At 52.9% G+C, this 70,700-nt stretch overlaps 1 pseudogene and 6 gene segments (V, D, J or C); all 7 read left to right on the top strand.

Annotated features, from left to right (window-relative positions):
- Positions 1–2,482: 2,482 nt before the first annotated feature.
- Positions 2,483–6,039, top strand: LOC123347496. The segment is given in 3 exon segments: positions 2,483–2,528; positions 2,621–2,920; positions 5,999–6,039. Coding segments are annotated over 3 exon segments (387 nt in total).
- A 13,812-nt stretch (positions 6,040–19,851) lies between these two features.
- LOC123348797 lies at positions 19,852–20,415 on the top strand. The segment is given in 2 exon segments: positions 19,852–19,897; positions 19,992–20,415. Coding segments are annotated over 2 exon segments (411 nt in total).
- A 2,443-nt stretch (positions 20,416–22,858) lies between these two features.
- LOC123347495 lies at positions 22,859–26,814 on the top strand. The segment is given in 4 exon segments: positions 22,859–22,964; positions 23,050–23,366; positions 23,676–23,709; positions 26,564–26,814. Coding segments are annotated over 4 exon segments (648 nt in total).
- A 5,886-nt stretch (positions 26,815–32,700) lies between these two features.
- Positions 32,701–33,168, top strand: LOC123348798. The segment is given in 2 exon segments: positions 32,701–32,746; positions 32,840–33,168. Coding segments are annotated over 2 exon segments (375 nt in total).
- Positions 33,169–43,729: 10,561 nt separating this feature from the next.
- LOC123347494 lies at positions 43,730–44,649 on the top strand. The segment is given in 3 exon segments: positions 43,730–43,738; positions 43,812–44,102; positions 44,581–44,649. Coding segments are annotated over 3 exon segments (369 nt in total).
- A 1,858-nt stretch (positions 44,650–46,507) lies between these two features.
- LOC123347493 lies at positions 46,508–57,908 on the top strand (annotated as a pseudogene).
- Positions 57,909–61,474: 3,566 nt separating this feature from the next.
- LOC123348799 lies at positions 61,475–61,929 on the top strand (the record flags this gene model as incomplete). The annotated part of the segment is given in 2 exon segments: positions 61,475–61,520; positions 61,616–61,929. Coding segments are annotated over 2 exon segments (360 nt in total), but the record flags the coding sequence as incomplete, so codon positions are not given.
- Positions 61,930–70,700: the final 8,771 nt, after the last annotated feature.

The following is a 70,700-nucleotide window of genomic DNA, read 5'->3' as shown; positions in this document are numbered from 1 at the left end:
CAGCCAATGGCAGTTGTGGGGTGCAGCGCCTGCAGGCTAGGACAGTGCGTGGAGCCTGCTGCCCACCCTCCCCCAAGGGCCGCAGGTACATAGTGCCGGCTGCTTCTGGGAGCAGCGTGAGGCCCATGGCACAAGGGGGTGACAATCCCATGGGCCAGATCCAAAGCCTTGATGGGCCGGATCCAGCCCACAGACCGTAGTTTGCCCACCCCTGGTCTAACCCAAAGGCAATGAGGAATAAGGGAAGCTTTTCCCTGACCCCAGAACATGCTCTATCAGGCCAGGGAAGGATGTCTTGGGATTTGAGATCATTTTATTTCTCCCTTAGGTAAAAGCACAAACATGATTCCCTATCCCAGGCACTTCACAACACAGAATAAGGGACCCTCTGAGTCCTCTTCATTGTTGCAAGCAAGTATTGTACAAAGCAGGGCTGGTTCTAGGTTCCCCCCCCAAGCAAAAAAAATTTGGCTGCCTCCCCTCCTTTTTTTGGGGTACTTTTTTGTTTGTTTGACTGGGTGCGGTACTGATGCAGCATTCGGCAACGACTGCATCTGAATCTGCTTGAGCCGGGTGTATCTACCTGAATTTCTTATTGAGACAGAGGAGCTGAAAACCACATGGGCCACCAGAGGGCCTGAGTAACTCGCGCTGCCTGTGATATGTGCGGAGGTGAAATACAGACTAGAGCAGGGATTGGCAACCTCTGGCATGCAGCTCGCCAGGGTAAGCACCCTGGCAGGCCAGGCCAGTTTGTTTACCTGCCATATCCTCAGGTTTGGCTGATTACAGCTCCCAATGGCCATGGTTCACCACTCCAGGCCAATGGGAGCTGCAAGAAGCCACAGTGAGCACATCCCTTGGCCCGTGCCGCTTCCCACAGCCCCCATTGGCCTGGAGCGGTGAACCGGGGCCAGTGGGAGCTGCGATCAGTGGAACCTGCTGACCCAGCATGTAAACAAACTGGCCTGGCCAGCCATGGTGCTTACCCTGGTGAACTGTGTGCCAAAGGTTGCCGACCCTTGCTGTAGGGCTTTAGGAACATGAAGTGGCTCTTGGCGGACTCCGGGGTCAGTCAGACTTTGTAGCAGTAGCCCAGAGGGCTGCTGCCTGCCACATCCAGGCAGTTGGTGGCACTTTGTTGCCCAAGGAGAGCTGGGGCTTGATGTTGGACTTCTTGAAGATATCCGCCAGAATGCTGCCCCTGGAAATGTGCCACCCCAAGCACGTGCTTGATTTGCTGGTGCCTAGAGCTGGTCCTAGTTCTGAGTAGTGGGAGAGGGAACCCTGACACCAATTCATAACAAAAATAAATGTTTAGGGAGATCCGCTTTTACACGTGCACTCGGCTGCCTCAGGTACATCTCACCTCCAAGCACAAGGCACAGTTAACCCAGAGGAGTTTCTCAATATCATGCGGACGTTCAGAGGTGAACAATCCAGATTCCCACCTGCTCTGCCGCACGTGGTCCATGTTTAACCTCTGCAAGCAGATGGGATGTGGGCCTGTTCTGCCCTCCAGCGCCTCCTGCACTTTCAGAACAGGGGGCACGTTTCAGCTCAGATTTCTAGAGTTGACTTCAGCTGATGTATAGAACAGGGGCCGAAGCCCAGTTTGTCAGGTGACCAGAGCCACAATGTAAATAACCTGCGGGTGAAGACTCCACAGGAACGGGTCACAAACCCTTCAGAGGCTGAACTATTCATCCCGCCCAGCCTCGGTGCATGGACTGTCAGGTCACTTTCCGAGCGGTTCCCTCGCTTAGAACAAGGGGCTGCAGGGACCAACTCCCAGAGTCGTTTCGTCCCGTCCCGTCCCGTCCCGCTCCGCTCCCCGCTGCTAGGGGGTCTCACTGTAGCGCAGACTCTCTTCTGCCTGGGGCGGGGGGTGTTTGGTCTCCCGTTAGGTGACGGGGGGGAGGGGGTGTTTGTTGTGGCCGCTTCCCTCACTGTTCCCTTCTCACCCCTCCCACGGGGGCCCAGTCGCAGGTTGTTCTGACCCAGGCGGGCTCTGAAGCGAAGCAGCCCGGAGAATCCACCTGCTGAAATGCGCCGGGACCGGGTTTAATCCCAAGGGCTGGTGGGTCCCACAGAAACCCGGGAAGTGGGTTGGGGTGGCTGCTGAGTTACCCACACACCTTCCGTCACAGCTGCTCCTCCCCCAGCCTCTAGGAGTGATTTACACCCTCCCTCTGTTTGCTTTTCCCTTATCAAATGTGTACTTGGGATCCCATCGCACTGTGCCGGGCTGCACAAACACACAGTCTGAGATAATCTGATTCCTTCCCTCTGAACGCTAAGAAATCACATCAGAGTTTGGGTCTCTTATAAGGACCGGGATATGCAAATGAGAGTGAGAGTTTCCTCTTTAAATCTCTGCCTCCCTCTGCCCAGGCTGCACCCGGAGACACAATCCGCAGCCCCTGGGTCTGTGCAGTGACCAGCCAGTGCCTGAGAAATTTCCCCTCCAGCAACCGGGAAAATGAGGCTTTGGCTCCATTTGCTTTTCACTGTAGCGGCTTTACAAGGTATTTTCTCCCCGTAATTGAATTGGAGAAATAGGGGGACATTACACGGCTGCAGCTCATATTACAGATTTATAACATCTCTTTGTTCTCAGGTGTCCGCTCCCAGGTGCAGCTGGTGGAGTCCGGAGGGGATGCGAAAAAGCCCGGAGACTCTCTCCGCCTCTCCTGCAAAGCCTCCGGGTTCACCTTCAGAAGCTACTGGATGAGCTGGGTCCGCCAGGCTCCCGGGAAGGGGCTGGAGTGGGTCGCCAGTATCAGCAGTGGCAGTGGGAGTAGCACATACTACGCTGATGCAGTCAAAGGCCGATTCACCATCTCCAGGGACAATCCCAGCAACCTGCTGTATCTGCAAATGAGCGGCCTGAAGCCCGAGGACACCGCCCGCTATTACTGTGCGAGAGACACAGTGGGGGGAATCCCGGCAGGGCTCGTACAAAAACCAGAGACGCAGAACCGCCCTTCTCCCGTGCGCCGCATGGGGGCAGCACTTCCCCAAACAATCCAGCCCTGGGCACAGGAACTGCATCTACAACCAGAGTGAAAAACAAATCAGTCCTCAGGTTTCAGAGCTCAATATCCATCTGTAGAATCATAGAACCCTGGGACTGGAAGGGACCTGGAGAAGTCATCTAGTCCCGTCCCCTGCACTCATGGCAGGATTCAGTGTTATCTAGACACCATCACTGACAGCAGGTGTTTGTCTAACCTGCTCTTAAGAATCTTCAGTGAGGGAGATTCCACAACCTCTCTGGGAAATTTATTCCAGTGCTTAACAACCCTGAGACTTAGAAAGTTTCCTAATGTCCAACCTCCCTTGATTCAATTTAAGCCCATTGCTTCTTGTCCCACCTCGTGTCACCATCACCAGGGATACTTGGAAGGATTAAGTTTATCTCCAGCTCCGCTCGCTGACAGCTGTAGACACTGGCACCTGTTACTGCGCCAGAGACACAGTGACACAGAGCAGAGCCGGGACTGGCACAAAAAAGGGAAATGAATTTCTAAAGTGCCAGCTGACTGGAACACACAGTCTGTGCTCTAGGGGATGAGACAGACGGGGCATTGCCCACAGTGGGGTCTCAGGAGCCAACCCCCTGTCTCCCCTACATCCCACCCTCTCCCAGCCCCTTCCACCAAGGGATTTTAAACACTCTGCTTCCTTGTGCTGCGCACTGAAAAGTGCACCCAGAGACTCACCGAGCCAGGAGTGATGGTTTGGGCTACCTCATATTTTGGGCACTTATCCTGACACACCTTGACCCTAATCGCCAGAAGATGCTCAGGGCCCGTATCTCTCATTGGCCTCAGCTGGCGCTGTGGGCGGGTGTCATGCCTGGGGACCAGGCTCTCTGTGTCTCCAGACTCCAAAATTGGGAAATCACATCAGGACATTTTGATCCACAGGCAGGGCTGGTGCAACCCATTAGGCAACCTAGGCAGTCGCCTAAGGCGCTGGAATTTGGGGGGGCGGCATTTCAGGTCCTTCGGTGGCAGCGACCATGGCGGCCGGATCTTCAGCTGCCCTGGTTGTTGTCGGCATTTCAGCAGAGGGACCTGGGGCAGGGGGGCGAGGGGAGGGCCTCCTGCAGCAAGTAAGGGGGGGTGGCATGCAGGGGAACCGCTCCCCACCCCAGCTCACCTCTGCTCCACCTCCTCTCCTGAGCATCCCACCCCGCTCTGCTTCTCTCCCTCCCAGGCTTGCGGCACCAAACAGCTGATTGGCGCCACAATCCTGGGAGGCGGGAGAAGTGGAGCGGTGACAGCATAATCGGGGGAGGAGGCAGAGCAGAGGTGAGCTGGGGCGGGGAGCTGCCGCACGGCTCCCCAGGCCAGGGGGAGCTGCAGCGGGGGAGGGGTGCCTGGGGAGGGCGGAGAGCTGCCACAGGGCTCGGGGAGGGGGGCGCAAGGTGGAAGTTTCCCCTAGGGCACGAAACATCCTTGAACCTGCTCTACCCACGGGCAGGGCCGGCTCTTGGTTTTTTGCTGCCCCAAACAAAAAGATTTTTGGCTGCCCCAGAGGGAGCGGAATCCTGGAGAGCGGGACATGGGCCCCGCACAGCAGTGTCCCCCCCATGGCACTGCTGCTGCTGCTGCTTCTGGCCACCCTGCCGCAGTCCCTGGGCAGCTTCGGGGTGGCCACCCTGTGGCACCTGCAGGCGGCTCCGTGTGCCCCGCGGGGTGGCCCCCAGACCAAGTGTCCCCCGCTTGGAGCCTGCCCGGCCCAGCCACAAGGTGCGGGCGCTGCTCCCCCTCGGTGCGAACCGCAGCAGCCCCAGGGCACCCCCGGCGCACAACATGCTGCTGCTGCCAGGGCTGGCTCTAGGCTTTTGCAGCCCAAAGCAAAAAAAAAGAAAAAAGAAAAAAGATGGCCAGAATGCTGCCCCTGAAAATGGGCCGCCCCAAGCACGTGCTTGGTTTTCTGGTGCCTAGAACCGTCCCTGCTAACTGCTCCCCTGGAACCTCCTCATCCACCCCCCCCAGCCCCTTTCCAAATGTGGGAGCAGCACATACTACAGCGACACAGACAAAGGCCGATTCACCATCTCCAGGGACAATTCCAACAACCTGCTGTATCTGCACCTGACCGGCCTGAGAGCCGAGGACACCACCAGACACACACCCTGCACAGTGAGGGGAAACTGGGCTGAGCTCAGACAGAAACCTCCCGTGGCGGTTACCAGAGAAAGTCCCAGCTGGTTTGCTGCTGACAGGCCGCGCTGGGAGCTCACAGGAGACAGTAATTTCCTCCCTTTGAAATGGGGGAAATGAACCCGGCTGGTCAGTCAGATCTAGATCCACAGGAGGTGGAGATACCGGAAACGGGGTGTCCTGCACTGGGCGTGGTGGGGATTCACTCGGTCCCAGATGTTCTATTACAGATGTAAGCAGGGGATGGTCCCGCTAGTGTGGGGAACTTTCCTGGCCTGTACACTGTGCCGGTGAATTGGGCAAACGAAACAGTCTGAGTCCTCGCTCCCACTGCCTTTACCCAGAGCCCTGCCTGACCTCGAGGGCCTCCCTTCCACCTCGTGTGTGGCAGAATCCTCGTAACCCCGACAAGGCTGGGCCCAGGATTCCTGGGGGGGGCCTCGACCCCCAACCTTGTCATGGTCACTTAGGGCAGGGGCTAACATGTCCCCACTCTGGGGGGCTGTCTCTGCACTGGACGCTTCCCTGAACCACTGATCATCATGTACAATTCAAAGCAACAACGGTCCCCTTACACAGACTCTGATATGGGTTAACGGGAATTATTATCTGCCAAACAGAAGCCCAAATAGTCCCATGTTCACCTCTCAGTTCCTGTGTGGGGACAGAAAGCAGGAGAGGTGAAAACACAAACCCTGGCGGCTATAAAAGGGAACAAGGCTGTTCCCCAAATCCCTGTTGGTCAATGCCAGAGAGCTGGGTCGTGTCTGTTTATAGATTTATTCGACTCCCTGCCCTGTACATTGTCTCACCTCTATTAGCCTCATCAATGAACTGGTCTCCAGCCAGTCTGAGAGCCTAGTACCATGGCGCATTATGGAGCCATCCACCCACCCACCCTCATCCTCTGAGCATCGTTCAGTGTAACTGTCTATGGGACATTCCCTGAGAACATTCCCGCCTCTCTCCCTCTCCCTCTCTCTCTCTCTCTCTCTCTCTCCAGTGTGTGTGAATGAGGGTGGGGATATGAAAGGGAACACGAGTGGTCATGGGAATGGAGATCTGTGTTTCAGCGTGAATGCTGCTAATTGTCTGAAAGTCAGTGGGAATGGAAATATTTTTGTTGTTGTTTTTGTTACTATCCCTCAATATTACATCCTGGGGATGGTTTCGAAACACGTAGCGTTCATGTCACACAAGTTTTTTAAACACAACCAGGAGAAAGCTTCTGTCTACACTTCATTGCTTATTAATAATTAACTAAGTAAATGATCTTGATGATGACACTCAGCGGTGATAGATTTGATGCTGCTTGTGGTCCTAGCGCAGAGGTGGGCAAACTTTTTGGCTGAGGGCCACATTGGGGTATGGGTCGCTAGCGCGCCGCAGACTGCACAGAACTCGGTCATGGGCGCATCGCAGAGAAAGGGTCGGGGGAAGAAATGTTGGTCCCTGGATTATAAATAGTGGAGGGTAAAGGGCATTTCTAAGTGAGTTTTAAAGAGTCACCCTGGAGTTGCTCTGTACGTCAGACATTGCCCCGCTAAGAGCTCCTGTCAGCCGCGTTTCTATTCCAAACACACACACACAAACACAGAGACACATCATCACACCTACATAGACACACAATCACAGACATACACTCATACAAGAACCCCCCCACACAACATCCACACCTTCAAGCACTTACACTAAGATACACAAACAAAAACACACATGCAAATACACACCCTGAAAAAGCCTTCTGACAATTTCTGAGTGTGTCAAAGGAGAAGAGACTGGATTTGAAAAGATTCAGCCAAATTCTGCTCTCAGTTACATTGGCCTAAATCCGGCGTCACTCCCATGAACTAAACAGAATTATTCCAGATTTACACTGAGTAACTGACAACAGAATCAGACCTAACACAGAGCGGAAAATAGTCAGCCAGTTTACAGAGCTGGTCTACTGCCTTTTCTACCCTTTACTGCACTGTGCATTGCAGGTGTCCATAGTGGTAAGTGGTAAATTGAGATTTAAGAGAGCTGAAAATTACTTCCAGGTCTGCCACTTATTTCCTGGGTGATCTTGGGCCAGTCACTTCATTTCCACGTGCCTCAGTTTCCCCACGTGGAAAATTAGGATAATGCCGTTTATCTGCTTTGTAAAGCGCTCTGAAATCTATGGCTATATAGGAGCTAGGTTCTACTATCATCATCCTCATCTGTACTGGGATTATCTCGGCCTGATGATGCAGAAATGACATTAAATTTTTGACAGGTGAAGGTCCATGACCTCACTAATATTGGGCAACACCCTTCATTCCTCAATCCCGCCAACAGTCTCAATATAATTAGTCAGATTTGGTATTTTACCCATACCTAGGAATCTGCCCAGGGCTCTTCTACTAAACTGATTGCTCTGAGAGTTTTCTGCATCAAACACAATTGATGACCCTATGAGGGAAGCATCCTCTGCACCATAATTAGCTCCGGTTTAGCGAGAACTCCATGGCAACTGGTGAAACATTTACATTTATATTTTGAGCAATGGCCAAAAAGTTTCCAGCATCAGGTTTTTGAACACAGGGCGTGACACAAATGATGTTGTACTCAGTGGGGTGGCTTCCAGTGAGTTATAAAGGCCTGTCACATCAGGCCCTACAAGGATTAAAGTCGCTTCTCTTTTCGTAGACCAGACATTTTTGCTCAAGTTCATCATGTCACCCAACCAGCAGTTTTCTCATGGGATGGAAAAGCCATTAATTGCTGCATTGGGGAATGGCCCAAGGTCAAATGAAGATAATTGACTAGCTCATTCCATTCATTTAAGTGATCCTCGCATCACACCCAGAGTAATAGACTTTTTTCTCCTAGATACACATATATCCCCCTCTGCCCCAGTCACCATCATATCTGAGCACCTCATACTTTCTGTCTCATCTATCCGCCATGCACCCCGCAGAGGGAGGAAAGTTCGATCATCCCCATTTCACAGCCTGAGAACTGAGGTACATCTATGGGAGTTGGGCTCCTCGGTGCTTCAGAGAATGTACAGTGATGCCTCAGTACTTGGAAAAATCCAGCCACAGGTTTACTTCCCCAGTGACACAGGAAGTCTGTGACAGAGCAGAGAACCCAGCCTGAGCGCCCTGAGCCCTGAATGTTCCTCTCTTGCTTCCTCTGGCCACTTTCTGAATCCCCAGGCAGGTAAATTGGGCTCATTAAGTGAGGATGTTTTATGTGTCATAAGGAGGGTGATATGCAAATAGGGGTGACAGATTCCTGTTTAAATCTCTGCCTCTCTCTGCCCAGGCTGCTCCTGGAGACACAATCGGCAGCTCCTGGGTCTGTGCAGTTGCCAGCCAAATCACCTGAGAACTTTCCTCTCCAGCACCAGGGAAAATAAGACTTTGGCTCCTTTTAGTTTTTGTTGCTGCGGCTTTGGAAAGTATTTTCTTCCCAATGCATCTCCTGAAGGGCGAGAGATTTTTCTCTGTGTGATACTGCAATGGCTGTGATTTATAACACAGCTTTATTCAGTGCTCTCATGCTCTTTATTGGAGAATGTGGTTCATGTGGCTCATTGGTCCCTTTTTGAAGTAACTTCTCTCCTTCAATCCGCTGCTGATTTTAGATTTTCATAGAATCATAGAACTGGAAGGGACCTCGAGAGGTCATCAAGTCCACTCTCCTGCACTCATGGCAGTACCATCTAGAACATCCCTGACAGATGTTTGTCTAACCTGCTCTTAAAAATCTCCAATGATGGAGATTCCACAACCACCCTAGATAATTTATTCCAATGCTTAACTGCCCTGATAGTTAGGAATTTTTTCTTAATATCCAACCTAAAAGGGGCTCTAGAAGTGATCCTGGCAATTACAGACTGGTAAGTCTGACGTCAGTACCAGGCAAATTAGTTGAAACAATAGTAAAGAATAAAATTGTCAGACACATAGAAGAATATAAATTGTTGGGCAAAACTCAACATGGTTTCTGTAAAGGGAAATCATGTCTTTCTAATCTATTAGAGTTCTTTGAAGGGGTCAACAAACATGTGGAGAAGGGGGATCCAGTGGACATAGTGTACTTATATTTCCAGAAAGCCTTTGACAAGGCCACTCAAAGGCTCTTAAATTGTCATGGGATAAGAGGGGAGATCCTATCATGGATTGAGAACTGGTTAAAAAACAGGGAACAAAGGGTAGGAATAAATGGTAAATGGTAAATTTTCAGAATGGAGAGGACAAACTAGTGGTGTCCTCCAAGGGTCAGTCCTAGGACCAATCCTATTCAATTTATTTATAAATGATCTGGAGAAAGGGGTAAACAGTGAGGTGATAAAGTTTGCAGATGATACTAAACTGCTCAAGATAGTTAAGACCAAAGCAGACTGTGAAGAACTTTAAAAAGATCTCACAAAACCAACAAACAATTGTTTCAAACAAACAATAACAAAGTGCTAAAAAAAATCTGGCAAATGAAATTTAATGTGGATAAATGTAAAGTTATGCACAATGGAAAAAGTAACTCCAACTATACATACAATATGATGGAGGCTAATTTAGATACAACGAGTCAGGAAAGAGACCTTGGTGTCATGGTGGATAGTTCTCTGAAGATGTCCACGTAGTGCACAACAGAAGTCAAAAAAGCAAACAGGATATTAGGATTAAAAAGGAATAGAGAATAAGTCGGAGAATATATTATTGCCTTTATATAAATCCATGGTAAGCCCACATCTGGAATACTGTTCATTCCTTCTAGTGCACCTGGCATTGGCCATTGTGAGAAGACGGGTCACTGGGCTAGATGGACCTTTGGTCTGAGACAAAATGGCCATTCTTATGTTCTTATGGTCATATTTGAATGTGACCCTTATCAGACACCAAAGTAAAAAGGAAAACAACCTCCAGGACAGTTACAAATTCATAGAATTAAAGACTGGAAAGGATTAGTATGATTCTCTAGTCTGATCACCTGCATAATACAGGCCATAAATCCTCAACCTGATTAATTGGGTTTCAGCCTAGCACCCTCTTTACTTCAGCATCCTGGGATTCCGCTTTCTTCCCCCACTGTCAGAGATACAGTCAAGCAGAAGGGCAGTGATCTCTCAGCTTTTGGCACTAGAACCCACCAAGTTTGTTTGTTTTGTTTTTCTTTTTGGTTTGTTTGTTTTTCTGGTTAGTTGAATAATTGCTCAGCAAAACCTGGCTGTTTCTGGCCCAAGGGACATTTTCCTAGGAGCAAAATAATCTTGGATTAAAAGAATAAATAACCCCCCAAATATTTATTTTCTGCTTTAAATTATAATACAAAAGGGAGGTCAGTGATGGGGGGGGGGGGCTGCAGAGTCCTTTTCTCCATTTCCCACCAGGGGGAGCAATGAGAAAACAGCACAGCCTTGGGGAGGAGACTGAAGAGGGGCTTTGGGGGTTGGAAAACATTCTTTTTTCAGCTCTGCACCTACATACACTGCTCGTTTGTACATGGAACTTGCAGGCGCCCTTTGACTTCGCCTCTTCTAAAGTCTCCGGGTTCCACTTCAGCGCTGGGTCCGTCAGGCTCCTGGGAAGCGTCTGCAGCGGGTCTCCAGGGCGCAGGACACACGAAATTGTTCTCATTGCACCGATTCAGTGAAAGGGCGGTTCGTTGTCTCCTGAGACAGTCCCAGCAGCCCTCTGTATTTACAAAGGAGCAGCAGGAGAGCGGAACACACCGCCCGGTGTCACTGTGTGAGAGACTAGACCAGAGTGACAAAGCCCATCACCAAAACCGACAGCGGGTTAACATCGTGTTTGGCTCTTAAAATGGCCCCATATAAGGGGGGGAACAGGAATCAACCCCAACAGCCCACACAACAGCAGATTTGTGCTCAGTTTTATTTCACAGAATCTCCGTATAAATGGGAAGTGGAGTGTGAATGGGAACAGAAGTGTGGACACGAATATAAATATCCATCGTGAATAACAATCTCCCTTCAGTGCTGCCTGAAGCCTCGCCAGACACGGGCCCCACCGACCGGACGTTACACGGCCCCTCTGCGCATGGGACGGGGCTCCAGAGCTGAGTCTCCCCTCCCCTCCCCTCGCCATATCACTTTACAATAAATAGCCCCTAAGTTCCTGGTTGAGGAAATAGAGTCACTGCAGGGAGCTGGTCATTCCTCCCAGGGGTCCGAAAGTGTCAGGAGGACCCCAGACCCTGTGCCCGGCGCTGCACAGACACACAGGCCGGGACAGTCTGACTCCCGCACCCGGAGCGCTGGGGCGAGTCACTCAGATCACTGGCAGCAGGAGTGTGTGTCTTTTATAAAGCGGGGACATGCAAATGAGGGAGACAGTTTCCTGTTTAAATCTGTGCCTCTCTCTGCCCAGGCTGCACCCGGAGACACAATCCGCAGCCCCTGGGTCTGTGCAGTGACCAGCCAGTCCCTGAGAACTTTCCCCTCCAACACCCGGGAAAATGGGATTTTTGCTCCTTTTAATTTTGGCTCTAGCAGCTTTGGAAGGTATTTTCCTCCTCTGAATAACTGGCAGAGTGAGAAGAATATTGTGTTACCGCTGTTTTTATACCGATATTAATGGCCTGTCTTTATTCCCAGGTGTCCGGTCCCAGGCGCTGGTGGAGTCCGGAGGGGATGTGAAAAAGCCCGGAGACTCTCTCCGCCTCTCCTGCAAAGCCTCCGGGTTCACCTTCAGCAGCTACTGGATGCACTGGGTCCGCCAGGCTCCCGGGAAGGGACTTGAATGGGTCGCTGCTATAAACACGGGTGGGAGTAGTACATATTACCCTGATTCAGTGAAAGGCCGATTCACCATCTCCAGGGATAATCCCAAGAGTGAGCTGTATCTGCAAATGACTGGCCTGAAGCCCGAGGACACCGCCCGCTATTACTGTGCGAGAGATACACAGTGAAACGAAACCGGTTTGTGATCATACAAAAACCCAGACTGCGGAATCGCCCTTCTCCCGGCAGCCGCGCGGGGGCAGCAGTGACACACACAGCGCTCCGGGCTGGGACAGGAGACCCGGCACCCGGGTGAATGTAACAGAAACCCAGGGCCGGCTCCCGACCCCAGCCCGGCAAGCACGCGCGTGGGGCGGCATTTGCGGGCAGGGGCGGCAGGCGGGGCGGCGGACCTCCCGCAGTCATGACTGCGGAGCGGGCGCTTGGCCCGCGGCTCGGCTGGATCTCCCGCAGGCGTGCCTGCGGAAGCTCCACTGGAGCTGCGGGACCAGCGAACCCTCCGCAGCTGCGGGAGGTCCAGCCGAGCCGCGCGACCAGCGGACCCTCCGCTCTCATGCCCGCGGGAGGTCCGCTGCTCCCGGGGTTCCGGGACACCTCCCGCGCATGACTGCTTGGGGCGGCCAAATTCGTAGAGCCGCCCCTGCACAAACCTCCCGGCAGTTTTAACCCTTCCGTTCCCGGGCAACGTGTCTTCCCTTCCTGCCCAGAGCCCCACTGGGAGCAGAGATCCCCGCTTCATCTGTGAACCCCAATCCGGAGTGAGTCCTGTTCTGAGTCGCTCTCCCCTGGCAGACCTGGCACGTTGGCTCCCCCAGGGCCCGTCTCCGTGTCACACTCACAGGGCAGCGTCTGTCAGTGTAAACGGGACAAGCGCATTGGGGTTCGCATCAGACCCAACCGATGGAGCGAATTGCTCCTACGGCCAAATCCTCCGCTCGTGTAAAGTCACGCAGCTGCTTCCGCTAGACTCGAGTTACTCCGGATTTACACCAGGGAGGCTCTGGCCCTTTCAGCAAACTGGGACGTTTAGCGCAGTAACGCAGCGGAAGGTGATTAGTTCATTATAACCCGTGTGGGGCCCCTCACTGCGGCATCTCGGCCCTTCACACGCGGTTATCGCCTTTCTCCCCACAGCGCCGCCGGGAGGCCGGGAACTATCCCAGCCCCTGGGTCAGAGAGGGGAGACTGAGGCACGGAGAGCTGGAGGCTGGATATGGAAATGGGCCATTCAGAGTCCGGGCGGGGCTGTGGGCAGAGATCACCCAGCGCCTGAACAAACCCCACTCCGCTGAGCCTGGGGATGTGGCACCGCTGGGACTTTCCCAAGCGGCTCGTGGATTGTTTTCACCCCACGGACACTGGGCAATCACCGCCTGGACTCTCCGCGGGTGTCAGTGGGTGGAGCTGAATGAGCCCCACTCTAGCGAGCAGGTAAATGTGGGCACTGCTGGGACTTTCAAAAGAGACTCACGTTTTGTTTTGTTTTCTCATCCATGTGACATTTGGAAATCACAGTCTTAGCGTGAACGGTGCAGCTAAGGATCCAGCCCACAATAAAGTTTCACAATTTCATAGAGTCACCATGGAGCTAACAGACCCCGCCCCTCAGCCCTGGATGACATCATCAGTGTTTTCCCAGTAATTGAAATTTGGGAGGGAGGGTTTGAATTTACAGGGGGGTCAGGGCCAATGGGCGATGGGACAGTGAGGGTGAAGCTGGGCTGTACGACACCATAGTAAGAACTGAAAAAGTTTCATGACCATTTTATTAGATTTAACTGGTGTTTTAAAATCATCACACAAAGTAAAGTTGGCTACTCAAGCCTTCTATGAAGTGTGACGTCTACATCCTTCTTCGTTTCTTGTTATAATTTTGCACAACTCTTTTAATGAACTTGTTGAATGCAGTGTGTTCATCTTTGGTGGCTGCTCGTGTGTCTGGTACTTCCATTCCCTCAGTTGATATGCTCATTAGTTCATTCACATCACCAGGCAGAAGGCGACTTCTTTCCGAACACAAAATTCTATTCAGTGATGAAAAAGAACCCTCAGGTGTAGCTGTTGTGACTGGGAGTAGCAAGAGATGAATTCCTACTTCTTTCATCCCAGGAAATATGGCATAAAGATCAGCTCAAGCCACTAGTGATGATAAAAAAAGAAGTTGAAGTCAAATCTTCATTCACTCGTCCTATGATATTCCCATTCTGTGTTCAAATTCTCTATTCTATCCTGAGCACATGGCAGCCTCATTGCTGGTAGTGCCTCACTCCACTCAACTGTTGGTGTTTTATAGGACCGAGATTTGTAAAAGCTACATAGAATCTAGAAGTTGTTATTGTAGATTTTTAATAATCAAGTCTGTGTAATTTTTCAGTAGCCTTAACAAACACTTCTTGTCCTCTTCCTTTAAGAATTCAATATAGTAGCAAAAATTATCCACCAGCCTCACTACTTAGATCCATCCCATCTTGGCAGATACGTTCCAAAGCCAGTAATAACTTCAGAGCTGCCTGCATCCTCACCTATGGAAAGACTCCCAGACACATCGCGCTCCCCAGCCCAGGGAGACTTAACTCTCCAGTGAGTGTCCCAGCCCAGTGCAACCCTGGGACCCGACCCCTCCCCAGCCACTGACCAGTACAAGGTTTACCAGGTACCACTGGTGCCATGGCACTGGGCCCGGACTCCAAAGGGGCACTGGCCTGTCCCACCCTGCTTGGGCTGCAGTAAGGCCCCGCCAGCTCTTCTCTGCCCCCCACCCACTGCTCTCTCCTGCAGGGGCAGAAGCTTGGTCCTGCCAGCTCCTGGGGCTCCTGGTGCAGGGCGGGCTCCTCCCGCACCCACCAGCAGCCAAGCTCCCCCCTCCCCCACTTCTTCCCTGAGCATGCTGTGTTCCTGCCCCTCCCCCTCCCAGTGCTTTCCCTGCCACCAGGGATGGCTTCAGGCGCCAGCGTGCCAAGCGCATGCTTAGGGCGGCATGCCACGGGGGGCGCTCTGCCGGTCGCTGGCAGGGCGGCAGGCAGCTCCAGTGGACTTCCTGCAGGTGTGCCTGTGGCTGCTTCACGGAAGCTGCGGGACCAGCGGACGCTCCGTAGGCACATCTGTGGGAGGTCCACTGGAGCCGCGGGACCGGCGACCAGCAGAGAGCCCCCCACGGCATGTCACCGTGCTTGGGGCAGCGAAATGGCTACAGACAGGAGACAGAGGTTCTGCTGACCCCATTCCCCTGGGGAGCGCAGGGAGTGGATGCCCAGGGTGTATTTCACGGAGCAGGAGGAAAGAACAGGTGCATCCGCCCTCACTCTGTGGATCCCCCCAGTGACTGGAAGGCGGGGGGTGGGAGTGGGGGTGGTCAGTGATCATCTATTGCTTTTGTACTGAGGATGATAATTCTCTGGGTGAAATTCACCCTTTTCACAGGAGTCAGCCGAAGCTCCTCTCCAGCTCCCGAGCCCCACCTAAGCCTCCTGTAGGATTTATCCACTGGCGGAGCCTTCTGCTGCCCTTCTGCACAGGGATGGTTTTTATCCCATCTCCAGAGCTCTGACCCTTCTCCTCAGACCAAGCCACAGTGACTCCAAAACTATTTCCAGCAATGTAGTATGGAAGAAAACAGAGTCTTCACTCTCAGGTTGGCTGCAACAAGTCCACAACAGTTTATTTTTCCTGACACTTGCAAGGGGAGAGTACACACAGGCGGGGTTCCCAGTCCCAGTCAGGTCTCCGTTAGATAAACAATTAGGACAAGCATTTACACCTTTTCTTGCAGACAGTAATGATCAACAACCGCACCTTGTTTATACATATTCTTTCCTAATATCTCCCTTTTTCTCATGAATTTCTGCCACAATCTACATTCCATTCTTATCTAACACAAGGACAAAAAACAGTATCTCTTAGAGTTTTTTGTTCCACTTGCTTTCTACTTGCCTAGGCCCTGCCTGAAATCTCATGTTATTAAAGCTAGTGTTAGTCTGACTCTTACTTTATTCCTAAAAGTTAAGATATCTGCATTCAAATTCCCTTTATCCTTTTCTCTGCTTCCACAGTAGCAAAAAAACACCAGAAATATTCCAAATCACCATTTCAAAATCTGTTTCCACACTCAGTGACTGGGTTACCCTGAGAACAGAACGGATCAATACTGTAACTTGCTCCCAGTTGATAACACTGACACCAACATTTAAGAGGGCGGGGGGAAGAGAGGCAAAAATCCACAGATAGATAGATAGATAGATAGATAGATAGATAGATAGATAGAGGAGGTGTACAGGGATAGATAGATAGATAGATAGATAGATAGAGGGGGTGTACAGGGATAGATAGATAGATAGATAGATAGATAGATAGATAGATAGATAGATAGATAGATAGAGGAGGTGTACAGGGATAGATAGATAGAGAGATAACACAACTGTTTCCATACAGTTGTTTTACACATGAAATAAGGGTAAAATCATGACTTTAAGGGAAAGTTCGCTGCTAAGGTCGGACTCTCTAACCCACCTGTATTAGATTTCACAATGAGCTACAGTGTCACACTCCTCCTGGGTCCCCCCGTTATACTGTCCCCACCCCCGGCCCATGCAAATGAGCTCCCCGGGGCCCTGTTCATAGCCCAGTCCCAGCCGCTCACCCCGCTCAGAGCCAGCGTCGGGCTTCAGCTTCCCATCCCGCCTGGGGACCGAGCCGCCAGCCGCAGACATGACCCCCAGCCTGGCCATCGCCTTCCTCCTGCTGCTCCCCGCGGGTACGGGCGGGACCTGCGCTGCCGCTGGGCGCCCGGTACCGCGTGTTCCCTAATAACTGCACCTCCGGAATTACTGCAATATTCCCCCTTTATTTCCCCTCTGCAGGTGTCTATTCCCAGGTCAGCCTGGTGGAGTCCAGTGGGGGAGTCAAGAAGCCCGGAGAGACCCTCAGACTGACCTGCACCGTGTCCGGATTCTCTCTCACTAGCTACAAGGTGCACTGGGCCCGCCAGCCAGCGGGGAAGGGGTTGGACTGGATGGGAGGTATCTGGGCTGATGGGGGCACTGCTTATAGCAATGCTCTCAAAAGTCGACTCCCCATCACCAGAGACACCTCCAAAGTGTCCCTCCAACTGACCGCCCTGCAGCCCGGAGACACCTCCGTGTCTTACTGTGTCAGATACACACTGTGAGGAAAATCCTATTAAAGCCTGCACTAAAACTAACCTTGCGGAGAACCAGTCTGGGTTTATGAGCCCCAGGGAGGAGTAGCTGCCAACACTGCTTCTGCCTTGCGTTACAAGCACTCCATGAATCCAACCCCTTAGCACTGAAAGGCAGAACTCCCAAGGCTGGGAGTGGAACCCAGGAGTCCTGGCTGCTGCATTTTGTCTCTGGTGCCCCTAAGAAATGAAGGGAAAGGCCCCAGGAATAAGAACATGAGAACAGCCAGACTGGGTCAGACCAAAGGTCTATCTAGCCCAGTGTCCTGCCTTCCGACAGTGGCCAATACCAGGTACTTCTGAAGGAATGAACAGAACCGGTGATCATCAAGTGATCCATCCTCTGTCGCCCATTCCAAGCTTCTGGCAACCAGAGGCTAGAGACACCATCCCAGCCCATCCTGGCTAATAGCCATTGATGGACCTAACCTGGGACCCTAAGAATTGCCAGCACTAACGCTTTCCCAAGGGCCCACCTAGCTCAACCTTCTGTCTCCCAGAGGGGTCAGCACCCACTATTGTATAGGAAGCAGCCCACTATTTGGCAATTATTAACTCACCTGCTCAAAAGGGGAAGATTTCTCATAATCCTCCCTCCTTCCGAGATTCATCTCACTCTGACAGGAGGGGAGTTTATCTCCTTCCCAGAATTGCTCAGTGCTCCAGCTTGAAGCTCTAACTCCTCCCTGGTTGAACCAGAACGATATCTCTGTGCCAAGGCCGCCCAGAGGATTCAGGGGGCCTGGGGTCTTTGGCAGCGGGAAGCCCCCTTCAGCGGTAATTCGGTGGTGGGGGGGGTGGGGGTGGTGGTGGGGGGGGTCCTTCTACTCTGGGACCCATCACTGAAGTGCCCCAAAGACCCCCAGCGGGGACCCCCATCACTGAATTACTGCAGAAGACCTGGCACTTCAGCGGTGGGTCCCGCTTCGACGGTAATTCAGTGGTGGGGAGTCCTGTGCGCCAAAGTCCACCAAAGACCCCGAGCGGAAGAAACTCCGGGGACCCGTCCCCGCGAGAGTTTTCTGGGGCCCCCGGAGCCAGTGAAGGACTCCTCCAGGGGCAGGGCCACCCAGAGGATTCCGGGGGCCCGGGGTCTTCGGCGGCGGGGGGCCCCCTTCTGTTCCGGGACCCCGGGGGTCCCCATCGCGGGTCTTCGGGGCACTTAGGCGGCGGGTCCCGGAACAGAAGGGGGCCCCCCGCCGCCGAAGACCGGGCTGCGCTTCGGCGGCGGCGGGTCCCCCTTTTCCCCTCCCCGCCCCGGCCCGTCCCGCTTCCCACCCCGGCCCCGGCGGGTCTCGCTTCCCTTCCCCCCTACCCCCCCGCCCTCTTACCGGAGCGCGTCTCCGAAGGGGCCTGAGCTCCGTCCCGCTCAGACCCGTGTGGTGAGGGGGCGGGGCTGTGAGCTGCCCCGCCCCCTCCCCACGCGGCTCGGCTCAGGGCGGGGCTCAGGGGCTCGGTCGGAGGCTCCAGGAGAGGGGCGGGGGCGGGAGCCTCCGCTCTTCTCTTGGGGGCCCCTGCGGAGCCCGGGGCAAATTGCCCCCTTTGCCTCCCCCCTCTGGGCGGCCCTGTCCAGGAGTCCCAAAAAGCTCTGGTGGGGGCCCCGGCCGGGCTGGGAAAAATTGCCCCGCTTGCCCCCCCTCTGGGCAGCCCTGCGTGTGAATGTGCTACAGCCCCCACACATCCCCCCCGCAATATGCAAAGCACAGGAATTTTGGCACCTCCTAAAAAGAAAACTCGAAACAAACAAACAAACCAACAAAAACCCGCAGCCCCTCCCCACAGACAAACTCCAGAATCCGGTTTAGGAATTACACTTCGGCTCAACCCACCCGAGACCCACTCCTGATCCGGCCCATCGCTGTTATCCCCGTCATACCCAGGCACTGCACCGGCCGGCCTCTAAGCTGCAAATTCCCACCATCAGCCCGAACCCCGAAAAGTCGGGCAATGAGGAGTCGCGGGTGAAGAATCCCCCCAGGCTTTTCTAACCCCCCCCCCCGACATTCTCCGCTTTCAGTGACACTCTGCGCTCACCCCGGAGACATTCTGCCCTCAGCACATTCACTGCCCTGGCGCTGCACATCCAGCTCTGAACTCTGGCCTGAGACTTTCCTCCGAGCACTTCTCCCATCTCCAGCGACCATCTGCAGCACCGCCCTGCTCCGTGCACTAGGCGCTCCTGCTGCGGACCCCAGCCCCCGGTCACTGCGCATGTCCGCGGAGCGGGCCCCTGCTGGGAAAGGGAAGGGGACACTTTGCCCCAGCGCCGCGGGGAATCTTCACCCCCCCAGCGGGTGTCCCCCAAACCAGTGAAAAACTCGGACCTGACCCCGTCACTGACCCCACAGAGCCACCGCCCCAGGGTGCACGGGGAGTGGGGGCTTCCGAGCGGAATCTCCCACCAGCTCTTAGTTGACTAGAATAGATTTCACAGGGGGCCCCAAATCCCCGGGTGAAGAATTCCGGCTATTCAAGGGAGCTGTTAGTTTCTCCCATGTACAACAGCGTAAGGAGCGTCTGACCCCGCTCTGAGCCAGCGCGCTAGCAGTTTGCATCTCTGAGGAGAGGAGTTTGTGTCCCTTATAATGAGCGGGATATGCAAAGGGGGGGCGGGGGGCACCTTCCTCTTTAAATCTGTGCCTCTCTCTGCCCAGGCTGCACCCGGAGACACAATCTGCAGCCCCTGGGTCTGTGCAGTTCCCAGCCAGTACCCTGAGAACTTTCCTCTGCAGCACCAGGGAAATATGACGCTTTGGCTTCATTTCGTTTTCATTTTAGCGGCTTTGGAAGGTATTTTTTTCTCTCTTCCTGTTGCACTGGAGACGTAGAGGAATGTTTCAGTATTTGAAACTAGCGTTTATATGATTATTGTCTTTATCGCCAGGTATCCGGTCCCAGGTCCAGCTGGTGGAGTCTGGAGGGGATGTGAAAAAGCCCGGAGACTCTCTCCGCCTCTCCTGCAAAGCCTCCGGGTTCACCTTCAGCAACCACAGCCTGCACTGGGTCCGCCAGGCTCCCGGGAAGGGACTGGAGTGGGTGGCTGAGGTCAGCAAACCGACTGGATCCAAGCAATGGTACTCTCCGGCGGTTCAAGGGCGATTCACCATTTCCCGGGACAACTCCGTCAACACGGTGTATCTGCAACTGACCGGCCTGAAGCCCGAGGACACCGCCCGGTATCACTGTGCCAGACACACAGTGAGGGGAAATGAATTTACAGTCGGGCAAAAACCTACCGCTGTAGATTGAAAACAACGTATTCAGCCCTTGGGGGCGGTCGAGGGCTGTAAACCTCAATAACGAGACAAAGGAAGAAATCAATTACACTGATGCTGTTTTCTTTCTGTCCGTTAATTTCGCAGAAAACTGAACAATATTTAGATATTTACATCCAGAGAATGAAACATTTTCAGGGGCGCTCCAGCTCCCTTCCCTGTCCCGCAAACAGCCTGCTCTGCGAGAACCTCACCTGCGGTATCCTGGCCTGGGCGCTGCCCCCTTTGACGAGACCACCACTGGGGGCACATTGAAGAGGAGTGACCAGACTTCCGCCTGCTTAACCCTTACCTCAGGGCCTGATGTGCAGCTCCATGTTCCGAAAGAAAAATCACAAGGAAATGGGAAATGTGCGTTTCGTTTTCAGTCTCAGAGACTCCAGCTAAACTGATTGAAACCAATAGGACCGTTATACTTAAGCAAACAGTATTTTACATTAACAGTGTGTGACACTGTTCACTTTGAGATGCTACAAAATCTCACACGGCAGCCCGTACACATAGTCTGTAATGGCCGAGCTACCTCACCTTTCTTCTTCTCTCTATTGACCACCTTCTGTCTGCTCCTCCTCCTTCTTGTATTAATATTAATTATTATTATTCGACTCTCATTTGCACAATATCTGAACACCTCACACCCCGAATACATTTTATTCTCACAACACCCTCCTTGAGAGGTAGCGAAGTATCATTATCCACCATGCTGGAGATGGTGAAACTGAGGCAGGGAGTGATTAAATGGTTTGCCCAAACACGCAGCGTGCCAGAGTGAGGGCAGGAATTCTGCTCTTTCCATTTCCAGTTCAGTGGTTTAACCACAGTGTTATCGTTCATCTCTGGCTTTTGCAGGATGAGAGGCAGGCTCCTGTCACAAATTGTGACCTGGAAAGACAAGTGTCATAAACACAGAGCTACGGGTAGCATAAAATCCCTCCTTTACCTGTAAGGGGTTAGGAAGCTCAGATAACCTGGCTGGCACATGACAAAAGGACCAATAAGGGGAGAAAATAGCTTCAAATCTGTGGGGGAAGGTTTTTGTTTGGGTCGTTGTTGTTCTCTCCGGGGACAAAGAGAGATTGACCAACCAAGTAATCCAGCTCCTGCTGTATGATACGTCTAAACGTACAAACATAGTAAGTAATAGCAAGGAAATGCATTAGTCCAGGGTTTCTCAAACAGGGGTCGCTGTTTGTGTAGGGAAAGCCCCTGGTCAGCTGGGCAGGTGTGTTTACCTGCCCCGACCACAGGTCTGGCTCCCACTGGCCGCAGATCGCTGCTCCGGGCCAATGGGAGCTGCTGGAAGCAGTGGCCAGTAACTCCCTTGGTCCATGCTGCTTCCAGCAGCTCCCATTGGCCCGGAGCAGCGATCGGTGGGACCTGCGGACGGGCCGGTAAACACACCTGCCCGGCCCACCAGGGGCTTTCCCTACACAAGCAGCGACCCCTGTGTGAGAAACCCTGCCTTAGGGTACCTTTTGTTTTAGCTTGTGAATTTTCCATGTGCTAAGTGGGAGGTTTATCCCTGTTTTTGTAACTTTAAAGGTTTGACCAGAGGGGAATCCGCTGTTTTGACTCTGACTGCCCTGTAAAATTACCTTCCATGCTGATTTCACAGAGGTGCTTCTTTTACTTTTTCTTTATAATAAAGTTCTGCTGTTATGAACCTGATTGGTTTTTAGTGTCCTAGAAACCCAAGGGCTGGTCGGTGCTCACCTTGGTTACTCTCAAGCCTCACCAGGAAAGGGGGTGAAGGGGTTTGGGGAATATTTTGGGGAAACAGAAACTCCAAGTGGTCCTTTTCTTGAATCTGTGTCTAACTCACTTGGTGGTAGCAGCCCTACTCATCCAAGGACAAGGAAGGATTTGTGGCTTGGGGAAGTTTTTAACCTAAGATGGTAGAAATAAGCTTGGGGGGGGGTCTTTCATGCGGGTCCCCATCTGTACCCCAGAGTTCAGAGTGGGGAGAGAACCCTGACAACAGGAGATTTATACGGATATCAGTGATATCCAGAGTTATCATAAGTCATCACAATCTGTATTTGAAAGGGATGTTAAACTCGGTGCTTCAGGGTTTAAGCCAAACTCTCCCTATTGGAAATCAAGATGAGATCTAATGTGGAAGGCAGGTTACCCCACATCCTTCTGCAGAGTTTCTTACACTTTCCTCTGAACCATCTGTGGCTGGCCATTGTCAGAGAGATGAGATTGCACTAGATGGAACTTGGGTCTGACCCCATCTGGCCATGACAATGGTCCTCTGGACATATGCACCGTGGCTGATTCTCTGGCAATGGAGACAAGCTGAGATTTCAATCCTGGAGCACAGCTGAATTCTCCCCTTTGTGTCTGGGGACGTGTCCCCTTTTAGCCCGAGCCTCCCTCTGTCACCCGTTTTATCCTCGCTGAGTGAAACCCGCATGCAAATCCCGGTTCCTGTTTAAATACAAACCCCCGGTTCTAGGAGCCGCAGTCCCGCTCCGGCACTGAACTGCCCAGTCCTGCCGGCTGGCCGCATTTTTGTCCTTGATTGCAAATAATGGCGTTTCTGGTGCTTTTCCTTTCCCTGCTGGCTGCCCCGGGATGTAAGTCACTGCGGCAGGGGAAGGTCAATGCACCGCGATGGGGGAGGATTCGGTTAATTGATGCGATGTTTTACTTTCCCCTCAGGTGTCCTGTCCCAAGTGCAGCTGGTCCAGTCCGGCCCAGGCGTGGTGAAGCCCGGAGAGACCCTCGCACTGACCTGCTCTATCACCGGTGACTCGGTCACTAGCAGGTACTGGGAATGGGTCCGACAGGCTCCCGGGAAAGGGCTGGAGTGGGTGGGACAGATCGACTGGGCCAGCTCCAACTGGCGCATATACTACGGCCCGTCTTTCCAGAGCCGCGCAACCCTCAGTGCAGATTCCTCCAAGAACCAGTTCTCGCTGCAGCTCCGCTCGCTGACAGCTGCAGACAGCGGCACCTATTACTGCGCCAGGGACACAGTGACACAGAGCAGAGCCGGGACTGGCACAAAAAGGGGAAGCGGATTCTTAACAGCGAAACCAAGTTCACTAATGTCCCCCGAACGAGTCAATAGAAAAACAAAGACTGGGCTGCGGAGAACCTAGGCAGGTGAAGGGAAATGACTTTTACAGACAAAATGAAGCGGCAGCGTTGCCTGGTGGACAGGGCAGTGCACTGGGCCTCAGGACACCTGGGTTCCCTTCTGCCACTGACCTCCTGGGTGAGTTTTGACAAGTCATTTTCCTGCTCTGTGCCTCTGTTTCCTCTCCTACTCTGTGTCTGTTTAGACTGAGATCTTTGGAGTGAGGAGTCTCCCTAACTGTATGTTTGGGACTTCTAGATACCTACTAGAGAACCAGTCATTAGTACTAACAACAATTCCAACATTTATTTTAAAGACTCAGGCTCATTCATATCTTCTTTTCTTGCTGACAAAATATCTAGCAGATGAAATAATATCTTCTTACATCACTATCCCCTTTCTGCCTACCTAGCTCAGCTACCTAGGCTGAGATTGGGGCTCTTTGGGGGAGGGACCAGCTTTGCAACCTGTTTTCTTACAGCCCCTAGTGTTGACTGGTTTTAGGATGGTTGGAGACCAGTCGAGAGATGCACCTCTCTACCTGCCTCTATCATCGAGATTTAAGATTGCCCAGAATAAAACCCAACATGAGAGTGCAGGAGTAAAACGTTTATTAGACTAACAACAGTTCAACGAGGTAAGTAAACTGGGTATGCTATAGAGGACTCCCAAACACTGGTAAGAAAAGTAAAGTAAATCTGCAAAAGTGACACTATAACTATACTGCCTGTGACCCTAACGGTTTACTCCCACCCCAAAACGGGTCCCAGGTAAGGGGTATGGTCTCTACCATATCTTGCAGTCAGGGGTCGCTCTAGGTATTTTGCCGCCCCAAGCACGGCAGGCAGGCTGCCTTCGGCGGCTTGCCTGCGGGAGGTCCCCAGTCCTGCGGATTTGGCGGCCCACCTGTGGGAGGTCCACCGAAGCCAGGGGACCAGCGGACCCTCCGCAGGCTGTTGCCAAAGGCAAACCTGCCTGCTGCCCCGTGGCGACTGGCAGAGCGCCCCCCACAGCTTCCTGACCCAAGCACGCGCTTGGCGTGCTGGTGCTTGGAGCCGTCCCTGATTGGAAAATGTCACTTTTCAACTCCGTACTTCCCCCAACTGCTTGTACGTGCATAGAAACTGCAGGTGCCCTTTGACTCACCAGTTCTCCCTGGATCTTTTGGGGGAAAACAACTGGTGAACATTTTCAAAAGAAAAGCAGCCACAAAATTGCCAGGGGGTACATATGTACTGGCTAGCTGCACCTTAGCAGCACCTTGGACTTCATTTGCCCGGGAGCTGGAACCTGTGTTTCTCTTCGACAATAAACCTGGCCGACGTGCCTTCGTACCTTACTAGAGTCTGTGGTCATTGGGGGTTCTCTCAGGGTCTGCTGTGTCAGCGATCTGCACAGAGCTGGGACAGCACACAGGGGGAACACACGCACGCAGCCGAGTGATATCAACATTGAACAGAGCAGAGCACCACACCTGTTTAAATCTGTCTCTGTCCCAGCAGCACCCGGAAAGGCAAACTGCAGCCCCCTGGGTCTGTGCAGTTACCAGCCACTCCACTGAGGACTTTCCCCTCCAACACCAGGGAAAATGAGACTTTGGCTCCATTTACTTTTCCTTGGGGCGGCTCTGGAAGGTATTTTCTCCCTATACATGCACTGGGGAAGGGGGCAACAATTCCTGGTTTTCTGCAATGATCTAAAAAGGTATTTTGTAACCTGCTTTAATTGATATTCGTCTCCTGTTAACTGATGGGGAATAACGAGGAGTCCTTGTGGCACCTTAGAGACTTACAAATTTATTTGGGTATAAGCTTTTGTGGGCTAGAACCTAGTTCATCAGATACATGGAGTAAAAAAGACAGGAGCCGGTATAAATACATGAAAGGATGTTGTGAAGTTGTGCAGGCTAAATGGTTTTTTAAAAATTTAATAAGTGAATATAATGTAACTGGAATATGCTTCATGCAAAAGGTCTCTTGTAAGGTATCTGACAAAGCTTATAATCTACTGAGTGTGATCATCCTATTTGTATAAATGTACCACTCTTGTATTTAAAACTAGAAACATGAAATATAATTCTGAGGGCCTATTGTAATTATGCAAAGTGTGGGACATTAATGGTGGTTTGATATCTTGATGACTCCCATTAACTAAGACCATTGTCTGCAGATGGGTGTGTTTTACCTATGAGTCTTCTTGTATATGTGTGTGCTGGCAGGTGGGTAATGAAGTCTTGCAATAACATGTGATCATGTTGCCTGAACTGGAATCCATCTTTAACCTGGTGCTTTTCCAGTGAGGGAGGGTGGAAACCCAGAGGGACAAAGGGTTCCCACCTTATGCAAAAGATATATAAAGGGGTGGAACAGAAGAGAGGGGAGGAGAGGAGCCATCATGAAGAATCCCCTAGCTACCACCTGAGCTGGAACAAGAGCTGTAGCAGGGGAAAGAATCGTGCCCAGGCCTGGAAGGTGTCCAGTCTGAGAAAAAAAATAATGAAGCATCTCTGAGGGTGAGATTATCTCTATTCAGTTTGATTAGACATAGATTTGTGCATTTTATTTTATTTTGCTTGGTGACTTACTTTGTTCTGTCTGTTACTACTTGGAACCACTTAAATCCTACTTTCTGTATTTAATAAAATCACTTTTTACTTACTAATTAATTCAGAGTATGTATTAATACCTGGGGGAGCAAACAGCTGTGCATATCTCTCTATCTGTGTTATAGAGGGAGAACAATTGATGAGTTTACCTTGTATAAGCTTTATACAGGGTAAAATGAATTTATTTGGGTTTAGACCCCATTGGGAGTTGGGCATCTGAGTGCTAAGGACAGGAACACTTCTGTGAGCTGCTTTCAGGTAAACCAGCAGCTTTGGGACAAGTAATTCAAACCCTGGGTCTGTGTTGGAGCAGACGGGAGTGTCTGGCTCAGCAAGACGGGGTGCTGGAGTCCTGAGCTGGCAGGGAAAACAGGGATATAAGTAGCCTTGGAACATCAGGGGGCAGCTCCCCAGGGGGTTTCTGTGATCCAACCTGTCACAGATGTTTCATGTAACTGGTTCCCTTTTCTGCCTCCCCTTTCCCACAGGGGCCCGGTCACAGATTGTTCTGACCCAGTCAGGTCCAGAAAGGAAGAAGCCCGGAGAATCCAATCAGCTGAAATGCGCCGTGAGCGGGTTCGCTGTCTCCGGCGATTATATGGACTGGGTCAGACAGGAGCCGGGAAAGGGGCTGGAGTGGCTGGTCAGCTACTGGAAATCAGGGCAGAGCGAGTATTATTCTCCCACCATCCAGGGGCGATTCACAGCCTCCAAGGACAGCTCCAACTTCTACCTGTAAATGCCCGGCCTGAAGCCCGAGGACACCGCCGTGTATTACTGTGTGATAGACACAGTGTGGGGAAGCCGACCTGGGCTCAGACAAAAACTTCATCCTGCAGAGACGGGGGAAGGGATTTCCTGGGGGTGGCGCTTTCGCTCCATAGCAATGAGAAGAGAGAGAGACAAAGTATTTCCCCTTAAGGAGATCTCACACAACTGCCAGGGGAGAGAGAGGTTCTGCTGACTCCATCTGCCCCTGGGTAGCGCAGGGAGCAGATGCCCAGTGGCTATTTTAGAGAAAGAGCAGGTGCATCCGCCCTCACTCTGCGATGCTCCCACTGACTCACCAGGGCTTTCGGGTCAGCCACTCACCAGTGCGACGCTCCCTCCTTTTCCCATTGAAGGGAGAAGCTGAGCCCCGAGGGAAGGTCAGTGGCAAGGCTGAGCCCTGAATGAACCTGATTGACTGCAAGGGAGGGGTCACTAATCTAGAGGTGACCTTCCCCCTCAACCCATGGATAATTCTCTGTAGGTGAAATTCACCCCATGTGGAGACCTTACACACAGGGGCGGCTCCAGGCACCAGCGCAGCAAGTGTGTGCCTGGGGCGGCAAGCCACAGGGGGCAGCGTGCTGGTCGCTGTGAGGGTGGGAGTCAGGTGGCCTTCGGTGGCCTGCCTGCGAGAGGTCCGCTGGTCCCACGGTTTTGGCAGCAATTCGGTGCGGGGTAAGCCAAAACCTCGGGATGGGCAGATCACCCCCAGAAATGCCGCCAAATCTGCGTGACCCCAGACCGCCCACAGGCGTGCCACTGAAGGCCGCCTGACTGCCGTGTTTGGGGTCACAAAAAACATAGAGTCGCCCCTGCTTACACAAGGGCCCCTGCCTGTACTGTGTCCCGCCTAGCCAGAGGAATCTCTGCACCCCACGCAGCAGTTTAGAAGGGCACAATCCTGATTCCCCTGCCTTCCCCCTTCTGTTGACACTGAAGCCTGTGCCAGTTGGGTGGGATATGGGTAGGGCCGGTGCAACCCATTAGGCGACCTAGGCGGTTGCCTAGGGCTCTACAATTTGGGGGCAGTGACCATGGTGGTATTTCGGAGGCAGGACCTTCTGCCGCCTCTGTGAGGGGGCGGCATTTTGGGGTGGGACCTTCCACCGCCTAGGGTGGCAGAAAAGCTGGCAACGCTCCTCGATATGGGCCTTGTAACAGGGCCCCCTGCCCACCCCTCTTCCTGGGGCCCTCTGCGGCCCCAGTACAGCACAGGGAGGCTTCTCTTTGTGCAGCACCCCTGGCTTTATTTACACAAGTTCTCCCACCACCAGTGAGACTATTTACAGAGCTGGCAGGCCTGACAATCTCCTCTCCTACCCGGAGTCTGCCCTCAGCCTGGAGACTGACCTTCCCCTGGCCACTCCCCTTCTTCTGGCTGCCAGCCCAGGGCTGCCCAGAGGATTCCAGGGGCCTTTGGCAGTGGGGGGCCCCCACTTCGGTGGTAATTCGGCAGCGGGGGGTCCTTCCGCTCCGGAACCTGCCACCGAAGGGCCCCGAAGACCTTCGGTGGGGACCCCCCACCGCTGAATTACCGCTAAAGCGGGACCCCCCACTGAAGTTCAACCCGGTCTTCTGCAGTAATTCGGCAGTGGGGGGGTCCCCGCCATGGGTCTTCGGGGCCCTTCGGCGGCGTGTCCCAGAACGGAAGGACCCCCTGCCGCCGAATTACCGCCAAAGACCAGGTTGCACTTCAGCAGCGGGTCCCACTTCAGCAGTAATTTGGAGGCAGAGGGTCCTTCCGCCCCGGAGCAGAAGGACCCCCTGCTGCTGAAGACCCGGAGCAGAAGAAGCTCTGGGGACCCAGGCCCCATGAGAGTTTTCCAGGGCCTCTGGAGCGAGTGAAGGACCCTGCTCCAGGGCCCACAAAAAACACTCGTGAGGGCCCCTGCAGGGCCTGGGGCAAATTTCCCCACTTGCCCCCCCTCTGGGCAGCCCTGTGCCAGCCAGCCTTTATAGCCCTTGAACACTCAGGCCCACAGGTGCAGCCAGTTCTAACGGCCAGGCACCAGTCTTCTCCCCAGCCCCTATCTATTTCCCCTGATTGGGGCTGGCTGAGCAGGGGCTAATTCGGTGCCTTTGCACCAGCACCCTGCTACAGTCCTGTTCTCATGCACACTGCTACAGTGCCTCATGCACCTTAAGTACGGGGGCATTTTAGTGTCCCTCTCCTAGCTCTGACTTCAGCCAATGTGCAGAGCGGGGGGAGAATTCCATGTGCGCCAGGTGAGCAGAGACACAGCAAGAATAACATGACTGATGAGTGTTCCCAGAGCACAAACAACCGACATCTTCAACCGGAGCCATCGGGACCAACCCTAGAGAGACAGAAAAGCAGCACCATTGCGTAAAAAATTCCTTTAATCCAGGAGAAGGGGCCGAAATGGACACCAGTCTTATTTACCACGTCTCTGCTTCTCAGCAAAAGGGGGACATTTTGACGACATACAGACACTTCTTAAGTGCCCAAAGGCCTTTTGTTTTCAATGGGCACAGAGTGCTTAACTGCCCTGGGTGCTTTCAAATATGCCATAGAAAAATAAATTATTTCAATATCATAAAAGCAAATGAATCATCCTTTGTTCTCTCACCTAAAAAATGTAACATCTGTGTCCAATATTTTCATAAATGATCATCAGGCCCCGTGTTGGGGACCCACATTGCTGCACCTCTCTGGAGGTGCTGACCACCCAACTTCTCAACATCAAGCCCCTCTAAGTTGCCTCAAAGTGGCAAAGAAAAACCCAGGGACACTAAATCATTAGTCCTTGGTAAACAGTTTATCCTGTGTGCACGGTAGGAAAACTGGTGTTGAAATGACACAGGCCCCAGTATTGTAAGGATGATCTATGAATTGACCAGGCACCGTGTGAAAGATACATCACACAGTCCTTGCTAGACGCTCTGGTGCGTCACTCTCCTCCATGAGCTCGCAGCTGGGAACTGGAGCCCGTTCACAGAGGGATTGATCAGACCCTTAGGGAAAGGGGACGATGATGCAGCTGGGGCTACTCACTGCCCCTGCTTTAAAGCCCTCGTTCCACAGCCCTTGCAGGTCTTGAACGGAGACGCTGCAGCCTTGTGGGTTCAAGCAGTGAAGTGCAGTAGTTAGAATCACAGAATCATAGAACCGGAAGGGACGTTGAGAGGGCATCTAGTCCCACCCCCTGCACTCATGGCAGGACTAAGGATTATCTAGACCAGCGGTGGGCAAACTTTTTGGCCTGAGAGCCACATTGGGGTTGCAAAATTGTATGGAGGGCCAGGTAGCGAAGGCTGTGCCTCCCCAAACAGTCTGGCCTCTGACCCCTCCCATTTCCTGCCCCCTGACTGCCCCCCTCAGAATCCCTGACCCATCTAACCCCCCCTTCTCCTTGTCCCCTAACTGCCCCCTCCCAGGACCCCCTACCCCTAACTGCCCCCGGGACCCCACCACCTATGCAACCCCCCTTCTCCCCGTCCCCTGACTGCTCTGACCCCTATCCACACCCCTGCCCCCTGACAGGCCCCCCGGAACTCTCACGCTTATCCAACCCCCTGTCTCCCATCTCCTGACTGCCCCCCAGAACCTCTGCCCTATCCAACTGCCCCTTGCTGCCTGTCCCCTCACTGCCCCCCGGGACGCCCCACCCCTTATCCAACCCCCCGGCCCTGGCCTCCTTACCATGCTGCTCAGATAGGCTGATCAGATAGCAAGTATGAAAAATCGGGACAGGGGGTGGGGGGGTAATAGGTGCCTATATAAGGAAAAGCCCCAAATATCAGGACTGTCCCTATAAAATCAGAACATCTGGTCACCCTACGCTCAGCGCAGCATGTCTGACAGCCGCGCCACCCGGACAGAGTCAGACACGATGCTGCTCTGCTCGGCAGGAGCACACAGCCCCACCACCCAGAGCGCTGCCCACGTAGCAGCGTGGCTGTGGGGGAAGGGAGAACCGTGGGGGAGGGGCCGGGGTTTAGCCTCCCTGGCCAGGAGCTCAGGCCCACGGGCCATAGTTTGCCCACCTCTGATCTAGACCATCCCTGACAGCTGTTAGTCCAACCTGCTCTTAAAAATCCCCAATAATGGAGATTCCACAACCTCCCTAGGGAATTTATTCCAGTGCTTAACCACCCTGACATTAGAAAGTTTTTTCTAATGTTTAACCTAAACCGCCCTTGCTTCAATTTAAGATCATTTCTTCTTGTCCTATCCTCAGAGATTAAGAAGAACAATTTTTTCTCTCTCCTCCTTATAACAACCTTTTATGTACTTGAAAACTGTTATCATGTCTCCCCTCAGTCTTTTCTCCGGACTAAACAAACCCAATTTTTTCAATCTTCCCTCAGAGGTCATGTTTTCTAGACCTTTAACTATTTTTGTTGCTCTTCTCTGGACTTTCTCCAATTTGTCCACATCTTTCCTGAAATGTGGTGCCCAGAACAGGACACAATACTCCAGCTGAGGTCTAATCAGTGCAGAGTAGAGCAGAAGAATTACTGCTCGTGTCTTGCTTACAACATTCCTGCTAGTACATCCCAGAAGGATGTTTGCTTTTTTTGCAACAGTGTTACAGTGTTGACTCATATTTAGCTTGTGATCCACTATGCCCCCTAGATCCCTTTCTTCAGTACTCCTTCGTAGGCAGTCATTTCCCATTTTGTATGTTTGCAACTGATCGTTCCTTCCTAAGTGGAGCACTTTGCATATGCCCTTATTGAATTTCATCCTATTTCTTCAGACTATTTCTCCAGTTTGTCCAGATCATTTTGAATTTTATTCCTATCCTCCAAAGCACTTGCCACCCCTCCCAGCTTGGTATGGTCCGCAAACTTTATAAGTGTCCTCTCTATGCCGTTATCTAAATCATTGATGAAGATATTGAGCAGAACCGGACTCAGAACCAATCCGTGCTCTGTGCCCTTCCAGCATGACTGTGAACCACTGATAACTACTCCCTGGGGATGGTTTTCCAACCGTTATTCACCCACTTTATAGTAGCTCCATCCAGGTTGTATTTCCTAGTTTGTTTATGAGAAGGTCATGTGATGTCATACCCTTTCCCCAGATACATAAACCAGGGCTCATCAGATTAAACCGATAGGCTGCAGCATTAATACAAACAAGAGAAAATTATTTTTCACACAACGCACAATTCACCAGGGAAACTCATCGCCACGAGATGTTGTTTTGGCCCAAAGTATAACTGGCTTCAAAGAAGAACGAGATAAATTCCTAGAGAATCAATGACTATGAGCCAAGAGGGTCAGGGCCCAACCCCGAGCCTGAGGGACCCTAAATCTCTCAATGCCAGAAGCAGTGAGTGGAAGATTCCAAATGTCACTGTTCTGTACATTCTCCCTGAAGGGGGAGGAGGGATAGATCATTGGTTTGAGCATTCGCCTGTTAAACCCAGGGTTATGAGTTCAATCCTTGAGGAGGCCACTTAGAGATCTGGGGCAAAAATTGGTCCTGCTAGTGAAGGCAGGGGGCTGGACCTGATGACCTTTCAAAGTCCCTTCCAGTTCTAGGAGATTGGTATATCTCCAATTATTATTAAGTTCTGGTGGGGCCACTGACAAAGAAAGGATAGAAGACTGGCTTTGAACCAGTAGGGTAGATCTCTCTCTCTCCTTATTTCTCTAGGTATTTGCCCCTTGTCATGGGTCCCCAGGCAGGGAGTGTGATCATTGGGGAAGGAGTTGCTGTCCCTTATAAGCAGAGGGATATGCAAATTAGGGTGACAGTGTTCGGTTTAAATCCGCCTCTCTCTGTTCCCAGGCTGCACAAGCCGAGACAGTCCGCAGCCCCCTGTCTCTGTGCAGTGACCAACCAGTCCCCTGAGAACTTCCCCCTCCAACATCAGGGAAAATGAGACTTTGGCTCCACCTAATTTTCATTGTAGCGGCTTTCGAAGGTATTTTTCCCTTAATTTCTTTATAGATAGAGGGGAATATTGTGTTCTTCCCAAACAATATTGATACGATTCTTAATGTTACTTTATTCCCAGGTGTCCGGTCCCAGGTGCAGCTGGTGGAGTCCGGAGGGGATGTGAAAAAGCCTGGAGACTCTCTCCGCCTCTCCTGCAAAGCCTCCGGGTTCACCTTTAGCAGCTCCGAGATGAACTGGGTCCGCCAGGCTCCCGGGAAGGGGCTGGAGTGGGTCTCGGTTATCAGCAGCAGCGGGGGTACTATCTACTACTCCGACGCAGTGAAGGGCCGATTCACCATCTCCAGGGACAACTCCAACAACCTGCTGTATCTGCAACTGACCGGCCTGAAGCCCGAGGACACCGCCCGGTATTACTGTGCGAGACACAGTGAGGGGAAGCCGGGCTGAGCTCAGACAAAAACCTCCCGTTGCGGTCAGCAGGGAAAGTCCCAGCTGGTGTGATGCTGACAGGTCGCGCTGGGAGCTCACAGGAGACAGTAATTTCCTCCGTTTCAAATGGGGGAAATGAACCCAGATGTTCAGTCAGACCTAAATCCACAGGAGGCGGAGATGCCGGGAACGGCGTGTTCCGCGCTGGGCGCGGGTGGGGATTCACTCGGTCCCAGATAGTCTATTACAGACACTGATATGGGTGAAAAGAAAGTTTTATCTGCCAAAAAAAGTCTTAAATTCCCCACGTTCACCTCTCAGTACCAGTGTGAGGATAGAAATCAGGAGAGGTGAAAACACAAACCCTGGGAGCTATAAAAGGACCTAAGGGAGCTGCCCAAATCCCCATTGGTCAATGCCAGAGAACTGGGTAGTGTCTATTTATAGATTTATTCGACTCCCTGCCCCGTACGTTGTCTCACGTCTATTAGCCTCATCAATGAACTGGTCTCCAGCCCGTCTGAGAGCCTAGTACCATGGCGCATTATCTGTCTATTTAAATGCCATTCCCAAATATCCATCGACCTATCTATCTCCCCGCACACTATCTATCTATCCCCATTCACACCCATCACTCTCCGGGTGACAGACACTTGCCCGGTTTCACAGTAGGGCGTCTGCCACCGTCAGGAAGACAAATGCATTTCGGGGCTGATCCAATTCCCATTGCAATCGAGTCTGAAAACTTTCCCTGACTTTCCGGAGCTTTGGCTAAGGCCGAAGGAAGCACAATTGTTCTGGGGTCAGAGCCTCACTGCAGTGAATTCTGGAAGCTCCACGGATCCCAGGGCTGCTACCCCGACTGACGATAGCTGATGCTCTGGCCCATTCATTCAAACAGATTAAAACGCTGGTAACAGAAGGGAACTAGCGATACAGTGAGATGAGAGCCAGGCACCCACCCAACTGAGGGTACGTCTACACTACGGGACTATTCCGAATTTGCATAAACCGGTTTTGTAAAACAGATTTTATAAAATCGAGTGCGCGCGGCCACACTAAACACATTAAATCGGTGGTGTGCGTCCATGGTCCGAGGCTAGCGTCGATTTCTGGAGCGTTGCACTGTGGGTAGCTATCCTGTAGCTATCCCATAGTTCCCGCAGCCTCCCCCGCCCCTTGGCATTTCCGGGTTGAGATCCCAGTGCCTGATGGGGCAAAAATCATTGTCGCGTGTGGTTCTGGGTACAGCCTCACCCCTCCCTCCCTGAGCAGCAGACAACCGTTTCGCGCCTTTTTTTGCTTGGTGAACTGTGCAGACGCCATAGCACAGCAAGCATGGACCCTGCTCAGCTCAATACCGCAATCGTGGATGTTTTAAAGACCTCGCGCACTCTAGTGCAGTCTATGGTGAACCAGGACCTTCAATCCGAGGCGAGGAGGAGGCGGATACGGCAGCGCGGCGATGACAGTGATGAGGACGTAGACACAGAATTCTCTCAAACCGCGGGCCCCTGCGCTTTGGAGATCCTGATGGTAATGGGGCAGATTCTATCCATTGAACGCTGATTTTGGGCCCGGGAAACAAGCACTGACTGGTGGGACCGCATTGTGTTGCAGGTGTGGGACGATTCCCAGTGGCTGCGAAACTTTCGCATGCGTAAGGGCACTTTCATGGAACTTTGTGACTTGCTTTCCCCTGCCCTGAAACGCCATAATACCAAGATGAGAGCAGCCCTCACAGTAGAGAAGTGAGTGGCGATAGCCCTGTGGAAGCTTGCAACGCCAGACAGCTACCGGTCAGTCTGGAATCAATTTGGAGTTGGAAAATCTACTGTGGGGGCTGCTGTGATGCAAGTAGCCAAAGCAATCACTAAGCTGCTGCTACGAAAGGTTGTGACTCTGGGAAACGTGCAGGCCATAGTGGATGGCTTTGCTGCACTGGGATTCCCTAACTGTGGGGGGGCGATAGATGGAACCCATATCCCTATCTTGGCACCGCAGCGCCAGGGCACCCAGTACGTAAACCGCAAGGGGTACTTTTCAATGGTGCTGCAAGCACTGGTAGATCACAAGGGACGTTTCACAAACATCCACGTGGGATGGCCAGGGAGGGTTCATGATGCTCGCGTCTTCAGAAGCACTACTCTGTTTAAACGGCTGCAGCAAGGGAATTACTTCCCAGACCAGAAAATAACAGTTGGGGATGTTGAAATGCCTGTCGTTATCCTGGGGGACCCAGCCTACCCCTTGATGCCATGGCTCATGAAGCCATACACAGGCAGCCTGGACAGTGGTCAGGATCTGTTCAATTACAGGCTGAGCAAGTGCAGAATGGTGGTGGAATGTGCATTTGGCCGTTTAAAGGCGCGCTGGCGGACATTACTCACTCGCTCAGACCTCAGCCAAACCAATGTCCCCTATGTTATTACTGCTTGCTGTATTCTCCACAATCTCTGTGAGAGTAAGGGGGAGACCTTTATGGCAGGGTGGGAGGCTGAGGCAAATCACCTGGCCGCTGATTACGCGCAGCCAGACACCAGGGAGATTAGAAGAGCACACCAGGAAGCGGTGCGCATCAGAGAAGCTTTGAAAAGGAGCTTCATCAATGGCCAGGGTACAGTGTGACTGCTGTGTTTGTTGATGAACACCCAACCCCCTTGATTGACTCAGTCCCTGTAAGCAACTCCCCCACCCCCTTCGAGTACAGCTTACTTATGCAAATAAAGTCACTCTCATTTAAAAAGCATGAATTCTTTATTGATTCATTATAAAAAGAGGGAGAGAAGTAAGGGTGTGGTTTGGGAGGAGGATAGGAGGGATGGAGAAGGCCATTAAAAAAAATTCACAGTAACGACATCCTTCTGGTTGGGCTGTCCACGGGGGTGGAGTGGGCGGGTGCACGGAGCCTCCCCCCACGCGTTCTTACACGTCTGGGTGAGGAGGATGTGGAACATGGTGAGGGTTGAGGGTGGTTATACAGGGGCTGCAGCGGCACTCTGTGATCCTGCTGCCGTTCCTGAAGCTCCACAAGATGCCGGAGCATGTCAGTTTGATCACGCAGCAGCCCCAGAGTTGCATCCCGCCACCGCTGATCTTCCTGCCGCCACCGCTGATTTTCCTGCCGGTCTTCCTGCCGCCACCTCTCATCTCGGTTGTCCCTCCTGTCCTCACGTTCATCCCTCCTGTCCTCACGTTCACTGGCCTCTTTCCTGTAATTTGAAACCACGTCCTTCCACTCATTCAGATGAGCTCTTTCATTGCGTGTAACTTCCATAATATCCGAGAACATCTCATCTCGCGTCTTCTTTTTCCTCCGCCTTATCTGTGCTAGCCTTTGGGATGGAGGAGGGATGGTTGAAAAATTTGCAGCTGCATGAGGGAGATAAATATTTAGAAAGATACATTTTACAGAACAATGGTTATACTCTTTCACAGTGAACAGCAGTATTCACCTAGCACATGTGATTTCCCTACAAGGTCGCATTTTTCATCTTAATAGTGAGTGCCTGCAGCTCTGGAGTTACAGATCTCACAGACACAGGTCCAGGCATCAGAATTCAGCTTGCATGCGGCCATGGTAAGCCACTGTCTTTCGGCTTCTGTAGTGATTTAACCCTTCCCCCCCAACAACGCATGGCTAATACCACGCTAGCTCCCTGCTAATCAACAACCTTCCCCCCCCCACCCACTGCGTGTCTGGTGCCTTGGGGAAGATCGCCGGTGACCAAACACAGAAAAGATCATCGGCATTTCACTCCTCCCCTCCCCCCGCTTCGCTACATGCAGGAAAGTTTTTTTTTTAAGCTGATGCAGTCCACGAACCCAGTAGAAAAATGGCCACCCCCCTTACTTAAATTCCTGATTTTTAACCAGGTTATCCTGAACGATATCACTTTGCTGAGGATAACACAACAAGATAAAGAACGGATGCTTCTTGAATGCCAGCAGTCACCGGGACCATACGCTGCTATGCTTTGCCATGCAATGATACCTGATTACTTGCTACATGCATGGCGTGGTAAAGTGTCCTACCATGGTGGGCGGAACAAGGCTGCCTTGCCCAGAAACCTTCTGCAAAGGCTTCTGGAGTACCTACAGGAGCGCTTCATCGAGATGTCCCTGGAGGATTTCCTCTCAATCCCTGGACATGTTAACAAACTTTTCTAAGTAACTATACTGTCTGCGAATGCATCCCAAGACCTCAGGGCAAATCAATCATTAAAAAAGGCTTGCTTAAAAAAAATGTTTGATATTTGCAAAGGTACACTCACCAGAGGTCCCTTCCATGGCGTCATTGTCTGGGATAGTGGCTTGGGAGGGCTGGGAGGACGGTAATTCCGTCAGGGTGATAAAAAGCTCCTGGCTGCTGGGGCTCACGGAGTGCTGTGTGCTCTCTGCTAGGTCTTCCTCCTCTTCTTCATCTTCCTCTTCCCCGTCTGCATAATCCTCAGCCATGGCAGAGATTACAACCCCCACCTCGGAATCCACGATCAGGGGTGGGGTACTTGTGGCGCAGCCCCCTAAAATTGCATGCAGCTCAGCATAGAAGCGGCATGTTTTTCGACCTGCCCCGGACCTTCCGTTTGCTTCTTTGGTTTTCTGGTAGGCTTGTCTGAGCTCCTTAACTTTCACTCTGCACTGCACTGAGTCCCTGCTGTGGCCTCTATCCATCATAGCCTTAGAAATTCTTTCAAATACTTTTTCATTTCGTCTTTTGGAACGCAGTTCTGTTAGTACTGAATCCTCTCCCCAGATAGCGATCAGATCCAGTACCTCCCGTGTAGTCCATGCTGGGGCTCTTTTACGATTCTCAGGAGACTGCATTGTTAACGCTGATGAGCTGTGCGTGGTCACCTGTGCTGATGAGATCTCCACGCTGGGGAAGCAGGAAATGAATTTCAAAAGTTCGCGGGGCTTTTCCTGTCTACCTGGCCAGTGCATCCGAGTTCAGAATGATGTCCAGAGCGGTCACTGGTGCACTGTGGGATAGCTCCCGGAGGCCAATGCCGTCGATCAGCGTCCACACTAACCCTAATCCGATATGTTAATACCGATACTAGCGTTACTCCTCTTGTTAGGGAGGAGTACAGAAACCGGTTTAAAGAGCCATTAAAATCGATATAAGGTGCCTCCTAGTGTGGACGGTTGTGGCGTTAAATCGGTTTTACGCTCCTAAAACCGATTTAAACGCCTAGTGTAGACCAGGCTTGAAATGGCAAGCCTGGTTTAAGAGGGTATTCAATCGATACACATATCGATTTATTGAGTACCCGATAACAATCAGTCAGCAGTCAGCAAAACAGAATAGGTGAGATCCCTGTACAGTTATCGACAAGCAGTTCTCAGTTATTGATTATCGATAGCAAATCAAGAGCCAAGACTGGAATTTTAAAAGGCCAAAGAGGCCCCCTGTTTATAACTTGGGAATGGGTTTTTAAGCAGGAGGCTCCCTGGCAAAGACACCCTCTTGTCAAATGTCACTGAAATCTAGAGAGCAGGCAAGAAGATAGTGTCTCTTATAAGCAGGGGGATATGCAAATAGGGGTTACAGTTTCCTACTTTAATCTCTCTCTCTCTCTGCCCAGGAGGCACCCGGAGACATAATCCACAGTCCCTGAGTCTGAGCAGTTACCAGCCAATCTCCCGAGAACTTTCCTCTCAAACACCGGGGAAAATGAGACTTTGGCTCCATTTACTTTTCCTTGTGGCAGCTCTGGAAGCTATTTTCTCTCCACAAATCCACTGCAGACGCAGGAGACTCTCACTGTTTTTTCTGCAATGATATTAATATATTTTGTAAAATGCTCTTCTTTAATTTATTCTCCTGTTAATTAAAGGAGAATGTGTTTCATGCTCCTGGGTCCCTCATTCTTCCTTCCTCCCGCCTTCCTACGTAGGGACCCAGACACAGGTTGTTCTGACCCAGTCCGGTCCAGAAATGCAGAAGCCCGGAGAAGCCACTTGGCTGAAGTGCATGGCGAGCGGTTCACTGTTAGCAGGTGCAACACTCACACTGTAGGAACTCTTTTAGATTTACAAATAAATAATTTATTAACACATTTAGCGAAGTCACGCACTCGAACTCAGTAAGGTAGATAGAGATAATACAGAAAGTACAGCTGAACATCCATGCTCACACCATCCTTTGCAGAACAACCTGAAATATTAGCCATTATCTTCCTCATCATCCTCACCTTCCTCATCTTTGCCAGTGGCCACGATTCTGCCCCTCCCAAGGGCTACATCGCTCTCTCCCTTCTACTGCCCTGGGATGTCACTTTTATAATATGTTTCGCTGATGTTACCAACCATGTCTAATGCATATTCAATAGGGGGTTTCTCGCCTCTTCCTTATTTCTATTTCCTCCCCTTACCAATGTTAAGGTGTCCTTCTTCTATAGGTTAGAATAGGTATGATTTACCCCCATTATTATATCCATCAATTCCTTGCCATCAGGGCTGTCCTTAGGAGTTTTGGGGCCCTATGCAGTATTATTAAACTGGTGCCCCTATGCCCGACTTGGGGCACAGTCACAACCCCCGCCCTGGCCCCACAGACCTCACCCCACATCACTGACTCACACCTAGCAGCAGACGCTGTGGCAGCCAGGGCTCACAGGCCAGGGGGCGGGAGGGATGAGGCAGCAAAGGATACCGAGCCACCCAGCACACCTCACAGCGGTGGAGAATCACAATTCCCCACAGAGACCAGGTACCCTCTCCCTCATGCAGACTGCGCCGGCGCATTCGGCTCTGTGAATAAGGCACCTGCCTAAGGAGACTGCAGGGCACGCTGGGTTTGCAGGAGCTGACCCGCTCTTATGTGCTATTCCGGTGGTGCCGCAAATTTTTGGTTGTCGTGCGCAGCTGTGTATGCTGCATAAGCCTAAAGCCAGCCCTATGCACCCGCAGAACTTAGCTTTCTCAGCTCTTGTTCTGTCATCTGTATAGGGACTAACTTCCTCTGAAGGGAGATACTATTTTCATAAGTGTTTATGTGTATTAAATATTGGGTGCCCAGCATGAAATTCCTGCAGAGGGTTTCTCATGAGAAAGTACTGATCCCCAAAACTCTGAAAGGCAGCCTCCTTCTAAGGCAGTAGTTCCCAAAGAGGGGTTTGCGAACCCCTGGGGTTTCACAGAACATTACAGGGGCTTCGCCAGAAAAAAAACACTACTGGTGGCCAGAGTCATAGAATATCAAGGTTGGAAGGGACCTCAGGAGGTATCTAGTCCAACCCCCTACTCAAAGCAGGACTAATCCCCAGACAGATTTTTACCCCAGTTCCCTAAATGGCCCCCTCAAGGATTGAAGTCACAACGCTGGGTTTAGCAGGCCAATGCTCAAACCACTGAGCTATCCCTCCCCCTGAGAGGACCCCGGGCATTGGAGGCAGCAGGTGGGACCTGGTTGCAGGGCAGACAGGCCAAGCCCTAAGGAGAGCAGGGCCGGCAGTTTGGGCTGGCAGCCTGAGCCCTGCCCCTGTCAGCTGGGGAGCCGGCAGTGGTTCCGGACTCCCAAGAGCTCTGCAGAGCAAAGCCAGGGCATCCATCACACTGAGGAAATTTAAATGTAAATCCCTAGAAATATTCATTTTTAGGAGGGGGTTCACGAGATTTCACAATTTAGTGAAGGGGGTTCGCAGGGTGTTAAAGTTTGGGAACCACTGTTCTAAGGTGTCTCAAACTCAACCCATAAAAATTGAGGCACTTAACACAATCAGTCGATTTAAAAAAAAATTAAATCTTGGTTTTAAAAAATCTTGGCCTATGTGCACAGTAGGAAAATTTATATTTCAGTGATAGAGGCTGAAAGTTCTCTGCTGAGGAAGTTACCTTAACAATTTACCAACTCTCCAATCAATTTATCGGGCTGTGTGTTATGGACACAGTCACTCCCAGAGCCGGATCTCTGGCTAAATCACTCTCCTCTTTGAGCTCTGAGTTGGGGATTTCAAGTCAAGCAAGGGATGAATGTTTCAGCCCCTTACAAAAAGCCTCAGCTCCCTGCCATCCCCCAGACCCTGCAACCCCAGCACTGAAAAGCCACAGCCTTGAGGGAGAGTGAAAGAGTCAATATCAGCAGAACACCTGAGCCAGGCAGAGACCTGAGACTTTGGCTTCTCGCTCTAGCAGGGCTCAGACGTGATTTACTGCCCATCAGGACCACAGCATCCCCTGTGCAATCGGCAGCCTCCTGTGTCTGCGCAATAACCAGCCAATTTCCTGAGAACTTCCCCCTCCAGTACCAGGGAAGAGGAGACTTTGGCTGCATTTAGTTTTCATTCTCGCAGCGTTGGAAGGTATTTTATCCCCTCCAGAGCACTGGGGACGCCATAGGAAAGCTGTTATTTTCGCGTTTATATTAATGTGATGTGTAGCATGTCTTTTATTTCGTTTCACACCTATTGTTTTACAGGGTAAGGAGTTAATGTGTCCGGGTCCCTCATTCTTTCTGTTCGCCCGTCCGACAGGTGGGTGGCTTGGGTCAGACAGGCGCCCAGGACGGGGCTGCAAGGGCTGGTCAGCTACTGGAAATCTTCACTGAGGAACCACTATTCTCCCAGCGTCCAGGGCGAGTCAGAGACTGAGTCTCCAAGGACAGCTCCAATTTCTACTTGCAGATAAACAGCCTGAAGCCCGAGGACACCGCCCTGTATTGCTGCGCCAGAGACACAGTGAGGGGAAGCCGGGCTGATGGGCGGATTTAGCCTAGGTCAGTGCCACAAAAGACAAAGATCCAGGGCTTGGTCTCTGCCTGACGGGAGAAGGTTAGGGAGACCCTCGGCGTCAAATGTTTGATTGAAATATTTATACAGTGTAGAATAAATAGTATGTGCAAGAGGCATTAAAATACCGTCGCACCGTCCCCATTTCCCAAAGGAGAGGAAAAGGCAGGATAAACCAAACCACAAAGCCTCACAGCTACAGGTGGTCACCCAGCTGGTCCTAGAGACACTGTGCACTGGTGTTCTATAGTTGTGAAATGTTAACTTAGAAAGGCATTAAATACTGGGTATAAATATCGATCTCATCTCTATTGGCCTCATCAATAAACGATGATCTATACAACATGAGAACATAGGGCCAATTCCGATTACCGAGCGTTCTGTTCATCCATTCCTGCATCTATCTACCCCCATCCACCCCCTCTATCTATCTATCTATCCCCATCCACCGCATCCGTCTATCTATCTATCTATCTATCTATCTATCTATCGAATACACATCTCCTTTTCCCTCTTTCTCTCAACCCATGGTTACAATGCTCAGACCACAGACTAAGGAGAGTGTCTCTTCTATTTATAGGTGTCTATGCAAAGTATGAACCAAATGCCCCGGTTAAATTCTGCCCTGCCTCTGACCTTTTCTCTCTCCCTATACAGACACTCTGGCTTGTCTACAGGTTCTCATTTACTCCCCGTCCTTGAAAATTGTATTTCTCTACATCCAGGAAGCTGAGATTTTGGTTCAAATTATTTGTCATTTTACAATTTCCCAAGGTGAATTTTACCCTCCCTAAAAATCACAGGATGCAACCCCGATTCCAAGGCCTCCAGCTTTAAACCCGACATAATCTTAAAAGAGATCATAAGTGTTCCCACTTCCTGGTACTCATAGAATGTTTAATTTCCATCTGTTCTGCTCTCTGGCCAAATATTCTTCTTTCACACAACATGAGCCGAAGCCCACTAAAGACAATGGGAATATTTCCCTTCAACACAGTTGATTTAAGAGCAACCCATAGACGTTAATGGGAGCTAAGTGACGTCATTGACATTATCTCCTTATTTCCCCAGTGATGTGAAAGTATAATCAGGGTCTCACCCTAATGTTCCAGGGGCTGCACATACACGCAGTAAAGAGTCGCATCACTCGGGTAGGCAACCTATAGCAGGTGGACCGAAGGCGGCACGCAGCTGATTTTCAGAGGCACTCACACTGCCCGGGTCCTGACCACTGGTCCGGGGGGCTCTGCATTTTAATTTAATGTTAAATGAAGCTTCTTAAACATTTAAAAAACCTTATTTACTTTACATGCAACAACCATTTAGTTCTGTATTATAGACTCATCCAAAGAGACCTTCTAAAAACGTTAAAATGTATGACTGGCGCGCGAAACCTTAAATCAGAGTGAATAAAGGAAGGCTCGGCACAGCACTTCTGATAGGCTGGCGACCCCTAAGGAGACTCCTATCAGAGACTCAGTAGTTCAGCCCATTAAGGGAAGGTGTTTGTATCTCTTATAAGGAGGGGGATATGCAAATAGAGGTGGCCGGTCCCTGTTTAAATCTCTCGCTCAGTCTCCCCACGCTGCACCCGGAGAGACAATCCTCAGCCCCCTGTGTCTGGGCAGGTACCAGCCAATTCCCCGAGAAGTTTCCCCTTCAACATCAGGGAGAATGAGACTTTGGCTCCACTTACTTTTCATTGGAGCGGCTTTGGCAGGTATTTTCTTCCCCTGAACGCATTGGACATGCTGGCAGAGGGGATATTATTGGCATGAATGTAGTTACATGTAAACACGATTTTATTAATTTATTTGTTACTTTATTTATTTTATTCCTGTTAATCGATGGAGAAGGTATTTAACTTGGCTGGTTCCTTCCCTGTTTTCTCTCCTCCCTCCCTCACCCTCTCCAGGGGCCCGTTCGCAGGTTGTTCTGACCCAGTCGGGTCCCGAAGTGAAGCAGCCCGGAGAATCCACTCAGTTGAAATGCGCCGTGAGCGGGTTTGTTCCTAACGACTGGTGGATGGACTGGGTCAGGCAGCAGCCGGGAAAGGGACTGGAGTGGCTGGTTCACTATCACAAATCTTCAGTCACGAATTACTACTCCCCCTCCATCCAGGGGCGCTTCACAGCCTCCAAGGACAGCGCCAACTTCTACCTGCACATGCCCGGCCTGAAGCCCGAGGACACCGCCGTGTATTACTGTGTGAGAGACACAGTGAGGGGAAGCGAGTCTGAGCTCAGACACAAACCTCCCCCTGCAGAGACCGGGGAAGGCAGCAGCTCTGCTCCCCAGCACTGAGAACATGCACGGAGTGTCTCCCCTCAGGGACACCGCACAGAGCTGTGCCAGGAGACAGAGGCTCCGCTGACCCCACTCCCCCGGGGAGCGCAGGGAGCGGGTGCCCAGGCTCTATTTCACGGAGCAGGAGGAAAGAACAGGTGCATCCGCCCTCGCTCTGTGGATGCCCCCAGTGCCCACCAGAGCTTTCGGATCAGATACTCCGCAGTTACGGATCCCTCCTTCCCCAGTGAAGTCAATGGAGACGCTGAGCCCTTAGCGAAGAGCAGCGGGAATGCATAGCCCTGAGGGAGGTTTATGGACTGGAAGGCGGGGGGTCGGGGGGTCAGTGATCATCTCTCGCTTTTGTGCTGAGGCTGATAATTCTCTGTGGTTGAACTTCACCCCTTTTTAGAGGAGCCAGCAGAAGGTCCTCTCCAGCTCCCGAGCCCCACCTAAGCCTCCTGTAGGATTTATCCACTAGCGGAGCCTTCTGCTGCCCGTCTGCACAGGGATGGTTTTTATCCCATCTCCAGAGCGCTGACCCTTCTCCTCAGACTGTTGCTCTTTCTATGTGATTTGTATCGTGGCTTCCTTCCCAGGTGCAGCTGGTGGAGTCCGGAGGGGATGTGAACAAGCCCGGAGACTCTCTCCGCCTCTCCTGCAAAGCCTCCAGGTTCCCCTGCAGCAGATACGCCTGCGCTGGGCCCGACAGGCTCCCGGGAAGGGGCTGCAGTGGTGGCTGGAATTAGCTCCCTACGCGGATGGAACCAGTGGTGCTCTAAGGCTGTCGAAGGGCGGTTCACCAGCTCCAGAGACCAGGGCCGCCCGGGGGTGGGGCAAGTGGGGCAATTTGCCCCAGGCCCAGCAGGGGCCCCCACGAGACTTTTTCGGGGCCCCTGGAGCAGGGTCCTTCACTCGCTCCGGTGCCCCCAGAGCTTCTTCGCTCCTGCTCTTCGCTCGTGGGGGGGGGGGGTCCTTCCTCTCCCGGACAGAAGGACCCGCTCCCCACCGCCGAATTACCGCGGAAGCGGGACCGCCGCCTGAGTGCAGCCGGATCTTCCACGGTAATTGGGCGGCGGGGACCCGCCCCGAAGTGCTCCGAGGACCCGCGGTGGGGGCCGCACTTCGGGTCCCGGAACGGAAGGACCCCCCCGCCGCCGACTTACCACCCCCCACCACCCAAGACCCCAGGCCCCGGAATCCTCTGGGCGGCCCTGGCTGTAGTTTGCCCATCCCTGTCCCAGCGCCTGTTCTGTTCATTCCCTCTGGGGCACCTGGCACTGGCCACTGCCAGGAGACAGGACACTGGGCTGGATGGACCCTGGTCTGACCCAGTCTGGTCGTTCTTATGTTCTTAATCACAGTCTAGGCTCCCATAGTCCTAGGCACGGTACAAACACAGACCATAAAACCTCTCTCAGTCCCACCGAGTTTACAGCCCGAGTGTAAATGGGAAGTGGCGCGTAACTGGGAACAGGAATAGAATCACGAATATAAATATCAGCCGCGCAGAATCATCTTCCTTCACTGTAGCCGGATCCTTCCTCGACTCCCCCTGCAGAAAAACTCCCAGACACGCCGCTCCCGGCCCAATGGTGTCAGGGAGGCTCCACTGCAAAACCTTAACTCTGCCCTCAGACTCCCCCCCCCTCCCCCCAGCTTCTCCCACCTGCACCCACAGGCGGGCCCCAGACCCGGCCCAAAGCACGAGCCAGGCTTGCTCCGATCACGTTCCTAGTGTCACGGATCATTTCAATGGAGCCGGTCACTGCCGGGAAGGGAAAGGGGCTTCCGTCCCCAATCCCCCCCCACGCCATGGGGAATCTTCCCTCTCCAGCGGGTGGTTTAGCCCAATGGATCCCTGGGACATGACTCCTCCCCAGACACTGACCCCCATGACCGGATGTTGTATGGCCCTTGTGCCCCTGGAACGTGGCTCCAGAGCTGAGTTCCCCCTGAATCCCCAATAACACCTCGCAATAGCCAGGCCCTCAATTCCTGGGTGAGGAAATACAGTCACTGGAGGAAGCTGGTCATTCCTCCCAAGGGTCCCAAAGTGTCAGCAGGACCCAAGCGCCCTGTGCCCGGCGCTGCACAGACGCACAGGACGGGACACTCTGACTTCTGCACCCGGAGTCCTAGGGCGAGTCACTCAGATCACGGGCAGCAGGAGTGTGTGTCTCTTATAAAGCGGGGACATGCAAATGAGGGAGACAGTTTCCTGTTTAAATCTGTGTCTCTCTCTGCCCAGGCTGCACCCGGAGACACAATCCGCAGCCCCTGGGTCTGTGCAGTGACCAGCCAGTCCCTGAGAACTTTCCCCTCCTGCACCCGGGAAAATGGGATTATTGCTCCTTGTGATTTTCGCTGTAGCCACTTTGGAAGGTATTTTCCTCCTCTGAATAACTGGCAGAGTTAGAAGAACATTGTGTTACCGCTGTTTTTATACCGATATTAATGGCCTGTCTTTGTTCTCAGGTGTCCGGTCCCAGGTGCAGCTGGTGGAGTCCGGAGGGGATGTGAAAAAGCCCGGAGACTCTCTCCGCCTCTCCTGCAAAGCCTCCGGGTTCGACTTCAGTAGCTACAATATGAACTGGGTCCGACAGGCTCCCGGGAAGGGGCTGGAATGGGTCGCATTTATTTACAGTGATGGGTCGGGTCCAAGCTACGCTGATGCAGTCAAAGGCCGATTCACCATCTCCAGGGATAATCCCAAGAGTGAGCTGTATCTGCAACTGACCGGCCTGAAGCCCGAGGACACCGCCCGCTATTACTGTGCGAGAGAGTTGCACAGAGAGACTAACACTGTGGATGCTCGTACAAAAACCAGAGCTGCGGAACGTCCCGCGGCTGCCGCATGGGGGCAGCAACAACACAAGCAAAACTCTCCTGCCTTGGGCGCAAGAGGGGGAGGGGCCTCAGGACTGAAAACTCCGACATCGCGGATTAACTCTTTCATGTCCTGACTACGTTCCCCACCCCAGTGCAGAGCAGAGCGCTGCTCGCCTCACGCAAACGGCTCTTCCCATTGGAGTTAATGGGGGATCTCCAGGGAGCGAAGCAATCGGCCCCTTCTCCGTATGGCTAAACGTGCCGGGGAACATTCCCTGTGGGCACCGCACAGTTCAGTGCAGCCGGTCACTGCTGGGCAGGGGATCCAGTCCCAACTCTCTGCCAGCGCCAGCGGGTGTCCCAGCCCCACGGGACCCCGTAAACCGACCCCCCCCCACCAGCCCCGCAGCTCGTGGGCCGGAGCTGCAGAGCTGAGATTCACCCTATCTCATGAATATTTATATTTCCATATAGTGAACGCATTTGTTCATTTCTCTTACCAAAAACAAACAAGCAAAACTCGGCCAGGACCTGAGCATCTTCCATCCGCAAGTCACCCGAATACAAACAGGCCCTGAAGTCGAGTCTCTGGAATTGTGTGATTTCAGGGAAACTCCTTGTATTATTAATTATTATTATTATTTCCCTTATCCAAAATACACTCAGGATCCCACCACACTCAGAACGGCCCAGCACACACCCTCGGTAAGGGACAGTCTGACTCTGTCCCAGATTCCTAAGAGAAATAATAAAACACAAGAGAATTTGTGTCTCCTATAATGAGGCAGATCGGCAGACAGGACCACCACCACTCATTATTTAGATCTGTCCCTCTCTCTGCACGGGCTGTACCCGGAGAGACAACCCGCAGCCCCCCGGGTCTGTGCAGTTACCAGCCAATCCCCTGAGAACTTTCCCCTCCAACTCCAGGGGTGAATAAGAGCCTGCCCTCAGTTTGTAACCCTATAATTCACGGGCTTTGTCACCCATTTCTGTGGCAAGTCCCGATGGGCCTGTGCTGCAGAGGCCGCTCAGTTCCTGAAGAAACCCCGCTCAGCTGGTACTGGAAATACGGCGCAGGGTTGGGATTTTCAAAGGGGACTCATGGATTAAGGAACCCACCTCACATTTGAGAATCACAGTCCAGAATTTCTGCAGCTGTCCGAGGGCGGAGCTAAAGATCCAGCCCACAATACAGTTCCAGCAATTTAACAGAGTGACCGCGGAGATAAAGGACTGAACCTGCAGCCCTTAATTACAGGGAACTCCCAAAGGTTGGCGCTGAGGGCAGTGAGGTAGTAAGGGTACGGGGAAGAAGCCTGGTAGGCCTTATTGGGATCCTGCAGAGAGAAGCAGCAGCCCCACAGGGGAGGTGTCCGGGATCTTTAGGGTCAGAGAGCGCAGGGCTGGTGGCCTTGTCCGGTGGCTGCTCGTTTGGGGTCTTCATTCCCCTTTCGATACATCTCCTCTCGCGCTGATGCGCCCCAGCCCTGGCGCGCAAGAACAGAACACGGAGCACGCAGCAAAACTCTGAAACCCGGGCTTTTCAGTAACAGTATCAGAAACACAGACAGGGATGTCCAGGGATATCGGGGGCAGGGAACTGAGGGGTCTCACCTTTCTCTTCTGAGAACCGGACACCCACAAACACCTGTCAGATACCGGTTCTTGCCTGTCCCTGTAAATGTGGGGAGGTGAGAGCGCCGAAAGCCTGGCAGAGCGGGGCTCCTTCCAGCCCCCGCGGCAAACCCTGGCAGCAATTAGAGACACTTCCCTGACTGCGAAGAGGAGACTCGTGTCCGCTCCAGGGGTGTCAGGGCTGGGCCTGTAGACCGAGCATAGGCCACTTAGCTGCTGGGGCAACACCAAAGGGTGAGAGTCTGTTAAACCCTTGAAGAGTTCAAAGTTTTTTCTCTAGGAACGAGTCTCGGGTCCCCAGACCAGGATGTGAGCTCATAGGAACATAAGAACCACCAGGCTGGGTCAGACCAAGGTCCATCCAACCCAGTGTCCTGTCTTCCCACACTGGCCAGTGCCAGGTGCCCCACAGGGAGTGACCAGACCAGGGCACTCATCCAGTGATTCTCTGGGAAGGAGTTTTAGCTGTTATAAGGAGGGGGATATGCAAATAAGGGTGAGAGTTTCCTGTTTAAATCTCTCTCTGCCGAGTCTGCACCCCGAGACAATCTGCAGCCCACTGGGTCTGTGCAGTTACCAACCGACCCACCCGAGACCTTTCCGCTCCCCTCCCACACAAGGGAAAATGCCTCTTTGGCTCCATTTCGTGTTCGTTGCAGCAGCGTTGGGAGGTATTTTCTCCCCTTGTACGGGTAGGGGAGTCAGCGGGATGGATTGTTGGCAATTCGCACTGACCTGGCTTTAACATGCGTTTATTCCAGGTGTCCGGTTACAAGTCCAGCTGCTGGAGTCCGGCGGGGATGTGAAAAAGCCCGGAGACTCCCTCAGACTGACCTGTACCACCTCGGGGTTCAGCATAGACAGCTACTGGATGAGCTGGGTCCGCCAGGCTCCCGGGCAGGGGCTGCAGTGGGTAACTGCAATTAATGGAGCAACCACCCATTACGGAGATTCCGTGAAAGGGCGATTCACCACCTCTCCAGACAGCTCCAAGAAGCTGATCTACCTGCAACTGACCGGCCTGAAGCCCGAGGACACCGCCCGCTATTACTGTGCGAGAGACACAGTGAGGCGAAGCCGGGCTGAGCTCAGACACAAACCTCCCGTTGCGGTCAGCAGGGGAAGTCCCAGCTGGTTTGTGACACTGACAGTCCGGGCGCTGGGCTCTCGCGGTTCCCTTCCCTGAAATGGTTAAAATGTTCTCGGCTCTGCAGCCACGTCCAGTGCCACAGACAGCAGAGATCCCGAGGCCGGCACCTCGGGACTGGGATGGGGGGACTGACACGCGGGGTCCCATAAACTGTTCCAGGCCTCACAACACATTCTATAGAGCCCAGAAAATGCCAAACACTCCCCATGTGACCCCCCCGCCATGTTCTGTGTGCTGGGAAAAACCGGGATAAGGAAAAACACGGACCAGGACAACGATCAACGAGCAGAGGTTACTCCCCCCAGACACGCCTGACCAGTGCCCTAGAGCGGTGTGGTGTTTGCTTAGAAGCCTGTTAAACAGCTTCCGTTCTTATCTGACTCCCTGCCTGATCCGCTGTCTCACCTCCCCTGGCCTCAGGCTGCAGCGGTGCCAAAGCGCAGGGGCTGGAGGAAATGACCCCTCCCTTCCAGCCCTGCAGTTCTGTGATTCTGTGATCGATCCATGGATACTCCACCCCTCCCCCCCTCTCAGCCTTTGCTCACAGAGCTGGGATCACACACTGCGGGGAGAGGCTCTTACGTTTACAGGTGCCCAGGGAAATTAATAACCCAACGGCCTCTTTAAATCCCGCCACGCCTCTGTCCCTGCATCTCCCCCCGGTACAGAGACTCCGGCTTCTCCACGTTTCTCATTGACTCCCCATCCTTGGACACGCTCATTTCTCCACCTCCAGGAAGACGAGATTCTGTTTCCACTAACTTGCTGCTTTATCAATTTTCCAAGATAAACTTTTGCCTCCCTAAAGGTCCCAGGATGTCACCTGTGTTACCACAGCCTCCAAATTATTACCTCTTTGCTTTATTTCCCTCGGGTCTTTTAACAGAAACACCAGATAATGGTGAGCAGTTTAAGGAAAGATAAAACTTCTATACAGCGCCCCCGCCCTCCCCTCTCCCACCCATCCCACTCTCGCTGCCCCTCGAGGGGTGGTAGAAGAATTCCTGAGATATTTAGTTGGTTTTTTATCATTTCATTGCAGCTCCAGGCCAAACCCTTTACTTAAACCAGCATGAAACAGGGAATGTAGGTAAAAGAGGTGAGAATCTATAGCAGGCCAATCCCCCCCCCCCCCCGCCACGTTATTACAGCACTCGCTGCATTTGCCATTGAGCAGCCCCAGATCCGAGCGCACCGCTCTGCATTACTGTGCCAGATATGGACACCACGGGGATCCAACCTGTGATAAATAGACAGAAAGAGATTTCTGCTTGTAACTGTGCTCAGTGGGTCACAACACAACCCAGAATTGGGGGTTATTCTTTGATAAGATCTACCAAACCAGCCACAAAATTAAACTCCTGTTTCACCGCAGGGGCTAACAAGAAAACATAAAGGCAGTTTCCTCAGGCATCTCAGTTCTGATGTCACCACCAAAAACAGGAGATTCAGAGATGAGTGGTTCTTTACAACCTGTCTCATCAAATCATAGGTTCTCCTGATCCCAAAGGACCTCCCGGGGTGGGGGGGGGGAGGTTTGTAGAAATTTTGGTGGTGCCCAAAATGCCCAGAGCTCGCCATCCCCAACTCTGCTCCTCACCTGCCTAAGGCCCTGCGAGGGAGTGTGGGTGGGGGGAGGGGTGCCGGGGGCAGGCCCTGGGCTGGGGCAGGGGATTGGGGTGCAGGGTGCAGGCTTTGGGATGGAGTTTGGGTGCTGTGTGCAGGCTATGGGCTGGAGCAGGGGGATGGGGGTACAGGAGGAGGTGAGGGGGCAGGCTCTGGAAGGGAGTTTGGGGGCAGGAGAGGTGTGTGGGAAGGGGCAGGGGTGCAAGCTCTGGAAAGGGAGTGGAGGAGTGCAGTGCTTACCTGGGGCTCCTAGGCAGGGCAGCAGAGCCGTCTCTAGCCACTCAGGTGCCCTATGCAGCCTCCCCCCGGCCCGTGGGGAGGCTGTGTGGGGCCTCAGGACTCTGCGGGGGCAAGGGGAAGAACCTGGGGGTCATGTCTGCCACAGCTCCGTGCACTAGGCGCTCCTGCTGGGGACCCGGCCCCCGGTCACTGCGCATGTCCGTGGAGCGGGCCCCTGCTGGGAAAGGGAACGGGCCACTTTGCCCCAGCGCCGCGGGGAATCTTCACCCTCCAGCGGGTGTCCCCCAAACCAGTGAAAACCTCGGACCTGACCCCGTCACTGACCCCACAGAACCACCGCCCCACGGTGCACGGGGAGTGGGGGCTTCCGAGCGGAATCTCCCACCAGCTCTTAGTTCACTAGAATAGATTTCACAGGGGGCCCCAAATCCCCGGGTGAAGAATTCCGGCTATTCAAGGGAGCTGTTTGTTTCTCCCATGTACAACAGCGTAAGGAGCGTCTGACCCCGCTCTGAGCCAGCGCGCTAGCAGTTTGCATCTCTGAGGAGAGGAGTTTGTGTCCCTTATAATGAGCAGGATATACGAGATATGCAAAGCGGGGGCTGGGGTGGCACCTTCCTCTTTAAAACTCTGCCTCTCTCTGCCCAGGCTGCACCCGGAGAGACAAGCCGCAGCCCCTGGGTCTGTGCAGTGACCAGCCAGTCCCTGAGAACTTTCTTCTCCAACCTCGGGAAAAAAGAGGCCTTGGCTCCATTTAGTTTTCATTGTGGCAGCTTTGGAAGGTATTTCTCTCTCTCTCTCTCTCTGTTGCACTGGAGACGCAGAGGAATGTTTAAGTATTTGGAACTAGCATTGATATGACTATTAATGTCTTTTTTCCCAGGTGTCCGGTCCCAGGTGCAGCTGGTGGAGTCCGGAGGGGATGTGAAAAAGCCCGGAGAATCTCTTCGTCTCTCCTGCAAAGCCTCCGGGTTCACCTTCAGCAACCACAGCCTGCACTGGGTCCGCCAGGCTCCCGGGAAGGGACTGGAGTGGGTGGCTCAGGTCAGCCAACCGACTGGATCCAAGCAATGGTACTCTCCGGGGTTCAAGGGCGATTCACCATTTCCCGGGACAACTCTGTCAACACGGTGTATCTGCAACTGACCGGCCTGAAGCCCGAGAACACCGCCTGGTATCACTGTGCCAGACACACAGTGAGGGGAAATGAACTTTTACTCAGGCAAAAGCTGTAGATTGAAAACAACGTATTCAGTCCTTGGGGGCGGTCAAGGACTATAAACTTCAATAACGAGAAACGAGACAAAGGAAGAAATCAATTACACTGACGTTGTTTTCTTTCTGTCCGTTAATTTCACAGAAAACTGAACAATATTTAGATATTTACATACAGAGAATGAAACATTTTTCAGGGGCGCTCCAGCTCCCTTCCCTGTCCCGCAAACAGCCTGATCTGCGAGAACCTCACCTGCGGTATCCTGGCCCAGGCGCTGCCCGCTTTGACGAGACCACCACTGGGGGCACATTGAAGAGCAGTGACCAGACTTCCGCCTGCTTAACCCTTATCTCAGGGCCTGATGTGCAGCTCCATGTTCCGAAAGAAAAATCACAAGGAAATAGGAAATGTGCGTTTCGTTTTCAGTCTCAGAGACTCCAGCTAAACTGATTGAAACCAATAGGACCGTTATACTTAAGCAAACAGTATTTTACTTTAACAGTGTGTGACACTGTTCACTTTGAGATGCTACAAAATCTCACACGGCAGCCCGTACACAAAGTCTGTAATGGCCGAGCTACCTCACCTTTCTTCGTCTCTCTATTGACCACCTTCTGTCTGCTCCTCCTCCTCCTCCTCCTTCTTGTATTAATATTAATTATTATTATTCGACTCTCATTTGCACAATATCTGAACACCTCACACCCCGAATACATTTTATTCTCACAACACCCTCCTTGAGAGGAAGCGAAGTATCATTATCCACCATGCTGGAGGTGGTGAAACTGAGGCAGGGAGTGATTAAATGGTTTGCCCAAACAGGCAGCGTGCCAGAGTGAGGGCAGGAATGCTGCTCTTTCCATTTCCAGTTCAGTGGTTTAACCATAGTGTTGTCATTGATCTCTGGCTTTCGCAGGATGAGAGGCAGGCTCCTGTCACAAATTGTGACCTGGAAAGACAAGTGTCATAAACACAGAGCTACGGGTAGCATAAAATCCCTCCTTTACCTGTAAGGGGTTAGGAAGCTCAGATAATCTGGCTGGCACCTGACAAAAGGACCAATAAGGGGAGAAGATACTTTCAAATCTGTGGGGGAAGGTTTTGGTTTGGGTCGTTGTTGTTCTCTCAGCGGACAAAGAGAGAGAGACCAAGCAAGTGATCCAGCTCCTGCTGTATGATACGTCTAAACGTAAAAACATAGTAAGTAATAGCAAGGAAATGCATTAGTCCAGGGTTTCTCAAACAGGGGTCACCGCTTGTGCAGGGAAAGCCCCTGGCCAGCTGGGCAGGTGTGTTTACCTGCCCCGTCCCCAGGTCCAGCCCATCGAGGATACCGCTGGCCGCAGATTGCTGCACTCGGCCAATAGGAGCATCTGGAAGTGGCGGCCAGTAAGTCCCTGGTCCTGCGCCACTTCCAGATTGACTGGTACAGCTCCCTGGTCCTGCGCCACTTCCAGATCAACTGGTACAGCTCCAACTGGCGCATATACTACGGCCCGTCTTTCCAGAGCCGCGCAACCCTCAGTGCAGATTCCTCCAAGAACCAGTTCTCCCTGCAGCTCCGCTCGCTGACAGCTGCAGACACCGGCACCTATTACTGCGCCAGGAGAGACACAGTGACACAGAGCAGAGCCGGGACTGGCACAAAAAGGGGAAGCGGATTCTGAACAGCGAAACCAAGTTCACTAGTGTCCCCCGAACGAGTCAATAGAAAAACAAAGACTGGGCTGCGGAGAACCTAGGCAGGTGAAGGGAAACGACTTTTACAGACAAAATGAAGCGGCAGCGTTGCCTGGTGGACAGGGCAGTGCACTGGGCCTCAGGACACCTGGGTTCCCTTCTGCCACTGACCTCCTGGGTGAGTTTTGACAAGTCATTTTCCTGCTCTGTGCCTCTGTTTCCTCTCCTACTCTGTGTCTGTATAGACTGAGATCCTTGGAGTGGGGAGTCTCCCTAACTGTATGTTTGGGACTTCTAGATACCTACTAGAGAACCAGTCATTAGTACTAATAACAACTACAACATTTATTTTAAAGACTCAGGCTCATTCATATCTTCTTTTCTTGCTGACAAAATATCTAGCAGATGAAATAATATCTTCTTACGTCACTATCCCCTTTCTCTCTACCTAGCTCAGCTACCTAGGCTGAGATTGGGGCTCTTTGGGGGAGGGACCAGCTTTGCAACCTGTTTTCTTACAGCCCCTAGTGTTGACTGGTTTTAGGATGGTTGGAGACCAGTCGAGAGATTCGTCTCCCTACCTGCCTCTATCATCGGGGTTTAAGATTGCCCAGAATAAAACCCAACAAGAGAGTGCAGGAGTAAAACGTTTATTAGACTAACAACAGTTCAACGAGGTAAGTAAACTGGGTATGCTATAGAGGACTCCCAAACACTGGTAAGTAAAGTAAAGTAAATAGGCAAAAGTGACACTATAACTATACTGCCTGTGACCCTAACGGTTTACTCCCACCCAAAGACGGGTCCTAGGTAAGGGGTATGGTCTCTACCATATCTTGCAGTCAGGGGTGGCTCTAGGTATTTTGCCACCCCAAGCACGGCAGGCAGGCTGCCTTCGGCGGCTTGCCTGCGGGAGGTCCCCGGTCCTGTGGATTTGGCGGCCCACCTGTGGGAGGTCCACCGAAGCCAGGGGATCAGCAGACCCTCCGCAGACTGCCGGCAAAGGCAAACCTGCCTGCTGCCGCGTGGCGACTGGCAGAGCGCCCCCCACAGCTTGCTGCCCCAACAACGCGCTTGGCGTGCTGGTGCTTGGAGCCGTCCCTGATTGGAAAATGTCACTTTTCAACTGTGTACTTCCCCCAACTGCTCGTACGTGCATAGAAACTGCAGGTGCCCTTTGACTCACCAGTTCTCCCTAGAACTTTTGGGGGAAAACAACTGGTGAATATTTTCAAAAGAAAAGCAGCCACAAAATTGCCAGGGGGTACATATGTACTGGCTAGCTGCACCTTAGCAGCACCTTGGACTTCATTTGCCCGGGAGCTGGAGACTGTGTTTCTCTTCGACAATAAACCTGGCCGACGTGCCTTCGTACCTTACTAGAGTCTGTGGTCATTGGGGGTTCTCTCGGGGTCTGCTGTGTCAGCGATCTGCGCAGAGCTGGGGCAGCACACGGAGGGAACACACGCACGCAGCCGAGTGATATCAACATTGAACAGAGCAGAGCACCACACCTGTTTAAATCTGTCTCTGTTCCAGCAGCACCCGGAAAGACAAACTGCAGCCCCCTGGGTCTGTGCCGTTACCAGCCACTCCACTGAGGACTTTCCCCTCCAACACCAGGGAACATGAGTCTTTGGCTCCATTTCCTTTTCCTTGGGGCGGCTCTGGAAGGTATTTTCTCCCTATACATGCACTGGGGAAGGGGGCAACAATTCCTGGTTTTCTGCAATGAGCTAAAAAGGTATTTTGTAACCTGCTTTTATTGATATTCATCTCCTGTTAACTGACGGGGAATAACGAGGAGTCCTTGTGGCACCTTAGAGACTAACACATTTATTTGGGCATAAGCTTTTGTGGGCTAGAACCTAGTTCATCAGATACATGGAGTAAAAAAGACAGGCGCAGGTATAAATACATGAAAGGATGTTGTGAAGTTGTGCAGTCTAAATGGTTTTATAAAAATGTAATAAGTGAATATAGTGTAACTGGAATATGCTTCATGCAAAAGGTCTCTTGTAAGGTATCTTACAAACCTTATAATCTACTGAGTGTGATCATCCTATTTGTATAAATGTACCACTCTTCTATCTAAAACTAGAAATATGGAATATAATTCTGAGGGCCTATTGTAATTATGTAAAGTGTGGGACATTAATGGTGGTTTGATATCTTGATGACTCCCATTAACTAGGACCATTGTCTGCAGATGGGTGTGTTTTACCTCTGAGTCTTCTTGTATATGTGTGTGCTGGCAGGTGGGTAATGAAGTCTTGCAATAACATGTGATTATGTTGCCTGAACTGGAATCCATCTTTAACCTGGTGCTTTTCCAGTGAGGGAGGGTGGAAACCCAGAGGGACAAAGGGTTCCCACCTTATGCAAAAGATATATAAAGGGGTGGAACAGAAGAGAGGGGAGGAGAGGAGCCATCATGAGGAATCCCCTAGCTACCACCTGAGCTGGAACAAGAGCTGTACCAGGGGAAAGAATCGTGCCCAGGCCTGGAAGGTGTCCAGTCTGAGAAAAAAAACTTACTGAAGCATCTCTGAGGGTGAGATTATCTCTATTCAGTTTAATTAGACATAGATTTGCGCATTTTATTTTATTTTCCTTGGTGACTTACTTTGTTCTGTCTGTTACTACTTGGAACCACTTAAATCCGACTTTCTGTATTTAATAAAATCACTTTTTACTTACTAATTAATTCAGAGTGTGTATTAATACCTGGGGGAGCAAACAGCTGTGCATATCTTTCTATCTGTGTTATAGAGGGAGAATAATTGATGAGTTTACCTTGTATAAGCTTTATACAGGGTAAAATGAATTTATTTGGGTTTAGACCCCATTGGGAGTTGGGCATCTGAGTGCTAAAGACAGGAACACTTCTGTGAGCTGCTTTCAGGTAAACCAGCAGCTTTGGGACAAGTAATTCAGACCCTGGGTCTGTGTTGGAGCAGACGGGAGTGTCTGGCTCAGCAAGACAGGGTGCTGGAGTCCTGAGCTGGCAGGGAAAACAGGGATATAAGTAGTCTTGGAACATCAGGGGGCAGCTCCCCAGGGGGTTTCTGTGATCCAACCTGTCACAGATTTTTCATGTGACTGGTTCCCTCACTGTTCCCTTTTCTCCCTCCCCTTTCCCACAGGGGCCCGGTCACAGGTTGCTCTGACCCAGTCAGGTCCAGAACTGAAGAAGCCCGGAGAATCCAATCAGCTGAAATGCACCGTGAGCGGGTTCGCTATCTCCGGCGATTATATGGACTGGGTCAGACAGGAGCCGGGAAAGGGGCTGGAGTGGCTGGTCCGCTACTGGAAACCAGGGCAGAGCGAGTATTATTCTTCCACCATCCAGGGGTGATTCACAGCCTCCAAGGACAGCGCCAACTTCTACCTGGAAATGACCGGCCTGAAGCCCGAGGACACCGCTGTGTATTACTGTGTGATAGACACATTTTGGGGAAGCCGACCTGGGCTCAGACAAAAACTTCATCCTGCAGAGACCGGGGAAGGGATTTCCTGGGGGTGGCGCTTTTGCTCCATAGCAATGAGAAGAGAGAGAGACAAAGTATTTCCCCTTAAGGAGATCTCACACAACTGCCAGGGGAGGGAGAGGTTCTGCTGACTCCATCTGCCCCTGGGGAGCGCAGGGAGCAGATGCCCAGTGGCTATTTTAGAGAAAGAGCAGGTGCATCCACCCTCTCTCTGCGATGCCCCCACTGACTCACCAGGGCTTTCTGGTCAGCCAGTCTCCAGTGCAAGGCTGCCTCCTTTTCCCATTGAAGGGAGAAGCTGAGCCCCGAGGGAAGGTCAGTGGCAAAGCTGAGCCCTGATGAAGATGATTGACTGAAAGGGAGGGGTCGCTAATCTAGAGGTGACCTTCCCCCTCAGCCCATGGATAATTCTCTGTGGGTGAAATTCATCCCGTGTGGAGGCCTTACACACAGGGGCATCTCCAGGCACCAGCGCAGCAAGTGTGTGCCTGGGGCAGCAAGCCACAGGGGGCAGCGTGCTGGTCGCTGTCAGGGCGGGAGTCAGGTGGCCTTCGGTGGCCTGCCTGCGAGAGATCCACTGGTCCCACGGTTTTGGCGGCAATTCGGTGCGGGGTAAGCCAAAACCTCGGGATGGGCAGATCACCCCCAGAAACGCCGCCAAATCTGCATGACCCCAGACTGCCCGCAGGCGTGCCGCTGAAGGCCGCCTGACTGCCGTGTTTGGGGTCACAAAAAACATAGTCGCCCCTGCTTACACAAGGGCCTCTGCCTGTACGGTGTCCCGCCAGCCAGAGGAATCTCTTCACCCCACGCAGCAGTTTAGAAGGGCACAATCCTGATTCCCCTGCCTTCCCCCTTCTGTTGACACTGAAGCCTGTGCCAGTTGGGTGGGATATGCGCAGGGCTGGTGCAACCTATTAGGTGACCTAGGTGGTTGCCTAGAGCTCTACAATTTGGGGGCAGTGACCATGGTGGTATTTCGGAGGCAGCACCTTCTGCCGCCTCTGTGAGGGGGGCAGCATTTTGGGGTGGGACCTTCCACCGCCTAGGGCAGCAGAAAAGCTGGCAACACTCCTGGATATGGGTCTTGTAACAGGGCCCCCTGCCCACCCCTCTTCCTGGGGCCCTCTGCGGCCCCAGTACAGCACAGGGAGGTTCTCTTTGTGCAGCACCCCTGGCTTTATTTACACAAGTTCTCCCACCACCAGTGAGACTATTTACAGAGCTGGCAGGCCTGACAATCTCCTCTCCTACCCGGAGTCTGCACTCAGCCTGGAGACTGACCTTCCCCTGGCCACTCCCCTTCCTCTGGCTGCCAGCCCAGGGCCGCCCAGAGGATTCCAGGGGCCTTTGGCAGCGGGGAGCCCCCGCTTCGGTGGTAATTCGGCAGTGGGGGGTCCTTCCTCTCCGGCACCCGCCACCGAAGGGGCCCGAAGACCTGCAACGGGGACCCCCCACCGCCGAATTACCGCCAAAGCGGGACCCGCCACCAAAGTGCAGCCTGGTCTTTGGCAGTAATTCAGCGGTGGGGGGGGTCCCCGCCATTGGTCTTCGGGGCCCTTTGGCGGTGGGTCCCAGAACAGAAGGACCCCCCCACCACCGAATTACCACCGAAGACTGGGCTGCACTTCGGCGGCGGGTCCCGCTTCGGCAGTAATTCGGAGGCAGAGGGTCCTTCCGCCCGGCGCTGTAGATGCGGAGAAGAAGAAGCTCTGGGGACCCAGGCCCCATGAGAGTTTACCAGGACCTCTGGAGCGAGTGAAGGACCCTGCTCCAGGGCCTGCGAAAAACTCCCAAGCGGCTCCTGGATTGTTTTCACCCCACTGACATGTGGAAATCACTGCACAGCAGGGCCACCCAGAGAGGGGGGCAAGTGGGGCAATTTGCCCCCCGCCCAGCAGGGGCCCCCAAGAGAGTTTTTCGGGGCCCCTGGAGCAGGGTCTTTCACTCGCTCTGGAGGCCCTGGAAAACTCTCGCAGTGCCCAGGCCCCCGGAGCTTCTTTGCTCCCGGTCTTCGCTGGCGGGGGGGTCCTTCCTCTCCGGGACAGAAGGACCCACGCCGCCACTGAATTACCACCAAAGAGGGACCCACCGCCAGAGTACAGCGGGATCTTCAGTGGTAATTGGGCATCAGGGACCTGCCGCCGAAGTGCCCCGAAGACCCGCGGTGGGGGCTGCACTTCGGCGGCAGGTCCCCCTGAGGTGGTAATTCGGTGGTGGGGGGTCCCTGCTGCGGGTCTTTGGGGCACATTGGGGAGGGTCCCAGAATGGAAGGACCCTCCCCCGCCGACTTATCGCCCCCCAATGCCCAAGACCCCGGGCCCCGGAATCCTCTGGCCTGCCCTGGCTGTAGTTTGCCCACCCCTGTCCTAGCACCTGTTCTGTTCACTCCCTCTGGGGCACCTGGCACTGGCCACTGTAGGAGACAGGACACTGGGCTGGATGGACCTTTGGGCTGACCTAGTCTGGCCCTTCTTATGTTCCCAATTACAGTCTAGGCTCCCATAGTCCTAGGCACGGTACAAACACAGACCATAAAACCTCTCTCAGTCCCACCGAGTTTACAGCCCGAGTGTAAATGGGAAGTGGCCTGTGACTGGGAACAGGAATAGAAACAAGAATATAAATATCAGCCGCGCAGAATCATCTTCCTTCACTGTAGCCTGAATCCTCCCTCGACTCCCTCCTACAGAAAATCTCCCAGACACGCCGCTCTCGGCCCACTAATCCCAGGGAGGCTCCACTGCAAAATCTTAACTCTGTCCTCAGACTCCCCCCCCCCCCCGCAGCTTCTCCCACTTGCTCCGATCACGATGGTTCCTAGTGTCACGGATCATTTCAATGGAGCCGGTCACTGCCGGGAACGGAAAGGGGCTTCGGTCCCCAATCCCACCCGCGCCATGGGGAATCTTCCCTCTCCAGCGGGTGGCCCAGCCCAATGGATCCCTGGGACACGACCCGTCCCGTGACACTGACCCCCCTGACCGGACATTGCCTGGCCTTTGTGCCCCTCGATGCGTGGAACAGGGCTCCAGAGCTGAGACCCCCTGAATCACAAATAACACCTCACAATAACCAGGCCCTCGGTTCCTGTGTGGGGAAATACAGTCATTTGAGGAACCTGTTCATTCCTCCCAGGGCAGGGGTCCGAAAGTGTCGAGAGGAGCCCAGCGCCCTGTGCCCGGCGCTGCACAGACACAGGACGGGACAGTCTGACTACTTCATCCGGAGCCCTAGGGCGAGTCAGTCAGATCACTGGCAGCAGGAGTGTGTGTCTCTTATAAAGCGGGGACATGCAAATGAGGGAGACAGTTTCCTGTTTAAATCTGTGCCTCCCTCTGCCCAGGCTGCACCCGGAGACACAATCCGCAGCCCCTGGGTCTGTGCAGTGACCGGCCAGTCCCTGAGAATTTTTCCCTCCAGCACTCGAAAAATGGGATTTTTGCTCCTTTTAATTTTCTCTTTAGCAGCTTTGGAAGGTATTTTCCTCCTCTGAATAACGGGCAGAGCTAGAAGAATAGATGACATTATCGCTGTTTATATACCAATATTTACAACCTGTCTTTATTCCCAGGTGTCCGGTCCCAGGTGCAGCTGGTGGAGTCCGGAGGGGATGTGAAAAAGCCCGGAGACTCTCTCCGCCTCTCCTGCAAAGCCTCCGGCTTCACCTTCAGCAGCGCCTACATGAGCTGGGTCCGACAGGCTCCTGGCAAGGGACTAGAATGGGTCGCTTATATAAGCACGGGAGGAAGTACTATACTCTACCTTGATTCCGTCAAAGGCCGGTTCACCATCTCCAGGGACAATCCCAAGAGTGAGCTGTATCTGCAAATGACCGGCCTGAAGCCCGAGGACACCGCCCGCTATTACTGTGCGAGAGACACAGTGACATGGAACCGGTTTGTGATCATACAATAACCCAGGCTGCGGAATCGCGCTTCTCCCGGCAGCCGCGCGGGGGCAGCAGTGACACACACACCACTCCGGGCTGGGACAGGAGACCCGGCACCCGGCTGAATGTAACACAAACCTCCCGGCAGCTTTAACCCTTCCGTTCCCGGCAGGGGCGGCTCTAAGAATTTGGCCGCCCCAAGCAGGGCGGCATGCCGCAGGGGGCGCGGTGCCGGTCGCCGGTCCCGCGGCTCCTGGTGTCCTCTTGCAGACGTGCCTGCGGAAGGTCCGCCGGAGCCGCCTGCTGCCCTGCCGGCAAAATGCCGCCCCAAGCACTGGGGTCTAGAGCCAGCCCTGAGTATCGTTCTTCCTGTCGCCAGAGTGACAAGAATCTGCAGCTCCCTCACTGTCTCTACAGGATTGATCCCGAGTGGTTTTGCAATTCCAAACTTTACTCTCTCGCCACGCGGCTTGCACTGCGCAGAATTCCGCAATTAATCCAACGTTTGGGGCGACTGGTGGGAAAAAACGCACACACTCCTCCCAGCAATGAGAGGTCACTGAGCAAAATTTAAAGAGAGGAAAATTCAGCCTCATTAAAATACTCCTACAGCCACCGGCAAAACTCCAAGGGTTGTGATTAGGGTTATGCCTAAAATTAGGATTAGGGATACAGTTAAGGTTAGTAATAAAGGGTATGGTTAGGGTTAAGGTTAGGAGCAGGATTAAGGTTAGAGATATGGGTAGGATTAGGGTTAGGGTTAGCATTATGGTTAAGGTTAAGGGTAAGGTTCAATATGGTTAGATATAAGTGGAAGGGCCGGGATTAGCTTTAGTGTCTTGGTCAGTGTTATATTAAGTGTGAGATTTAGAGTTAGAGAGACAGGGTTAAAGTTAGGCTTTGGGGTTAAATCAGGATTTGTAGGGATAGAGGAAGAATTAGCATTTTCAGCGTAAAGGCAAACATTTTGTGTATGGATCAGTGTTCAGGTCCGGATTTTAAAAGAGGTTAAATTTAGGGCTAGACACACAGGCAGGGTAAGGTTCTTGGTCAGATTTAAAGGAAAACTGGGGAATTTTATCTTCTCTAAGAAACAGAGTGTGCGGAACCCTAGGGAATATTATAAAGGATCTTGTCATTGTATCCTGCATACGCTTAAATTTTACATTCTTTGGAAATCCATTAACTTCTGGGGTGACCTCTGTTTTCCAGCCGAGGGAGCGAGAGAAGCATGTGTTCTAGTGACTCCAAGTGACGTGTTTCTCATTGACAAGGAGGCGAGAGAACTTCCGTTTCCCTGAGCTACCATCTGTTGATTTCCTGAGCCTTTGCACTGGGGCAAGTGAGAAGAAAATCAGGCCCTATAATTTCAGGGTAATCTTAAAAATGCTACAGCAGCAACACTGGGACGGAGCGGTCTTTTTCTGTTCGCTCTCTGGGCACGCTGTGTGACTCCCCTATGCCCCCCAAAATCTCAGAAAGGTGTCCCCTCCCCAGGGCTGGCTCTAGGCACCAGCCCTCCAAGCATGTGCTTGGGGCGGAATTTTCTAAGGGGCGGCACTCCGCCCCTCTCTCCCCCTTTTTTATTTGTATTTTTTATTTTTTTGCTTGGAGCATCATTGCTGGGAGCCGGCCCTGGCACAGCCACTCACCTGAGCCAGAATCCGCGCCCACTGCCCAGCCCGGCGGTGCCCTGCACAGCCCACTCGGAAACGCGGCACCTCCGGGAGTGGCAGCGGCAGCAGGACCCCTCCTCCCTCCATCCCCGGCTCCTCATACGCTCCGGGAGCTCCTCACACAGCCGAGCCCGGGCTGCAGCGGCGGTGAGAGGGGCTCCCAGAGTGTGTGAGGAGCCCGAGAGGGAGGCGGGATCCCCTGGAGCCAAGCCCAGGCTGCGGCGGTAGCGAGAAGGGCTCCCAGAGTCAGGGCTGCCTGGGCGGGTGTGTGGGGGGACAAGTGGGTCAATTTTCCCCAGGCTCCAGGCCCCGCAGGGTATGTCGGAGGCAGGGGCAGCTCTAGACATTTCGCAGCCCCAAGCAGCTGGTCCCGTGGCTTTGGTGGACCTCCCGCAGGGACGCCTGCGGGAGGTCCACCGGACCCACCTGCTGCCCTCCTGGCGACCGGCAGAGCGCCCCCCGCAGCATGCTACCCCATGCATGTGCTTGGCGTGCTGGGTCCTGGAGCCGCCCCTGGTCGGAGGCTCCCCCCACCTCCATCTTTCCCCATCCCCCGGTGTCACAGCTGATAAGGGGGCGGGGCTGCGAGCTGCAGCCCAGCGGTGGGAACTCAGGCCCCGCTGGACTCACCAGACCACTGCAGTGCTGTCGGGGAGAGGGGGTAAGTGGCATGGTAAGGGGCCAGGCCGGAGCCGGGCACCCTCCGATGCCATCACTCCCATCCCTGATCCCCAGCTCCGAGTCCAGCCCCTCTGAGCTGGGCACCCCCCTGACCCCATTCCCCCCACAGCCCTGACCCCCAGCTCCGAGGCCAGCCCCTCTGAGCCAGACAACCCCCAACCCCATCTCCTCACAGTCCTGAGCCCAGCCCCTCTGTGAGCCGGGCACCCCCCCAGAGCCCAGCTCCCCACCCAGCCCTGGGCAACAGCAGCACCACCCCCAGGCAGCGACAGCCCATTGGCACCAACCGTCACCATCACCCAGCAACAGCCCATTATGTAATTGCAAATGTAGACAGACCAGTAAAGCAGTTCATGTTTTTAAATAATGTATTTGGTGTATTTTCAAATTATTCCAAATTAATTTTTTAATGTATTTCACTGCTTACTTTTTACATTTCCAAATACATGTTACTATTGTATTGCCACTTTTTTTTATGGAAGGGGCGCCCGAAATTGCTTTGCCCCAGGCCCCCTGAATCCCCTGGGTGGCCCTGCCCAGAGTGTGTGAGGAGCTGGGGAGGGAGGGAAGCGGGGTCCCCTGGAGCCGAGCCCGGGCTGTGATGGTGGCGAGAGGGGCTCCCGGAGCGTGTGAGGAGGTGAGCGGCCGGCTGGGCTCGTCGGTTCTGAGCAGGTAGCCCCGCAGCCGGAGATCCTCGCCTTCCCGCCCACTGGGGCTGGGCCAGGGCACCGTGAGGGTGAATCGAAGCTGGGCCAGGGCTCGGCTGCCGTGTGCTGGTAGCAGATCCCACGTTTGGGGGGGATCCCAGTGCTGGGGCGGCAGGGGTGCGGGTGGGGAGGCACTGGTGGGCGTGGGGGAGCTCAAGGCTCAGGGGGGCAGCCAAAAATTTTTTTGCTTGGGGCAGCACAAAACCTAGAGCCGGCTCTGCCAGCAGCTGCAGAACATTTTGGGTGGGGTGTGTGTGTGTGAGAGTGTATGTGTATAAGCATTGAGGTATTTGCTAACAGTTACAGATCAATAATAAACATGGCATCTTTGTCTTGACCCCTAAACGATCCTGTATGGGTTTGTCCGTACAACATCCTGAGCTGCCAGCATGCCCCTTCCACACTGCCCCCGGGCCCAGTGCCCGGCCCTTATGCCAGTGACCCCTCACCCAGAGACTCTCCCCCAGCACCCCCTGACATCCCACCACAACTACACAGCACCCTGCACACCATACCCCTGCCCAGCTCCCCCACCCGCAGATCTCCTATTGTCCAGCACCCCCTTCACAGTCCCACCAGCACAGCGGTACAGCTCCCCGTATTCCTGAGGGAATTCTGCATCCATTTCTGTGCATAATATTTTAAAATTCTGCAGGGTTTTTTTTACAATAAATAAATGTGGAAGCTTCACCATGGCAGTGGGGAGCTCAGGCCACTGAGGTGGGAGATCCCTGCAGCCTCCCCCGCCCCCCGGGACAGGGACTTGGCAGTGAGGCTGAATCTGACCCTGACCCAGCACAAGGGCCAGGCCTGCCCCAGAAACACCCTAGGGCCCTGCCCCTTTTGTGCCAGGCACCCTAGATATGGGCAGGGAGGCTCAGCCCAGCAGCAGGGTCCCAGTGCAGAGGGACTTAGTGTGGGGGGCTCCAGATGGGGGGGTGGTAAGAGGGTTCTGTGGGGGGGGGTAAGAGGGTTCTGTGGGGGGTCAGTCTGAGTGCAGGCGGCTCAGTGGGGGATCTGGATGCACAGAGAGGTGCCAGGTGCAAGACACCTCACATTTATAGCAGCAAAGAGTCCTGTGGCACCTTATAGACTAACAGACATTTTGGAGTATGAGCTTTCCTGGGTGAATACCCACTTCTTCAGATCACATGCATTCATCCGACAAAGGGATCTGATACAAAGTTCCTATAGCAAAGGACTTGATACAAAGTTGTATGAAAATAGCTTAATACCGGGTTATATGAAGAGGCATGATACAAAGTCATGTGAAAGTTATGTGAAGATGCTTAATACAGAGATTTATCTACAGGGTTCATTTGGGTGGGGGTCTAGGTGTAGGCGGTTGGGGGTCAGTGGGGAGGGTGTCCAGGGGGGCTCATCGGGGTGGTATATATGCAGGGGAGGTGGGGCTTGTCAGGGTAAGGGTTTGAAGGGCCTGCTTAACAGGGGAGGCCCAGCTGCTGCCAAGGAGACTCTCATGCTGGCCACTCCTTTCCCCTATCCCAGGGATGGGTAACCTTCAGCACATGGTCCACCAGGGTAAGCCCCCGGTGGGCCAGGCCGGTTTGTTTACTTGCCGCATCCATGGGTTCGGCCAATTGCGGCTCCCACTGGCTGTGGTTTGCTGCTCCAGGCCAATGGGGGCTGGGCGAAGCTGCAGCCAGCACATCCCTCGTCCTGCAGCCCCCATTGGCCTGGAGCCGCGATGGCGGAACCTGTGGCTCTATGGTAAATCCACTACTGGGTGGCTGGATCCAGCCCACGGGCTGTAGTTTGCCCACCCCTGTCCTAGCACCTGGTCTGTTCACTCTGTCTGGGGCACCTGGCACTGGCCACTGTCGGGAGACAGGACACTGGGCTGATGGACCCTTGGTCTGACCCAGTCCGGCCCTTCTTATGTTCCCAGTTACAGTCTAGGCTCCCATAGTCCCAGGCACGGTACAAACACAGACCATAAAACCTCTCTCAGTCCCACCGAGTTTACAACCCGAGTGTAAATGGGAAGTGGCGCGTGACTGGCAACAGGAATAGAAACACGAATATAAATATCAGCGGCGCAGAATCATCTTCCTTCACTGTAGCCAGATCCTCCCTCGACTCCCCCTGCAGAAAATCTCCCAGACACGCCGCTCTCGGCCCACTAATGTCAGGGAGGCTCCACTGCGAAACCTTAACTCTGTCCTCAGACTCCTCCCCCCGCGCAGCTTCTCCCACCTGCACCCACAGGCGGCCCCAGACCCGGCCCAAAGCAGGAGCCAGGCTTGCTCCGATCACGTTCCTAGTGTCACGGATCATTTCAATGGAGCCGGTCACTGCCGGGAAGGGAAAGGGGCTTCCGTCCCCAATGCCCCCGGCGCCATGAGGAATCTTCCCTCTCCAGCGGGTGCCCAGCCCAGTGCATCCCTGGGACACGACCAATCCCCGGACACTGACCCCCCCCCCCCCGCCCGACCGGACGTTGCATGGCCCTTGTGCCCCTGGAATGGGGCTCCAGAGCTGAGTCTCCCCTGCCCCAATATCACCTCACAATAGCCAGGCGCTCAGTTCCCGGGTGAGGAAATACAGTCACTGCGGGGAGCTGGTCATTCCTCCCAGGGGTCCGAAAGTGTCAGCAGGACCCAAGCGCCCTGTGCCCGGCGCTGCACAGACACACAGGACGGGACAGTCTGACTCCCGCACCCGGAGCCCTGGGGCGAGTCACTCAGATCCCTGGCAGCAGGAGTGTGTGTCTCTTATAAAGTGGGGACATGCAAATGAGGGAGACAGTTTCCTGTTTAAAACTGTGCCTCTCTCTGCCCAGGCTGCACCCGGAGACACAATCCGCAGCCCCTGGGTCTGTGCAGTGACCAGCCAGTCCCCTGAGAACTTTCCCCTCCAGCACCCGGGAAAATGGGATCTTTGCTCATCGTAATTTTCGCTGTAGCCGCTTTGGAAGGTATTTTCCTCCTCTGAATAACGGGCAGAGTTAGAAGAACATTGTGTTACCGCTGTTTTTATACAGATATTAATGGCCTGTCTTTGTTCTCAGGTGTCCGGTCCCAGGTGCAGCTGGTGGAGTCCGGAGGGGATGTGAAAAAGCCCGGAGGCTCTCTCCGCCTCTCCTGCAAAGCCTCCGGGTTCACCTTCAGCGGCGCCTACATGAACTGGGTCCGACAGGCTCCTGGCAAAGGACTAGAATGGGTCGCTTTTATAAGCGACGATGGGGGTGATATACGCTACCTTGATTCAGTGAAAGGCCGGTTCACCATCTCGAGGGATAATCCCAAGAGTGAGCTGTATCTGCAACTGACCGGCCTGAAGCCCGAGGACACCGCCCGCTATTACTGTGCGAGAGACACAGTGACACGAAACCGGTTTGTGATCATACAATAACCCAGGCTGCGGAATCGCCCTTCTCCCGGCAGCCGCGCGAGGGCAGCAGTGACACACACACCGCTCCGGGCTGGGACAGGAGACCCGGCACCCGGGTGAATGTAACACAAACCTCCCGGCAGTTTTAACCCTTCCGTTCCCGGGCAACGTGTCCCCCCTTCCTGCACAGAGCCCCGCTGGGTGCAGAGATCCCCCGCTTCATCTGTGAACCGCAATCCGGAGTGAGTCCTGTTCTCAGTCGCTCTCCCCTCGCAGATCTGGCACGTTGGCTGTCCCGGGCCCGTCTCGGTGTCAGACTCACAGGGCAGCGTCTGTCAGTGTAAACGGGACAAGCGCATTGCGGTTCGCATCAGACCCAACCGATGGAGCGAATTTCTCATGGGGCCAAATCCTCCCCTGTTGTAAAGTCACCGCAGCTGCTTCCGCTAGACTCGAGTTACTCCGGATTTACACCAGGGAGGCTCTGGCCCTTTCAGCAAACTGGGACGTTTAGCGCATTAACGCATCGGAAGGTGATTAGTTCATTATAATCCGTGTGGGGCCCATCACCGGGGCGTCTCGGCCCTTCACACGCGGTTATCGCCTTTCTCCCCACAGCGCCGCCGGGAGGCCGGGAAGTATCCCAGCCCCTGGTTCAGAGCGGGGAGACTGAGGCACGGAGAGCTGGAGGCTGGATATGGAAATGGGCCATTCAGAGTCCGGGCGGGGCTGTGGGCAGAGATCACCCAGCGCCTGAACAAACCCCACTCCGCTGGGCCTTGGGATGTGGCACCGCCGGGACTTTCCCAAGCGGCTCGTGGATTGTTTTCACCCCACTGACACTGGGAAATCACCACCCGGACACTCCGCGGGTGTCAGTGGGTGGAGCTGAATGATCCCCACTCTAGCGAGCAGGTAAATGTGGGCACTGCTGGGACTTTCAAAAGAGACTCACGTTTTGTTTTGTTTTTTCATCCATGTGACATTTGGAAATCACAGTCTCAGCGTGAACGGTGCAGCTAAGGATCCAGCCCACAATAAAGTTCTACAATTTCATAGAGTCACCATGGAAATAAAAGAGCCCCGCCCCTCAGCCCTGGATGACATCATCAGTGTTTCCCCAGTAATTGAAATTTGGGAGGGAGGGTTTGAATTTACAGGGGGGGTCAGAGCCAATGGGGGGGTGGGACCTTGAGGGTGAAGTTGGGCTGAAAGACACCATAGTAAGAACTGAAAATGTTTCATGACCATTTTATTAGATTTAACTCATGTTTTCAAATCATCACACAAAGTAAAGTTGGCTACTCAAGCCTTCTATGAAGTGCTAAGTCTACATCCTTCTTGGTTTCTTGTTATAATTTTGCACAACTCTGTTAATGAACTTCTTGACTGGAATGCATTCATCTATTGTGGCTTCTCGTGTGTCCGGTACTTCCATTCCTTCAACTGATATGCTCATTAGTTCATTCACATCATCAGACAGAAGGCGACCTCTTTCTGAACACAAAATTCTATTCAATGATGAAAAAGAACCCTCACCTGTAGCTGTTGTGACTGGGAGTAGCAAGAGATGAATTCCTACTTCTTTCATCCCAGGAAATATGGCATAAAGATCAGCTCACGCCACTAGTGATGATAAAAAAAGAACTTGAAGTCAAAGCTTCATTCATTCGTCCTATGATATTCCCATTCTGTGTTCAAATTCTCTATTCTGTCCTGAGCACATGGCAGCCCCATTGCTGGTAGTGCCTCACTCCACTCAACTGTTAGTGTTTTATAGGACAGGGGTCTGTAAAAGTTACATAGAGGTTGAATAGAATCTAGAAGTCGTTGTTGTAGATTTTTAATAATCAAGTCTGTGTAATGTTTCAGTAGCCTTAACAAACACTTCTTGCCCTCTTCCTTTAAGAATTCAATATAAACGACTTCATTAGTCAACTTCTGGACTGAAGTCTTTGCTTCTTCCAGTACTTTTTCAATGGATAGCTCTCTGATTGATCCAAATGTAGCTTCTATGGCTGGACAAAGATCTGTTACTGTTGTAGCAGATGCCTGGATGGCATTGTTTAATGATCCAAGTGGTTTCAACAGTAGACTTATGAGAGAGAGAATGGCAATAGTCTTCTCTGAACGTAGTAGCAAAAATGATCCACCAGCCTCACTACTTAGATCCATCCCGTCTTGGTAGATACTTTCCAAAGCCAGTAATAACAGCTGGAGTAATTTTAAGACAACAGCCAAGGATCGCTCATGAGAAAGCCAGAGGGTTTTCCCAGGTTGGACTAATTTGAGCTTCAGTCACAGTGTATCTTCTATATTTTCTAAGATATTCAGTCTTTTTGGACTCTT

Source organism: Mauremys mutica, chromosome 13 (genome assembly GCF_020497125.1).
Source record: "Mauremys mutica isolate MM-2020 ecotype Southern chromosome 13, ASM2049712v1, whole genome shotgun sequence".
Classification (NCBI taxonomy): domain Eukaryota; kingdom Metazoa; phylum Chordata; order Testudines; family Geoemydidae; genus Mauremys; species Mauremys mutica.
Note: the sequence above shows the minus strand (reverse complement) of the source record. Positions and strands in the feature narration are given on the sequence as shown.